At 35.4% G+C, this 53942-nt stretch overlaps 3 protein-coding genes and 1 long non-coding RNA gene across 10 annotated transcripts; 3 read left to right on the top strand and 1 right to left on the bottom strand.

Annotated features, from left to right (window-relative positions):
* Positions 1-19430: 19430 nt before the first annotated feature.
* On the bottom strand, positions 19431-36903 carry LOC127866847 (uncharacterized). 7 transcript variants are annotated; one of them, XR_008043132.1, is made up of 4 exons: positions 36850-36903; positions 29997-30057; positions 19880-20035; positions 19431-19738 (listed from the first exon to the last, which is right to left on the bottom strand). It is a non-coding gene; the product is annotated as an uncharacterized LOC127866847 (long non-coding RNA). The 7 variants fall into 7 exon arrangements; XR_008043130.1 differs by lacking the exons at positions 19880-20035; positions 36850-36903 and adding exons at positions 29554-29793; positions 35882-35981; XR_008043128.1 differs by lacking the exon at positions 36850-36903 and adding an exon at positions 35882-35981 and having other exon boundaries at positions 19880-20119.
* On the top strand, positions 23534-24733 carry LOC127866846 (uncharacterized). Its single transcript, XM_052407679.1, has 2 exons — positions 23534-24063; positions 24306-24733. The coding sequence occupies exons 1-2, from the start codon at positions 23669-23671 to the stop codon at positions 24352-24354; spliced, it is 444 nt and encodes a 147-aa protein (XP_052263639.1). The 5' UTR covers positions 23534-23668; the 3' UTR covers positions 24355-24733.
* LOC127866842 (AP-3 complex subunit sigma-1-like) lies at positions 27239-51970 on the top strand. Its single transcript, XM_052407674.1, has 7 exons — positions 27239-27423; positions 27694-27759; positions 37798-37889; positions 40330-40441; positions 43538-43609; positions 44140-44247; positions 51883-51970. Exons 1-7 carry the CDS (start codon positions 27355-27357, stop codon positions 51937-51939), a joined length of 576 nt encoding a protein of 191 aa, XP_052263634.1. The 5' UTR covers positions 27239-27354; the 3' UTR covers positions 51940-51970.
* On the top strand, positions 33219-34471 carry LOC127866845 (uncharacterized). Its single transcript, XM_052407678.1, has 2 exons — positions 33219-33737; positions 33980-34471. Exons 1-2 carry the CDS (start codon positions 33343-33345, stop codon positions 34026-34028), a joined length of 444 nt encoding a protein of 147 aa, XP_052263638.1. The 5' UTR covers positions 33219-33342; the 3' UTR covers positions 34029-34471.
* Positions 51971-53942: the final 1972 nt, after the last annotated feature.

The raw sequence follows: 53942 nt of genomic DNA, 5'->3' as shown, positions 1-53942 counted from the left end.
AGACTTAAACAAATGAAGTATGTCTTTCGACAGCCTAAATGCAAAGGAAAGCATGGTCAGCAATTTGCAAACACTTTCACTGCGTTTTAAGTATTGACCCATATTAATCTTGTTTATTTGATATTTCTCGTTCTGACTGGACAAAACATATCTGACATCACGGTGCATGGTTGGAAGCACACAGGATCGGACTGAATCTCAAAAGAGATGCAGACGGACACATACAAGACAAGGGACATAAGCACATTAGCACTGGTGCATGAGACATAGGCACATATAGTAACACTTCCCTACTCTGCATATATGTACATTCTCCCATCCCGAACTTATTTATATGAACACACAGTGTGCGTTAAGCTAGATTTTAAATTATATGTTTTTCTGTCTCTCGAACAGTTGAATAAAAACCTGCAGCCCTTCCCTTCTGAAATATTTATGTCAAAACTTGCATCGGTTTAATAATAAAATACAGACGGAGTTAATCACGCCACATAAATAAATACACCAACGTTGAACGGAGAAAAGTGATTAACCATTAAATAAAACTAAGATAAATACTTATTTTGAAATGATAATAAACTTATATCTATAGCATAAGGGTACAAAAAGATTCAATTTATTTCTGATTAAATATTTCGAAATGTCTACTAGTTCTGCTTAGTATTAAGCAATACGAATGTAATTCCGCTCACGGAGGTTGTCGGTGAAACTATCGAATAACCGAATGTTAAACTAGTTACAACACAATATACAAGGAAGTTAACACATGTGAGCTGTTTATCTCTTTTTCGTTACTTTCCGTACAAAATACATCACTATTGTCATTGTCACCTGCAACTGATTACTTTTACTTTATATATATATATATATATATATATATATATATATATATATATATATATATATATATATATATATATATATATATATATAATTAACGTACTAAAACTCATTAGTTACAAAAAATATATGTTTATATTAATTAAATCGAACAAAATCGGACGCAGTTCTATTATTGGTGTTGAATACTTTATAGCCGTCGTTATGGGATTTTCTTTATAGCAATCAGGGGCGTAGGTAATGGGGAGGCGGCTGCCTCCCCAATATTTCGGCTAGTCGTCGTTATATAAATAAAACGTAAATTCCCCAAAACCGCTTCCCCAAATCAGTATTTTTGTAATCACGCGCCGTGAGTGCAGAAGCCATGTGTCCCCTCTCCGTCTGCTCCGAGGTTGCCAATAGTGATGTGTCAATATCCCTTGTTAGGTGTCATAAATCAGGGGCCCGGGTAAATGTCATTGCGTAAATTGTTTTATTGTTCTTTTCCGTGATTGCACTGTCGGTTGTTTTATTAAGGACAGGCTATTCTTTTTATTTTAATTGATCGCTTGAATTAAAAGGTAACTGCCACTTAAAACAATTTTGAGTAAATATACGCGTGAAAAACATTAATTTGATTGAAAATATTTTTGTTCTCTCAGTATAACAGTTATGTTTTGATTAGAAATCATTTAAACAATATCATATTTGTCATTGTTGAATGTTCAAAATGAAGATTCCTAATCAGTTCTAGGGACTTTAAAAATGAATTATGCCTCAATTTTTTGTTATTTAACTTAAATTAATAATTTTTATTCATCCTGGTTCATTATTTTAATAGTGCTCGAAATGTGGATACATTCTTTACAAATCATGCCATATTGTATTGGTTGTTGTGTATTTTCATGTGGTTATTTATAACAGTCTTCCAATTTCAGGTGTTAAACATGTCCATCAGTAATAAAATATTAGTGTTTTGAATGTAATGTTAATGTAATTATTCCTCATAGCACTTGTTAAACTCCGTTATAAAAATACGTAAACATTTACTTTATTTTATTTTTTAATTAGCACGAATTTTTGGAAAGACAAAAATAACTGTGTTGAGATTCTGGGTCGTCGTCGGCGGCATTGGACAAACTGATTTCATGACAAACTGAGAGTAAGACAAACATTGAGCATTTATATCAACATGAAAATTCCCCCAAAACGCACCATATAATTGTAATTGTAAAATTTTTCGGAACCACGGGAGAGGACAACCCTTTCAAACGAAACCGTTTATGTTCCCAGTACAGAAACTGGACCGCCTCCCCAATGTTTGAAGGTTATCTACGCCCCTGCAATTGATAACCGTTTAAACAATATGCAAGTGTCTCAATATAGTTAAAAACCAAGAAGTTTTCGGGTGATATCAGGTTAATAACCATACCTGTAAATTCAATTCTTAAAAAACCGCCTACCCAACTTGAAATTTGTAAACATACACCTTGCGTTGCATTATACTATTACAGTGTTTAACGAGGAGCGCCGATGGCGTTAAAAGCATAGGTGAAAGATACAGGGAAGAATGGCGTCACGTGGTATAATGTAGTTCGATATCGCCATCCGCGAATTTCTCAAATCAATAATTTCAAACAATTACCGACTATTTTAAATAGATAATCTTTCCATTACATCAGTGTTTGAAACGCTTATGAAAAATAATTACCCAAGCCTTTCAAAATTTAAGCACGGACAGATCGTATAGAACTATTGTTTTCACAAATGAAAATAGACGCTACCCTATCGTCTGCGTCAAGAATTTGTCGTAAAACTTGTGGTAAGCGTTAGATGCAGACGGCACAACAGATTGAGTTCTGAATACAGATTCTGAATGCAGATTTTTATAGAAACTCCTCACAGCAGTACTTCCCTTGCTTCGCCCGGTCAGTAACTTCTAGTATAAGGGAGGCCACTGCGTAGGAGATTGAGATTTATAGTGCAGATAGAATTGTTTTACGAACGAACTTTGTTTTAGGTTATAAGAAGATTTTTTGACATAAAACGGTCTTAGAAAAATTCACTTAAAACGGTGTCAGCAATATTCTTGGAAGAAAAACGTTAGAAAACGTTTCCAAAAAAAAATTGTAAGAATGACCATATACTAAATTAAATAGATATTTCGTCTGATTTTTGATCAGGTAAGGCTTTATAAAGGGTAACCCATCGATTGGATTTTTGAAATGTGGTATATACCATAAGCATAGGTGCGTAAACGCACCTATGCTAAAAACTTTGGCAAATAGTATTCTGGAGTGTATTTTGAAAATTCCTTTATTAAATATATTTCACAAAGAATAAAGAGCTGTGTCAAAATGTATAATACAAATACAACACAAGTATAAAGATTCCACATGCTATTATTCTTGCGTTTATATTTTTCAAATATGATTAAACGCATACTCACTCAAACAGTGTAATTAACACGAGGCACAGTCGGTCATTATGACAAACTCTTTCAAAACAAAAGAGCAATTGAGTATTTACAATAATAGATCGATCAATATTTCGATTTATCCCATCATCAAACGTGCATTGTAGAAATAAACCACTGTGGAATAAATTTTCCTCTATTTCAGCAGTGCTGAAATATAGCTGTCACGCGCGGCGAAGAATTTTCATATTACTCGGAATCAACTATAAAGTTATCATTTTTAGTAAAATCGAATCAGATTCAACCAAAACAAACAATTTGATACCAAGGTGTAATATATTTTAAACACATAATGCAACTCAAAAAGCAAAACAAACATTATTTACAAATATTAAGTGCGCGTACTCATGACGTCATTATTAACATGTCATACGACACAATGCATGTTCTTTCACGCTAAGCTGCAGTTGTTTAGTGTTTTTTTTTTAAATTATTTCTTAAAAATCGAAGACGTAGAGGTATGCTTAACAGAAAAACAGGTTAGTTACTGATCTTTTTGTAATGTATTAGGCTCGGCACGATTAAATAATGAAACAACGTTTGCTTAAAATAACTTTGGGATTTTCCGTGTAGGCCCTAGTTCGATTTTCCTATTTTATTTTTAAAGAAATAATTTACGACTAAGAAAATTGATGGGATAAATCGAATACTAGGTCGGTGCCGAATAAAGCAAAGTTTATTTTGCTCGGCACGAAAATCTGAACCACTCGCCAAGGCTCGTGGTTCAGATTTTCTAAGCCTCGCAAAATAAACTTTGCTTTATTCGGCACCGACCTAGTATTCTATATATAGTTATCTGTTACAACCATGTATGCCTTTAAGGTCCTACAGGTCCAATTTATCTGTGAGTTTAGAACCTTCGACGTTTGAGCTGAACAATGGTCCCGCAAGCTTCGCGTTCCAGATCGGAGGAATACTGGGATATCAAGAGTTTACGTCCGGCGGAAGTCAACTTAAAGGGACATGCTACAGTGGGTACCTCTACTTCCGCCAGGAAATCACCTCGAAGCGACATCTTAAGAATAGAGTTCCTAGCCCACTGCGCTACGTACAGGCAATTGTTGGTGACGGTAAGACCTTCAAAAGACCGCATCTGTCGTGTTTCTCCAGATCTACGTGACGGAGAGTAGGTCCAGACACGAGAGCCTAATTGGTCTATACAGTAGATGGCATCATTCGTGGACAAATAAAAGAAATGTTTACACAAGTCGAAGCTATTCACTTTCTCAGTTATGCCACTTGGCCGAATAAAACCACATTCAGGTTTTCTAATTTTATGAATGTAATGCCTATGGAGAGATCCATTTTCGCACAGTATGTAAATGTAGCTATCGTCACATTTCATATCATAATGTTTAAGGTCGCATTTCAATTGTATACGTTCAACACAGTGAAGCCTTTGTTGTAAGAGATCATATCTTAACAGCTCTACGCACGAGCCAATTCGCAGGCTAACAGCAACCAAATCCGGGAAAATCAGGCATACACCGGAAGGCTGCGGACATTTGTATTCATCCAGAAACATGTCGGCAGCATCAAAGACTTGCACGGAATTATGAACACAATCGGTGATGATGAGTTGTCCATTTTTATTACAGGACCATTCCTGTTATTTGACATCTTAAAGGGCTTCGATCGGAATGACAGGGCAACACGACAGAGGAATGTTCACGAAATCTAGACTTCGATGAAAGACATAACCATTTTGGCCAATTTCGACGAACTTTTGTTTTTGTTTTGATTCGAATTGGTAAAGGAACGCTGCTTTTCGAGAGATCGTTTTCGTTAGCTTTAAGCGGTGGGCGGATAAAGGGCCTAATAGCGTCACTAAGCTTGTTTGATAACTTTCGCTTCTGTTGTAAATTGCACGTGCTTGTACCGACATCCTTTGTGTGCGGCGTCAATAAAGTGTCACCAATAGTTGGGGGTTTCATAAATTGTTGAGTCTGAGCCTTGAAAGGACACAAAAGAACCGGCTGGGTCTATGACCTCCACTTCATGGTAACGACACTTGCCCTCAAGGCCATCTTCATTAGCACTAACATTGTTAACATGAAACTCTGGTTTGCCAACAATGGTTTCATGTCCACAGTTATCAATGTTTTCTTCCAAGCTACTGGAAACGCTTGTGGACTGATCGTTGACTGCGGGTTTCCTTTCGAAAGATTCGAAGGGGCCGACCTTCTTTTGTTCAAGACGATCAACCATGGCGGAAAAGTCTATGCATCCACTACTTCGGGCCAAACGACTGATAACATCCCGTAACTCTACATACAAGGCGCTAAATTCTTTTCTGAAAGTTTGGAAGACCCTTCGTGAACGAATTTGTTTCGAAACATTCTCAACCTAGTGACATCCGCTTCTTCGGAAAAATCTCCAGGATTTGGATTAATCCAAACCATGCTTGCGCTGTTCATCGTTGGGTGTAATTCCCTCAACAAAAACGCCAGTAATGTAACGTCAAAGGTGCTGATGTCAACTGGGCCCCCACTCGGATAAAGTAAATCATATTGCATTTTATTGATAACTTTGCGTTTCTGTGCGCTGCCTATTTTCGCACTGATTGATGGCTGACTGAGGACTAGTGTAAGCGCCTGGCCGCCTAGTTGGTTGGCAAGGCAATGTCGCAATACATATGCACCTTCTTCTTTGAGTATTGAATCGATTCTGAACACTCGTTTGTCCTCCTCGCCGTATGAAAACATGTCCGCGTTGACGTATTTGCAATCCATCGAAGTTATATTCCATCACTGAAAATAATGCAATAATTATTCCATCTAAACTATAATAATAATAATAATAATAATAATAATAATAATAATAATAATAATCATTATCATCATCACCATCACCAACACCATCATCATCATCATCATCATAATCATCATCCTAAAAGTAATAATAAAAATAATAATAATCACGATTATTACGATTATCACGATTGCTTTATGAGGTAAAAAAAATCGCGGACACGGCATACACAATCTAAGAAGACTGACGCACAGAACCTTAATGTGCAATTTGTAACAAAAATAATACGTCCTGAAAAGTAACTCAGTGTCGAAACCGTGACAATATGCGCTTTAACATGTGAAGAGATTTTTTCTGTAAACTTTTGGCGAACATTTCATTCGAAAGATAGAAAGCAACACCAGTATAAGAAATAGCGCTCCAAAGATGTTGTATGTAATTATTTTCAAACGATATTTGCTTAAAAATGTATCAATCACTCAAGCTCGATAATATACGCGATAGCACTTGAAGATTATATCTGTACAAGTTATACGAAAATCACACGCACAATGTAGGAGTAGTCGCGCACACACAAGTGTTACGGACGGAAGCGCGCTAAAACGCACACACGTAAGCACGGACGGAACGACGCTTGCCGTCGTTGTTGTTGATTGGGACGGGTAGACGGATCAGGTGGACAGATAAAAGAGTTTGCTGTCGTTGCTTGTTTACGGCACGCTATTGCATACACTTGCATTATCGTTCATATGGGATTACCATCCCGAATCGTATCCATGTTTAAATGCCCTAAGTGTAAAATAGTTGTTAACTTCGAATATATTTTACAATAAAAACCAGCAATAACTTGATAAACATGATACTGTATTTCTTACCTCGTAAATTAGTGGCGTATTATTGCTAATCCATATCAATGATTCTACAACTACCTGACGATGGCATCTTAAAGGGGCCTTTTCACAGATTTTGGCATTTTTTTAACTTATTCATTAAATGCTTTATATTGATAAATGTAAACATTGGATCGTAAAAGCTTCAGTAAAAAATCAAGAATAAAATTAAAAAAAGGAAAAGAACATCGCCCGGAGCAGGTTTCGAACCAGTGACCCCTGGAGTCCTGCCAGAGTCCTGAAGTAAAAACGCTTTAGCCTACTGAGCTATTCCGCCGAGTACACATAGTTGACGTATTTTATACCTTATATAAGCAATCTTTGTAGTTTCACAAAATTTAACGACAAAAACAGAACTCTCCAAATTATTCAATCGTTTCGCGTTGCAACGCTTTATAATTTTTAGGTTTTAAAATCGTCAAAAGATGCATATAATGGCTATATTAGACCATGGTAAATGTTCAGTATTACTGTTTCCTCACAAATATCATAACTAAAACGAAAATTTGCGAATCTGAAACAACTTTTTTCAATTTTGTCAATTTACCAAAGCGTGAAAAGATCCCTTTAAACACTTCATTCATAAATATCCGCATTACGTGTATCTATTTTTACCTCCATGGGCTGACACAATATTTTGGGACAATCCTTAACTACATTGCATTTCCAAATAGATCTAGTATATAACTCACTTGGTATGTTTTATTAATACGACTCGACTTTAATATAGAGCTTAACGATCGACGTTTTCATCGCAAATTATTAGAGATATGTATAGATCGGGGAGATTAATTAAATAGAAACACACACATCGCAATATATATTCTGTAACGCCCCCCCAGTGACACATATTTTACTGCGGCTGTGGTTAACGCGCCCCACAGGTTTTGAGAAGGCGTTTTATGAATGAAGTGTACACAGACTTTTGACACGCTTACAATGTCACTGTATTCAAATATTACAATGTATTGACCGGAACTATTATTAAGTAGATAATATTATACTGATAACCAGGTACTTGTACCATATCAACACAATTCAACTAATATACTCTGCTGAAAAAAACGTGTGACATGTGAGTTTTTACAGAAATATTCATACATTCTGGTCTGGCAAGTTACCGTGGTAAATATCTTATTTGTACACGATTGAAATTTCGAATGTCATTTAACGCACATGTGGTTAGCGTGTGGCTATGATATTAACTAGTGAAAACATCATTTTGAATAATAAATAATCATATTATAACGAACAATCAACTTTTCTGAAGAAAAAACATTGTGCAGCGATTTTCACGATCTTGGTTTAATTCAACGCAGAAATGAATTTCCTTTCTAGAAATGTATATATCTTGTTAACTTTCTACAAATGTTTGGTCAAATTTTAAGAAATAACACGATACACAACTCGCGTAACGTACTTGACACCGATCAGACAGAATTAATGAATGAAATCTTCAGTTGTAAAGACACACCTTCGCATTGGACCAATGAAATCACTCGTGTGTTTGAAATATCGGTTAGTTGAAATGTATGAAAACAAAGGTTTCAAACGGCGCTGGACAGTTAGTTTTGATGCATAATGTAACGGCAAGCACGGTAAGATTGTTTTTTCATGCGTTTTATTGAATTATGGTATCGAGGTCCGTGAACTTTGCAGGGATAATGACCTTTACTCCGCGAGGATTTCATTCATTTAACCTGTCTGATCGATGTTAAGTAGGCCATGCGAGTTGTGTATCTTGTTATTTCTTAAAAGTTGACCCAGCATTTGTGAAAATATTGCAAGACATGTACATTTCCAGAAAAGAAATTCATGTCTGCGTGAAATAAGACCGAGATCGTGAAAATCGCTGCACACTTGATGAAGTTATGGCTGTTCAAAGCGATGCATCCCCTTTTCGAATGATTTTGAGTTGGATACCTTTTTATATATATATATATTTCATAGTGAAATATAAAAAAATCAGAAAAGTTGATTTTTCGTTATAATATGATAATTTATCAATCAAAATGATAATATTACTAATTAATATCTTAGCCACACGCTAACCACCTGTGATTTAACGATACAAAAATAAATTAATAAAAGCTTTACTTAAGTCATCCTTCAAAAGATAAATAAATGTAGGGTAAATAAATTGTATTATTATTATCTATAAATATATTTAGACAGATATGCGGCTTTGAGGTTGGTTTGTGTTGATGGAAAATAATCAGTGATATAAATGATATCAAAATTGCTGATGCTTCTAGTCTATTCGCATCAATAAGGACATTTAATTGGTATCACACCACGGTAGGAAGCACAATATTCGAATATGCCACGGTCAGAAAGTGAAATATTGGAAAAGGGTACGTTTCAATGTCAAATTTGAGGGTAATAGATCTTATTGTACCCCCAAATTGCAATAAATCCTAAGAATATGACCATTTTTAAATGCGAAACTGTGGGGTCATGACCTCTTCCCATACTTTTGTTGTGTGTTACTCAGGAAGGACAACTGCGGTAGGCATATTGTATTTTGGGTCCAAAAGCAGGCTATCATTACGTTTCATTCGTCCACAGCCACTTTTGTACATGGTAAAAAGTTGATTTTGAAGCCATTCTTTTATTTGTGTTAATAGTATCACCTGTACTGGTTCCATATGCTATTTTTTATCTTAAATGTAAGTTTCAGACTATTTGTGTGCATTGAATGTGTTTTTATGATTGCAGGTTCGTTGTTTTCTGAATTGAGCTTGGTGGAGATCAAGAAGGCGTCCGCGGCTCCGAGAGTGTGTGTTTCTACTGTGGTGTGCTAACTATGTACTGTCAATACGTTTCTATTGCATAACTGATGTTTTTATCCATCTATTTTTTTCCCAAACATCTGGCGTATCCATCTATTTTTTCCCAAACATCTGGCGTAAGAATTCCGCTGTGTGTTTCCTATTTTTATTTTCGTAACGAATAGCTAAGAGCGTGTCATTCGCGGTTGATTATATAGTTAAAACTATATGTTGGTATTGCATAACAAAACACACTTCACATTTTTATCTCAAAGGATATCGAGCCTATTGATCATTTATTAAACCCACTCAGATGATAATATGACGGAACATTGGTTGTCTAAGATACATCGACATTAAAATTTACTGCATAATGAGTAACTTATATGATTGGTTTTCGATATTAAAGTAGTTTACGCTTTGGGGATTGTCTTCAATTATTGATAGATTTATATCTTTTTCAGGTGCGACCGGGATAACAATCCATAGGTATCCGCACTTAGTACATGATAATCTTTATTCAATTATGAGCAATGTGTTAGTAAACATTGCCTTGCAAGAGTACTGCATTAGCCAATGGTATGTAAACATTGTCTTGCAAGAGTACTGCATTAGCCAATTACATTTCATTATAGTATGAGGAATGGTATACTATTATTTTGTCTGACCCTTAACGAGATACGAGTATGAAACTGAAGCCTAATTAAATGTGTTTTCCTTATGTTAGCCTTATATTGTCAACCAAACCCAATCAGAAGAGTATTTTTCATGACGTCGAAGACCCGGCATTCTGAAAACTTCATAAAAACAGTACAAAAGTACCAATATGTAAACAAATCGCATATGTTGTTAAATATGATAAAACGTATACCCTCTTTATCAATTTAACAAATAAAACATGGTAACGCCGCATACGTTGGGTTTCAAAGATTAGGGTTTTAATTTAAAGCTTTAAACTAATTGTACAGATATCAGCATTTTATATTTTAAGAAACCTTGATATTAACTTTGATCGAGCAGGATCCAAATGAATTCTCAAGCTAGCTCTGAATGTAAAAAATACCAACAGACACAATGTCAAAACGATATGCGCGTAAAAACTATTGAGTGGTTTATACTGTATATAATTAACAACAGTGACCTGACCTTTGCCCGGCTGGTCCCAGATAGGTTAACTCTGCCCGACAATTTAGAACCTTTAATGTGTAAGCTGCAAAAATGGTCCCGTAAACTTGGATATCCAGATCTGAGAAATACTGGGATAACCAGAGTATCCTTCAAGCGGATGTTATCATATGTCAAGGGACATGCAATGGTAGGCAACGCTACTATTACAAAACAGTCACCTCAAAGCGACATCTCAAGAATGGAGTTCCTAGCCCACTGCGCTACATACAGACGAGTATTCATGACGGTCAGACCTTCAAAGGAGTGTGTTCCTCCAGTGCAACGTGAGGGTAAGTAGCTCCAGACCAGACAGCCTAGATGGCCCACACATCCAGAATTGTAATCATTTTGCATCACTAAACGATTAATATATTGTAGGAAAACAGTACGTTAACAAATATAAGGTAATCCATACCTCTAACGTCAGTGGTGTGAAATTGTTATTCCATAGAGAATTATCAATTATTTAACTAGAACCTGAGTTAAAACATTTCATTCATAAAATTACGTACAGCTTTATATAACTGGATGGACTGTTCCATGTTTTGGGCCATCGCTACAAATTTGCTTTGATGAGCATAAAATTAAAAATAACATAGTATAAAAAATGTGTGAGTCGTTTGTGTATACACTTGGCCATCAATTGTTTGTGTAAGCTTTTCAAAATGATTACTGCAATACAAGCAAATCAAAACGCCCCCATCACACTTGCGGACGTTGTTTAGCGGGCTTCATTGATATGAGTAGAATTAAAAAAGTAAATAAGCAAACCACAATAGTTATCCATGATAGTGTTGATGATCATAAAAACATGCAGATAGCAGATATCCTGAGCATATTAAGATGGCCTGTTCAAAAGAATGAGCTCACGTTAACCTCAGTAAGGAATTGAACTACCGGTATATTAACGATAATATATCGCAAACATTTTTTGCGAATTATTTTACCAACATTAGACCAGAACCAGATCGCTTTATTTATTTATTTAGATAGCACATAGCCTTTCCTTTCACCGAGCCCTTTATATTGATTTTTAATTACAAACAAAACTCCAGCCATTTATTTTCACGTACAAAACCTGCTCAAATATCGAGACAAAACTATGTTTTTTCAAACCTGACCTGCTAAAACCTCAAACCCCAGCTATTGATTTTCGCTCATATAATTTAACAACTCTTATTTTTAGCCACCATACCGATGATATTGTTTTGCAAGTTTCCGTAATAACAATCTTTTTGGCGCACCTATGTATGTACCAGGCCAAATGATAAAAGCCAAAGAAATCCATAGATCGCTTTTTTGCGTTAATACGGACGCAACGCCCTTCGAAATTAAAAAGCCATACCCGTTTATGTTGACACTTATACCTTGTGTGCTTTTCTTCTTTCTTAATAACAGCAGATATGTGACAATTATAAATGAATTATGATTACTCAAACATTTACTCAAGTCACCTTTTAAAGTTTGATCAAATTGCCTTTACATATCTCTATCCAATAATAATACATCAGTGGATTAAGATCATCAAAACAATTTGACTTTCTACTGGCAGACGAAGTTGGTGCGAAATTAACAGAACATGTGTCCGATCATTACAAGCCACTTGAAAGACATCAGACATTAATATGTTTGAATAATACTGATCATCGTGGATGTTGAAAACTAGGAACGTTGTTTTAATTTCACAAAAATCTAAGTTTTATGAATTTCCCATCCTTTCATTATCAAGACATGTTTATTGTAAGATGCTTATAAATTTTAAATTGATGTGCACAATAACACTTCCTCAACCAAAACCACAAAAGTTGAGGACTGTGTTTTTTATGCAAGCGATTAACACTCAGATCTGACAAGTTGCCTTGGTTACTATCTTTTTGGCGCACAGATTAAGTTCGCGGTGCAGTTGTTGAGGTTATTTCATAACGCATGTGTGTAAAACTTTTCGATTCAGTTCTCCTTTTACCTTTTACATTAAAGCATTGGGTAAATAGTGGCTGATTATTAATAAAGCTGCTGACATCGATCTTGGGATTCCACCATTCGCTGGAGTCCAAAAATATAAATATTCGAAAACAAGTGTAACGAAGTTGCAGCAGGAAAAATATTTGTATTTCAAGGGATCTTTTCAAAGATTTTGGCATGTATTGGAGTTTGTCATGTAATGCTTTATATTGATAAATGTAAACATTGAATCAAAAAAGCTCCAGTAAAAGAATTATAGACAGAAAAAAAAACTCAACTGGGCTTGAACCTCTGGAGTAAAAAGGAAACTTAGACCACTCGGCCATCCGTGCTCATACAAGAAGTGATGCATTTTATACTTTATATAAGCAATCCTCGTAGTGTAACAAAATATAACGACAACAGCAAAACTCTCCAAATTATTCAATCGTTTCGCGTTGCAAAGCTTTATAATTTTCAGGTTTTTAAATCGTCAAAAGATGCCTATAATGGATATTTTAGAGCATGGTATTAAAATGTTCAGTATTACTGTTTCCTCACAAATATCACAACTACAACGAAAATCTGCGAATCTGAAACATTTTTTGTTATATTGTCAATTTACCAAAACGTGAAAAGGCCCCTTTAAAAAGATGTTATGTTAGCGATTGATGGATTCATTTTTTCGTTTTCAGTTTTTACCATTCAAATAGAGATTATAAGTATGCATTTCTTTTTCTATCTAACGTATCGAATATTAATTAAAAATAACTACATTAATAGTTTCCATCATTAAATGATACAATCGGGCGTTTATACTGATGAAATATGGTTAATATTGACCTAGTTACTTCCCTTCATCACTGTCCCAAATATATCAACTATTTCAATTTTAGAGAGATTTCTCTTTGAAAAGACCTTAATGACGCGCTTTTGACATTTTTTAAATGTTGTGTGATAACTTGCGCCGTTGTCCATAGTGGGAAAATACAAATACGATGCCTGTATTTGACAACAATAAACTGAAAATTATGGCATCGCTGACAACACGAGTATGGGGTGGACGACCTGCTGTCGTAAAAAAGAAAGATATGTATTATCTGCATTTTACCGCTGTACATGTATGTATCAGATTGAGACGATTGACTGGTGTACATGTATATGAAATGTTCATGTAAAATAACACCCTACTCATGTAAAATAACACCCATCTAATGCAAAATAACACCAATCTAATGATCTTATCTAAGATTGCTGACAGAAGCAAACAGCTTCAAGAAGTAGAATCTGTATTCAGGAATATTTACTCAGCAATCTTTAATTGAGTCCCCTGCTTTTGTCCGGCACTTTATGGCTGTTTCTTCGGTCTTAAGCGTTCATGCGTCTAGTCCCTGTCGCATGTAAAGCTAGACACATAATTAACAAAAAAAACATTAGATCCCTATATCGCCATATAGTGCTTCTTTATTTTCAGATTTATAATAATGGCCCTGCACGCTTTCGGCGGAAGTCAACTTTAAAGGACATTCTAGCGAATTTTCCACTATTTCGGCTAAGCTCTGACCACTGATTCACAACTCAAGAATGGTGTGTTTTAACGGCTGTGCTACATAGAGTCGTTTATAAATGATGATCAGTACTTCAAACGCCAACATGTCTGGTCCATTGCTCCTTGAAGGAGTGTACCTACAAAAAGACGTCGTAAGTGGTCCAAACTGAAGATGGTTTCTTTGGAAGACTTTGACCGATTCTGGGTTAAAACTGAGCTTTCGGCCGTTTGGGTGTTTGGTTTGTTGATAAGTCGTTCTAAAATGTCGAAACTTGTTTAACAATATTTTTCAAGCCGCATGTGCTTGGGGAATTTCCGCTTCAATGCTGTTGTGATTTCTGGTTGGACAATCTAAAATACTTTTGCGATTTGCAAGGTTAACATGTAACTCATGTTTATCAATACTACTTTCTTCGTTACAGTTAGCGATGTTTCCGTCAAAACTGCTTGTAACGCTTGATTAAATATGTAATACTCAATAAGCCTAAAGCATATCAAAATTCTCAAAATATATATTATACACCAGTTGACTTTTGTCAACTAATCCAAATGCTTGATTCACTAAAAGGCTAAGGTTATCGAACCTTAATTAGGCTAAAATATGTCGTTTGTTCCCACTATCAAATCCAAAAACACTGGGTCTTTTTCTTTCCTTTAGTTATTACACTCAAATTACTATCCAGTTTGAAAGTACATTCGTTGACAGAAATGTACGTGCAACACATGTTTCTTCATAATTATGTTGACGTTACAGTCCAGTTTAAATTATTTTTCATTATGAACGAATTAAGAAAAAAGATCGAACACGCAACATGTAATACCACACACAGTGTATGGGTCGGTATCTAAAATTAGGATTAGTCCTGTTAGTAAAAACAAACACTTTTGTATTTAACGACTTGCGTAGTTGGTAGGAAACAGTTAAAACGCCAAGCAATAGTGAAAATTAATATTTAAGCATTAAGTTAAAACGTCGTTTTATCAATAAATACCGGTATTTACGCATTTGCCTATATACATCGTATTCACCAATTAATTGTTTTATCTTTAGTTAAGCAGGTTAGCCGTATAATTATGTTGATATACTTACACGAAACTTACAATATCAAACGCCTTATGTATCCTTTGCCTGTTGTCAAAAAGTTGATGTTGCTAATGATTGGTCACATAAAGCTTGAACATTTACTGGGCAAAAAACGTTGGCAGTATCTAAGACACCTTGTTTCAGACGCATTCTGTTTTGATGACGTATACACAAATTAATATTGCTCAGTTATTTAAGGAATCAAGCTGCGTTCGTTTTCCAAACTATTCTTGTCCTGACATTTATTTGAATTAAAATTATTAAGGTTAATAATATAACATATCTAGACGCTTCTGTGTCAGAAATGACAAGATATAAATGTTTATTTTTTTACACATGTTGTAGTAACAAAGTATATTCTATAACTAAAGAAGAGTTCTGAGGAATTATGTAAGTAATTGGAACGTCAGCGAGAATGTAATAGCTCGTTGTTTTCGGGAAATAAACGTATTTAAAACCGCAGGTGGTAAGCGTCTGGATATGATATTAATTAGCAAAAACATCACTTTGAATGAAAAAAAAAATCAAATTATAACGAAAAATTAACTTCTCTGAAAAAAAACATTTCACTATCAAATATATGTATATGTATATTATATAAATTATATATAAAATATATATGCTTGAAACGTGAACAAATGAATTTTCGGTAAAATATTTTCATGTCACGAAAGTTGTTCATATATTCACTTACGCGTTAAACGATTTTTAAAAATGCTTTTCTATTACACCGACGTTGTTTAGAGCTCGATTATCACACAATAATGACGCTTTTTGTTTTTCATTTCAGCACGGACATGAACAAAGGAACTAAAAAGAGATATGCATGCACATCGTGTAACAAGTCATACACCACAAACAGCAGGCTGAATTTCCACGTCAAAAATGTACATCAAACGGCTATAAGACGAACTATGGTAAAGGTCTTTTTTATTATAGTGTCACCCCTATTGAAAGGGCCAGTCATTCTGACTTATGAGACACTTTTTGCGTGTATACCATGTACCTCCCAACTCCTATCACTATGCCAGACGCCAGGCGGATAGAAGTCGGTAACCATTCATGTTTAACGCTCGCGGCTCACGAGCCGGCCTAATCGGAACAAGTCCCATGACAAACATCCATCCTTAGACAAACGCTCCCCATGGGGCTCGAACCTACGACCTCCCGATCCCAAGGCGGGCGCCTTATCCACTAGGCCACGGCGATCGGTAAGGGTAAAAAGCAAACGCATGCATGTGATGTTTGTCAAAAAATGTATAGATCTTAAAGACCGCTAAATATGTACAACAGAGTTAAACACTTGGGTAAGATTTGCATTTGCCAGATTTGCGAGTAAACGTTCGAGAGGAAAAACTCACTTTCTCTGCACTTGAAAAATGTGCACAAGGAATAACTTTTCAATAGTAGCGATTTACTAGAGTTTTTGATTTTTCGGTATAGCTGTTTAACGTCACGTTTGACCTTACCTGACCTGTGTAGGTGTCCAATAAAATTCAAATACAATTTCCCGCGGCTAGACACGAATGAATACACTTCATTTATTCCATTGGCTGATTATACCACCAGAACATTGGAAAAATGTCCGCGTCTTTGTAACACTGTTTAACTGCATGAAACAATTGTATGTCTAATGAAAAGGCTTAATAGATAGAACAGTTTTACACTCAACTCTCGACATCAATACAGTTTGTGCGTGCACCTTTTGATTTCAGAGGATTGCCAGCGCAAGAGCGTTTGTACTTAAAGGCTATGTTCTCATATTTAGTACTGACTTCCATATTCCTGTCAACATGTTAACATGTAAAAGTATAAAGAGCAGTGGAAGCGTGGCCTCACTCTAATGCATTGCATTTCAACCCGCGAGGTATCAGGGTCAGTTCGCGGCCAGTGTGTGTGAATGTCAGAGTTTATTTACAGGTCATCGCTGCGTCTTCACGACTACCTTATGTGCTGACCTGAGTTCGCGGCCAGTAAAATAATCGTTATATAATATAGACGCTATCCGTGAACTAGGTGAACTGGAATTTTCTTTAGACCAGAAATATGTTAAATGAAGATATTCAGCGATATAATTATGGTATGTCAATAATAGATTCTTAATGTGTTTTCAACAATACCATGATAAATATTATTTTTGATTAATTTAACAAGAATCATTCCACCAAGCATGAGCGCGATGATTCTCGATACTGTTCATAATCGAATCAAATAGAAAATGCACGACAAACCACTAAAACAGGTTTGTTCGAAGAACGCGCGAACAAATATTTAAAATATGTACGGATACTTCGCGTGTGGCCGGTTGACTCATATGTTTATATGCTTCCATTCTTATTTTGGTTTTCTGTTTTGTATCTATAGGTTTATGACCAGCAATATGTAATAATGCAAAATAAGCTGCGAAAACTTCGCGTAACATCCCGTACTGCGTGTGATGCAGCTAAGAACTGCACAGAAAAAGACATTCGCTATCCTTGATCTCATTCATTGAACTTTTTACCTTTCACAAACTCCAACCACAATCAACGATATTTCTTGTTTATTTATGTTATGTGTTGGTGCCCTAAGAAGGGAACTGTCTTCCACAGTGATGGTGATTGCATCAATCTGTAATTACAGCTGTATATTTTATGATAGAGTCAGAGAAGCATCTTAAAATTTTGATATTTTCTTGCATATCCTTTTATGGCTTTGATAAATTCGTTTCTTTATTGATTATGTAAAGATCTTAGAATCCCGTAATATAAGTTTGCTCATTCATATCGCTGAACTGAATCGAAAAAAAATTGTATTTAATTGATAACGTTTTGTTAATATTGTGTTAATTGAAACAAGTCTTCATCGTTAGCACTTTAATTAACGATATCAAATGGTTGCTCGGCAGCGACATGTAACTCATTATTGTTTTCGTTACTGAAATCATGAATAAACATGATACTTTTCTGCGTATTAACAATCCAAATCCGTTTTCACCAGCAGATTGGAGACTTAAGAATAAACTTTTGCGGAAAAACGAAATGTAAGGTATTTACCGTGAAGTATTTGATAACAATACGGCGCATTTTGTTTTCAAACATCAGAGACCCAACAGTTTATAGCACAGTATTGAATATTTAGTTTAAGTATACTAATGTGTTGGTGAATACGGGCCTTTGTAGTAAACCTGGCGAGATGTACTAGTAGTTTTTTTCTTAGACCGTGCGGCTTGCCCAGTAGTAAAGCATTGGACTACGCATCCGAAGATCGCTGGTTCGAATACCGGCCCGGAACCGTAACGTGTGGTGGTTGGTCAAGCAATACATTCTACATTTATTCTATCCCTGATAAAAGTTGGGCAGTTGCTCGTCAATGCATAATAAGTAAGTGCAAACCCAGGAAAAGGGTGCGCATGATAACTGACGCTCGATAAGTCATTTCCGGCTCAGGTACTACAATTAAGTACCCCGGGTAACTTAAGTGTACTACAAATGACCCGGAGTACAAAAAATATACTAAAAAGTATCACGGGGTATAAATGGGTGCCTGTAAGCGTATTTTCCGTTCCCGTTGTACATTTTAGAATACTTAAGAGTACCCGCGGTACTTTTAAATAGTCGCTGGGCCAACTACAAACAATTTAGACAACCACATTGGTGATTGGCAGCTCCGGAACTACTTTAAGAGTATCCCATTTACTAAAATAATACAACAGAGTATCCGGGTTACGGAAAACAAGCTAAAAGCTACCCCGGAATATGGTTGTTTCCGGGATCCATTATAGTATTCTCAAGACTACCCGGGGTCATTTAAGTAGTACCTGAGCCGTCAACGACCAATGGAATACCAATCTGACTGGCGTGATAAGACTGTGTTACTTTTTAAAAAGGCAAAACAACTACAAAAACAATAACAAACGAAACGGTTTTATCAGGACCTTTAAACTTGTACAGCTCACAAAATTATTAAATATATTATTTACAGCTTAAAGTTGTTGTTTTTAATTCTGAAGTGAATAACAGTCTTCTATTTGATGAATTATGCGCGACATACAATGCTCAGTACATGTATATCAGTTATTACTTTCCAACTTTTTATTTGCTCAGCACTTAGGCATTGCTGTCAAAGTCACGATCAACAACAGAATATATAACAAAGCGTTTAGAATTCAAAATGTTTGCCTCGTTAATTTTGTATCCGTATTGTGCTTGTATGGGTTGCTCATCCCTCACAGTGCTCGATGAACTCGGTTTATATATTGTTTCTTTCTTTAATAATCTGGCTCGGGCTTGGGTGTCAAAATAATGATCCCTGAAAATAAACATTAGATGACATGATAAATTATACTATAAATTTAGTTTTGAAAGCCCAAGCTAATTATAAAACAAGAACATAATGTAATTATTTACAACAATCGTAATAAAAAAAATTAAAGAAGAGAAAGCAGCTTACTTTGGAACTATGCATTGAATATTTATATTTTCCCGGCAATTACAAACTACTTCTGGGCGGCGTCCTAATGGATTTGCTACATATGTAGGGTTTGTAGACATATCGACAGTCGGATTGGGGTATGCTGCATCACGTTTTGTCATAATGAAGATGTTTCTAAAATTTTGATATCAGAACACCACTGAAGCTTCATACTTAAACGTTTCATGCATGTCCGTCAGTGCAATGTCACTTAATTTTCTGAAAATAAAATGACACAATTACTTTATCAAAATGATTGAAAGTGTTTATAAAAACTTAACACCCTACGTAAATATTATCTGTCAGTAACAGTGTTACATATAGTCCGTTTATATGTGTAATTGGTAGCTTAAAACATTGTCGGCGGTGATATTTGGTTATTTGTGATACAGGGAATTAAATTAAAACTTAATATTAAGTACCGTGAATCTTCCGTGAAGCTAGGACCAAGCCTTTCCGTTTCCTTTCATTATAAACTCCCATCTGTTAAAAGAGGAAAATATTAATCACCAGTGACACAATATATGAGATATAGAACATTCTTACTTAGCGTTATATACTAATGCTGCTAAAACATAAGCAACAAGCATTGGTGAGTAGTTCAGTTTTTGATATTGACCAAATACACGTTTCTTTATTTAAACCATTCATGAAAATAGAAATAATAAAATAACATCATTGAATGAAAAACATCGAATAAGAACACGAACATATTTACTCATTAAAATTCACCTGTTAGTTGTTTTTATTTTACGAACATTTACTTTCAGTCCTAGAATAAAAATACGCAGAAACTGTTACATAAAATTTGTCACTAAAAATTGCTGAAAATGTGCATTTGCGCCACCTCCTGTCCTGAGCGCCACCTCCTTGACATTGGCTCCATCTCTTTTTGAAAATTGCAAAACTATCTAATAGATCGACAAAAAGCCAGGCAACAACTTGCATATGTTCAAAGCAATTGTTTGATGCCATTAGAGATTTCTTTGGATAGACAATTGCTCGTCACACCGGAAAAATACATACGGAATATTACGCTAGTCAATTGTTCCATGTGTTTGTATCAGTCGAATGGCTTTTGTGATGATGTATCTCACGAGAGGCCAAGCCTCGAGTGTGATACGAAATAGCGCAATCCACGAGACTAATACAAACACTTACAAGTAACAATTGACTTGCGTAATATTCCTTTTATTATATTCAACTTTGAATCGTATAAGTTAAAAAATGAGTTTCAGCGTTCAAAATTAACCAAGAATGCTCTTATAATTTTCTGCATTCGAAGTGACGTCATTAAAATTAGTCCGGATAGTATGGTAATACGGAATTGGAAAACTAGCGAGGAGCATAATAGGGGAATTATTTCTGTGCAGTTGTATTTTACCAATTGATACAACTTGTATTTTTTTTAACATAAAGCATGTATATAATACATCTATTTATTTTTAAAACTTCACCATGCCACAACCTATAAACGTCATCACGTTTCCAAATGGGCTGTGATTGCATGTGTCTGTACATTTGTGGATGAATAAATCTTCGCGGAATCGCACTACATTAACCGATTTTTAAAATAATGCGAAATATGTTAAAAACATATTAAACCCACAGGTGGCGAGCGTGTGGCTATGATATTAATTAGTAAAAACATCATTTTGAATGAGAAATAATCAAATTATAACGAAAAACCATCTTCTATAAAAAAAAAATCGCTGTCAAATATATATAACACAAGGTATTCAACTAAAAATGACACGAAAACAGGGTGCATCCCTTTGCACAGCCATAACTTCATCAATTGTGCAGCGATTTCCATGAATTTGATCTTATTCAACGCTGGATCGGAAGAAGCATTTGGCTCATTTATGCATCTCAAAAAAGAGGTTGCGGGCGTGATCAAAGGCCGTGCAAATGATTGTCGTTGAATTTAGTTACGTCCTTCGTGAGCATGGTTACGTCCTTCGTGAGTAAACTCGCTACACATGTTTCTCAACCTAGTGGACTCCGCTTTACGGATAGGTCGTTCAGGTTTGTGTGAGTGCAATCGTGATTTGTACACTTGAGCCGTAAATGTTAATCCTGTATTAAAAACGCCATCAACGTAACTAAGGACGTTGGCTAAGGTGTTCGCCTTAAGCTGGTTATATGAGCATTTGCGCAAAGCAAGTGTACCCTCAAATTTAACCCATTTATGCCTAGTGGACTCTCCCATCCTTCTAAATTGGATCAATTTATTTCCCAAATTAGGGATGTCTAGTAAAATTATTTCTATATTTAGAATATTTCTTACAGAAATTCCTTTAAGCAAACAGCGCAGACCCTGATGAGACGCCCCATCATGCGGCCTCTCATCTGGGTCTACGCTGTTTGCCAATGCCTTTGTTCTAGACGCTAAGCATAAATGGGTAATGAATTGACTGGGTTTGGAAAATCGCTTTTCAGTTTCGACAAAAGGAAGTGGTCCTGTTCTTCCACCGTATCATTTTTAAATCTCTTAAACGAGATTTACAAGATCGCATATCTTTTATATTTATAGTAGGAAAATGATTAATTTGTCGATTAGACTTGTACCTTAGATGAAAGAAAACCAGCCAAACATGTTCAGTATCATGAACTGCTATAACAAGTAGTTTCAAGAGAGTGTTCAAGCCATGCTTCTAAAATAGTTCGATTGTCCGCATAAAGTGGTATTGCAGTTATTTATTTATATTTTTGTATCTTTACAAAAAATGGTTGACAACGCTCGTTTAAAAACAGTAATTGTGGCAGAGTTTCATATTCCACAAAGTATGACTAAAACTCTACTGCCAATATTGATACGTGTACTTGAGGAAAGCGAAAAAACAAGTTGTATTTTTAAAAGCTGCCGGCATTTTCTGGTTATATTTATTTGCATTTTGCATAGTTTGATTTGTCATAAACTCACGTGATAGAGCCTGCTATACATTTATATATCTAAAGGAGGTTGAAAAACCAAGTGCCCGGAACGGTGTAGGGATTGTACAATATTGTCTTTTAAACGGTTCTACTCTTTGTGTATGGATGTCAGAAAATTATATTTTTAGTTGAAACCTGTCTTGGTATTATAATATAAGACTTTAGTTTGGGGCATTTTAGGTCAAAACATACCATTTTTCCATCACCATACACCACTCCACTCCCTTGTGCATTATTTAATTCGGCTTATACAATCGATCACGTACCATATACTTTAGACCAGTTGATTCCCATTCGGGATTTTCAGCTCATGCGCAAAGACGGGTTGGCAAAAGATCACTGGTTAGGGCAACGTAAACCAGGTATATATATAGGACTTGTGTTTAGTCAATAAATCAATGAAATACACCTTATAACACCAAAATAATAATTCAATATATCACCAATATTGTATTTTCATGAATTTAATTTCATATTAATAAAGTTATTATTAAGTAATTAATGCGAATGAGCAAAGTCATCTTAATAAAAAATATGTCTGGTTTCATGTCTGGACGCACGTTCATCCGTGATCGACCTACGTGACGATTACAACTATGGTCAGTGAATTATTAAAAAATGTGGATATGTATTTTATATGCAAAGTGTGAGTAATTCTGTATTTCCGATTGTATATGGATTTATTCCGTTTCATATTGACTAAACAGTCGATCCACAGATGGCGAAGTGCAAGTGTTTATTTCCTTGATCAAGTCTTGCCATAAAAGAATGCTGTATGAATAACATATGCTGAAATTGTTAATTTTTTGAATACTTTACAAATTGATAATAATGGAAACAAATAAGGATACTGAGGTTATATTGTCAAAAGACGCGGATGACGATATGGTGGCATCGGTTGGAAATGTTAATCTTAACAACAAGGATACGGGTCATCAAGGAAAATTACAAAAACAAAAACACACCAATAATGATGATGATGATGATGATGATGAAGCCAACGGTTCTGTCACTGATGAAGAGATTTTAGCGAACGAAGATCATAAATCTTCTAGAAAAGCACAGATGACGGTTGCCAAGACGCCTGAGCTCGAAGAGGTGGATATCGACGCGGCCAATCAAAATGTCAAAGTTAGCAAAGTGAGTCCGGAAGGAGAGGCCGTCGCCGTCGATGATCGCGTTGGACTCACAGCTGAGGTTGATAATAATAGAAAGAAAAAAGAGAGGTATGCGCATTAAGATCTTTAAATGTGTTGTTGTTTTATTTAACAATTTTAATTTGCGTAATAATAATAGCGTAGTTTATCAAACTTATTTTTCATTGACAGAATCTACGTTTGGAATAATGTATTTTGAATTAACAGATCTTCAGATGCATTAGTCTAATCATTATAAATATCAATATGAATATTTAAAAAAAATCAGTTGCAAATTTATTTACTATGAAAGTTTTATATTTCTTTTTCAGTTGTATCGATTGGTTGCGTAGGTACTTCACTTGCAGATGTTTACGATAAGAGTGGCAAGAGGGTCAGAAACGATGGCGTCATACGGAAGAACTATTAAAAATGTACATTACATCATTGGACGTCTGTCAAGGACATCATAAATATTACGTGTTCTTGCTTGAATGTGTGTTATCCTTTGAAAAGTTTGTTTTGGCGCTAATCAGAACTGTGATTTTCATACAAGTGTTTTCCTTGCGTTAATGATGCGTTAATGCGTTAATGATGGTTTATATTAAGACTTATTTTTATGTACTTTCGTGGAAATTAGCAAGATATGAAATCAAAAGCCAAGCAGTGCTTTAAAGATTCTTTATGCACATAAATAACACGAGTATTTTCATTATTTTAGTCACTTGATTTAAAATAATAAAAACATATGTACCAGTTCTATAGCATTTACTAAGATACGGCATTATCTATATATTATACAGACATAATACATGTGATTGGGTGCCGTGTTTTGTTCTGTAAAATTGTTATGTTTATTCCGTAAGTGGATCTAATAAAATGCAAAAAATGAAAATTACAAATGAAAACGAAAATTCAAATGATAAAAATTCGAGTATTTTTTATTATTTCAATACATTTTTCTTTATTTGTTTTTTCATAATAGCGTATTAAGTATATAAACTGCATTTACTAGTCTTTAATTACAAACACTCTAATGGCGACTATGAATCTCAAGTGCACATTATCAGGACGATCGAATATTCGAATGCTTTAACAACCAATTATTCTATTACCAAGTTTAATGTTCGTTGCCATCCCTAATTAGAATACATTACATGGACAATTTGCTGAATACAATGTAACCCTCAAGATCATCATGCAGAGAAAATTAAAATTACACGGACTCTACGTTCACAAATCAGTTAAAAAGCATGACAAACGTTCTAAAATTCGGTAGTCTTTGACTATAACTATACGTTATACTCGAATAAATTTGGTGATCGTATATAAAACCCATTTGATTTCAAGCATATCTTTAAAAAAACGATGTATTTTGCTCTAACGAGAACATGTAATAAGTTACCTTCTGAAAAACTAAAATTGCTGACCATGTGTGTCTTGTTCTGAGAAAATTGGGCTTAATGCATGTGCGTAAAGTGTCGTCCCAGATTAGCCTGTGCAGTCAGCACAAGCTAATCAGGGACGACACTTTCCGCTTTTATGGTATTTTTAGTTTCAAAGAAGTCCCTCCTTGCCGAAAATCAAGTTTAGGCGGAAAGTGTCGTCCCTGATTAGCCTGTGCGGACTGCACAGGCTAATCTGGGATGACACTTTACGCACATGCATTATGCCCAGTTTTCTCAGAACACGACTCATGTACATACGTGAAGGTGGGATATTCTTGTCATCATCGAGTATTATATGTGTAAAAGTGAGATCGGAAAAGACAACTGGAGACAATATAATTTACTGTATAATTTTATACACAAATATATGAAGATATACATGTACACATACCAGTTAGCTTTGATGAAAAGGAGACCACATGTATAATTTAATGTCATAATTAGATGTGCACAATATAATACAATTGTTTTGTAAATTGTCCAAAGAGAGCCTTCGATGTGTTACCAATAAACGAAACGATCTTGCTGCTAATGCTAATTTTGATGAAAGTTAAGTAACTTTGTTTAACATACAGAAAGAAAATGTGTATAAAATATATCAAATGCCGCTGTTGTGAGAAATGAAAAATAACTTTAAAATAATACATTCAGAATTACATACAAACAAACTTTGTATTTGATGTATCTTTTATGCCATCTCAAGAGTCGATCATATTTGTGTAAATCTCATCGGCGCGTGATCATATGATCATATAGTCTTCAAAAAGACCGGTGAAAATGTACTACCGTGGTCTTAAATCCGACAATCCGGTAAACGCAGTAGTCAGTGCACGCGATTCTCACCTAGGCGACCCGGGTTCTTTCCCCGTTCTCGGCAGCATGTGGGTTTTGTTGGTAATCACTATACCGGACAGGTGGGGCCGATTCCTCCGGCCGGGTCCTGGTGCTACCCCCCCCCCCCCCACACACACACACACAACACAACACAACACAAGACCACACCAAAATTGAACATACATCAGTAACAACTAAATAGCTATAATTCAAACACTCGTCTCTGCTTTCGTGAGTCTAGTAAGTTAATAAGATAGGATTTGTGGGCCACACATAATGCAGCCTCAAGAGCGGTTGGACCTCATACACATGCAAAATACACACACGCGCACGCACGTATCGCGCGCGCTCGCACGCACACGTACACACACCCACGCACGTGCGCGCACACACGCACGCACACACACAAACAATCCAAATGTTTATTACACGGAATAATATGTCGGAATCTTTATTCTTATTATTATTCAAATGTAGTGCAGAGCTCCTCAGAAACATCGACACACTTAAACTATACAAGAAGTCCTTAGTAAGAACCAGTACTTGGTGTCATTGTGGGAGATATTAAGAATTTTAACGCTCCCACAGTGTGGATCGAACCCGTGATCATCCGATCGCTAGGAGAACACTAAGTGGTCGAATTTGCATTTTCGGGTCGTATCCCGGGGGTGGGGGGGGGGTGAGTAGAAAGATAAAACATAATGAGAACCCCAAATCACTGTCGTTTTGGCCAACGCCTGTTCTGACCAGGGAAGGAGTTGGATTCAGGGCGTCAAAGTCCCACCGGTCGGATCAATTCCCGGATGAGCATAAGCCGCATCTATGGACCCCTCCCCCACCCTTGGAGAGCCATTGTAATGCATGTTGAATGATTACAAAAACAACACACAATATTAATTAAATTGTATTGCTACCGTACATGCATGAATTGAAATTAGACCACGAATTGGATGCTGCATATTTGTGTTGCCAGAAGTCCCCATGTGCAATTCACACAAGGAATATATTTATTCGAACACACTCATTTCCGTGTAAAAAGATAACAAATACTTAGCCGATGGTATTATTCTAATAAAACACCGAGTCATTTTCATAAACAATGATTAAAGCAATTTTAGTTTTCAACAATCATGGAAAGCCAAGACTTTCAAGATTCTATCAATATTACGTATGTATGCAACTCTTTAAGAATCGACCATATACCGGATGAATTAAAATCGGATGCCACTTACGAGTTTGTGTGATTTGTGCAGAGAAATGATCATGCTTTCGAATGCTTTTCTTATAAAATGTATGGTACTGTTTCTGAAAGAAATATGCTACTTCAATAATAGCTGTCCAAATTCTCTAAAGACTAAACATTAAGCTGCACCTAAAATCAAACAGTATTGTCATTTAAAGATTATTATAGTATATACCATTTTAATGTGGGTTCTAGCCTCTAGTGCTAACACAAAGCGCACCAATGACAACATTCAGCTGGAATTTTGCTATTTGTTTCACAGTGAGCATGGACGATCAGTCATTCTTAAATTTGTTGTCTTTGCTTTTGTTAAGTAAAGCTCATTATCACAATTCGATTCTTCACTGTCATGTTTTAATTTGTCATTTTACTCTAGTATTTTAAATCGTAATCTTTTTCAAATAAATTAAAAATGTGTATATAACATTTCAAACATGTTTTCTAGAGCTCTGATCACTGAAATTTATTTGAATTAATGTGCAGGTGTGTTTAACTGAAAAAAATACTAGTTGAAACTCAATTGAATTAATCAACTGTTTTAATAATTAAATCAAATAAGTCTTTAAAAACATAATAATATAAGACACTCTTGAGAAAATATTTAAAGCAGTTTCTTTGTGTCAGCCTGAGGACATGCAGCAACAGATCGTGAGAGAAACTTTCCATCTGGTGTCCAAGAGAGATGATAATGTGTGCAACTTTCTTGAAGGAGGGACGTATGTATTATTCATCCTATCTGTGTGCATAAGCATGATTACACATTTTAAAATAATATAATTAGAAGAAGGGGTTTTGTGGAGTTTTTAAGTGAGAAGATGATTTGATAAAGAGGAGGTGAATTTAGTTTCATTTTTAGCTTGGCTGTTTTCAGAGAAAACCCAGAGGTATTGTCATAGCCAGCTCGTCTGGTGGTTGGTCAAGCAATACATTCTACATTTATTCTATCCCTGATAAAAGTTGGGCAGTTGCTCGTCAATGCATAATAAGTAAGTGCAAACCCAGGAAAAGGGTGCGCATGATAACTGACGCTCGATAAGTCATTTCCGGCTCAGGTACTACAATTAAGTACCCCGGGTAACTTAAGTGTACTACAAATGACCCGGAGTACAAAAAATATACTAAAAAGTATCACGGGGTATAAATGGGTGCCTGTAAGCGTATTTTCCGTTCCCGTTGTACATTTTAGAATACTTAAGAGTACCCGCGGTACTTTTAAATAGTCGCTGGGCCAACTACAAACAATTTAGACAACCACATTGGTGATTGGCAGCTCCGGAACTACTTTAAGAGTATCCCATTTACTAAAATAATACAACAGAGTATCCGGGTTACGGAAAACAAGCTAAAAGCTACCCCGGAATATGGTTGTTTCCGGGATCCATTATAGTATTCTCAAGACTACCCGGGGTCATTTAAGTAGTACCTGAGCCGTCAACGACCAATGGAATACCAATCTGACTGGCGTGATAAGACTGTGTTACTTTTTAAAAAGGCAAAACAACTACAAAAACAATAACAAACGAAACGGTTTTATCAGGACCTTTAAACTTGTACAGCTCACAAAATTATTAAATATATTATTTACAGCTTAAAGTTGTTGTTTTTAATTCTGAAGTGAATAACAGTCTTCTATTTGATGAATTATGCGCGACATACAATGCTCAGTACATGTATATCAGTTATTACTTTCCAACTTTTTATTTGCTCAGCACTTAGGCATTGCTGTCAAAGTCACGATCAACAACAGAATATATAACAAAGCGTTTAGAATTCAAAATGTTTGCCTCGTTAATTTTGTATCCGTATTGTGCTTGTATGGGTTGCTCATCCCTCACAGTGCTCGATGAACTCGGTTTATATATTGTTTCTTTCTTTAATAATCTGGCTCGGGCTTGGGTGTCAAAATAATGATCCCTGAAAATAAACATTAGATGACATGATAAATTATACTATAAATTTAGTTTTGAAAGCCCAAGCTAATTATAAAACAAGAACATAATGTAATTATTTACAACAATCGTAATAAAAAAAATTAAAGAAGAGAAAGCAGCTTACTTTGGAACTATGCATTGAATATTTATATTTTCCCGGCAATTACAAACTACTTCTGGGCGGCGTCCTAATGGATTTGCTACATATGTAGGGTTTGTAGACATATCGACAGTCGGATTGGGGTATGCTGCATCACGTTTTGTCATAATGAAGATGTTTCTAAAATTTTGATATCAGAACACCACTGAAGCTTCATACTTAAACGTTTCATGCATGTCCGTCAGTGCAATGTCACTTAATTTTCTGAAAATAAAATGACACAATTACTTTATCAAAATGATTGAAAGTGTTTATAAAAACTTAACACCCTACGTAAATATTATCTGTCAGTAACAGTGTTACATATAGTCCGTTTATATGTGTAATTGGTAGCTTAAAACATTGTCGGCGGTGATATTTGGTTATTTGTGATACAGGGAATTAAATTAAAACTTAATATTAAGTACCGTGAATCTTCCGTGAAGCTAGGACCAAGCCTTTCCGTTTCCTTTCATTATAAACTCCCATCTGTTAAAAGAGGAAAATATTAATCACCAGTGACACAATATATGAGATATAGAACATTCTTACTTAGCGTTATATACTAATGCTGCTAAAACATAAGCAACAAGCATTGGTGAGTAGTTCAGTTTTTGATATTGACCAAATACACGTTTCTTTATTTAAACCATTCATGAAAATAGAAATAATAAAATAACATCATTGAATGAAAAACATCGAATAAGAACACGAACATATTTACTCATTAAAATTCACCTGTTAGTTGTTTTTATTTTACGAACATTTACTTTCAGTCCTAGAATAAAAATACGCAGAAACTGTTACATAAAATTTGTCACTAAAAATTGCTGAAAATGTGCATTTGCGCCACCTCCTGTCCTGAGCGCCACCTCCTTGACATTGGCTCCATCTCTTTTTGAAAATTGCAAAACTATCTAATAGATCGACAAAAAGCCAGGCAACAACTTGCATATGTTCAAAGCAATTGTTTGATGCCATTAGAGATTTCTTTGGATAGACAATTGCTCGTCACACCGGAAAAATACATACGGAATATTACGCTAGTCAATTGTTCCATGTGTTTGTATCAGTCGAATGGCTTTTGTGATGATGTATCTCACGAGAGGCCAAGCCTCGAGTGTGATACGAAATAGCGCAATCCACGAGACTAATACAAACACTTACAAGTAACAATTGACTTGCGTAATATTCCTTTTATTATATTCAACTTTGAATCGTATAAGTTAAAAAATGAGTTTCAGCGTTCAAAATTAACCAAGAATGCTCTTATAATTTTCTGCATTCGAAGTGACGTCATTAAAATTAGTCCGGATAGTATGGTAATACGGAATTGGAAAACTAGCGAGGAGCATAATAGGGGAATTATTTCTGTGCAGTTGTATTTTACCAATTGATACAACTTGTATTTTTTTTAACATAAAGCATGTATATAATACATCTATTTATTTTTAAAACTTCACCATGCCACAACCTATAAACGTCATCACGTTTCCAAATGGGCTGTGATTGCATGTGTCTGTACATTTGTGGATGAATAAATCTTCGCGGAATCGCACTACATTAACCGATTTTTAAAATAATGCGAAATATGTTAAAAACATATTAAACCCACAGGTGGCGAGCGTGTGGCTATGATATTAATTAGTAAAAACATCATTTTGAATGAGAAATAATCAAATTATAACGAAAAACCATCTTCTATAAAAAAAAAATCGCTGTCAAATATATATAACACAAGGTATTCAACTAAAAATGACACGAAAACAGGGTGCATCCCTTTGCACAGCCATAACTTCATCAATTGTGCAGCGATTTCCATGAATTTGATCTTATTCAACGCTGGATCGGAAGAAGCATTTGGCTCATTTATGCATCTCAAAAAAGAGGTTGCGGGCGTGATCAAAGGCCGTGCAAATGATTGTCGTTGAATTTAGTTACGTCCTTCGTGAGCATGGTTACGTCCTTCGTGAGTAAACTCGCTACACATGTTTCTCAACCTAGTGGACTCCGCTTTACGGATAGGTCGTTCAGGTTTGTGTGAGTGCAATCGTGATTTGTACACTTGAGCCGTAAATGTTAATCCTGTATTAAAAACGCCATCAACGTAACTAAGGACGTTGGCTAAGGTGTTCGCCTTAAGCTGGTTATATGAGCATTTGCGCAAAGCAAGTGTACCCTCAAATTTAACCCATTTATGCCTAGTGGACTCTCCCATCCTTCTAAATTGGATCAATTTATTTCCCAAATTAGGGATGTCTAGTAAAATTATTTCTATATTTAGAATATTTCTTACAGAAATTCCTTTAAGCAAACAGCGCAGACCCTGATGAGACGCCCCATCATGCGGCCTCTCATCTGGGTCTACGCTGTTTGCCAATGCCTTTGTTCTAGACGCTAAGCATAAATGGGTAATGAATTGACTGGGTTTGGAAAATCGCTTTTCAGTTTCGACAAAAGGAAGTGGTCCTGTTCTTCCACCGTATCATTTTTAAATCTCTTAAACGAGATTTACAAGATCGCATATCTTTTATATTTATAGTAGGAAAATGATTAATTTGTCGATTAGACTTGTACCTTAGATGAAAGAAAACCAGCCAAACATGTTCAGTATCATGAACTGCTATAACAAGTAGTTTCAAGAGAGTGTTCAAGCCATGCTTCTAAAATAGTTCGATTGTCCGCATAAAGTGGTATTGCAGTTATTTATTTATATTTTTGTATCTTTACAAAAAATGGTTGACAACGCTCGTTTAAAAACAGTAATTGTGGCAGAGTTTCATATTCCACAAAGTATGACTAAAACTCTACTGCCAATATTGATACGTGTACTTGAGGAAAGCGAAAAAACAAGTTGTATTTTTAAAAGCTGCCGGCATTTTCTGGTTATATTTATTTGCATTTTGCATAGTTTGATTTGTCATAAACTCACGTGATAGAGCCTGCTATACATTTATATATCTAAAGGAGGTTGAAAAACCAAGTGCCCGGAACGGTGTAGGGATTGTACAATATTGTCTTTTAAACGGTTCTACTCTTTGTGTATGGATGTCAGAAAATTATATTTTTAGTTGAAACCTGTCTTGGTATTATAATATAAGACTTTAGTTTGGGGCATTTTAGGTCAAAACATACCATTTTTCCATCACCATACACCACTCCACTCCCTTGTGCATTATTTAATTCGGCTTATACAATCGATCACGTACCATATACTTTAGACCAGTTGATTCCCATTCGGGATTTTCAGCTCATGCGCAAAGACGGGTTGGCAAAAGATCACTGGTTAGGGCAACGTAAACCAGGTATATATATAGGACTTGTGTTTAGTCAATAAATCAATGAAATACACCTTATAACACCAAAATAATAATTCAATATATCACCAATATTGTATTTTCATGAATTTAATTTCATATTAATAAAGTTATTATTAAGTAATTAATGCGAATGAGCAAAGTCATCTTAATAAAAAATATGTCTGGTTTCATGTCTGGACGCACGTTCATCCGTGATCGACCTACGTGACGATTACAACTATGGTCAGTGAATTATTAAAAAATGTGGATATGTATTTTATATGCAAAGTGTGAGTAATTCTGTATTTCCGATTGTATATGGATTTATTCCGTTTCATATTGACTAAACAGTCGATCCACAGATGGCGAAGTGCAAGTGTTTATTTCCTTGATCAAGTCTTGCCATAAAAGAATGCTGTATGAATAACATATGCTGAAATTGTTAATTTTTTGAATACTTTACAAATTGATAATAATGGAAACAAATAAGGATACTGAGGTTATATTGTCAAAAGACGCGGATGACGATATGGTGGCATCGGTTGGAAATGTTAATCTTAACAACAAGGATACGGGTCATCAAGGAAAATTACAAAAACAAAAACACACCAATAATGATGATGATGATGATGATGATGAAGCCAACGGTTCTGTCACTGATGAAGAGATTTTAGCGAACGAAGATCATAAATCTTCTAGAAAAGCACAGATGACGGTTGCCAAGACGCCTGAGCTCGAAGAGGTGGATATCGACGCGGCCAATCAAAATGTCAAAGTTAGCAAAGTGAGTCCGGAAGGAGAGGCCGTCGCCGTCGATGATCGCGTTGGACTCACAGCTGAGGTTGATAATAATAGAAAGAAAAAAGAGAGGTATGCGCATTAAGATCTTTAAATGTGTTGTTGTTTTATTTAACAATTTTAATTTGCGTAATAATAATAGCGTAGTTTATCAAACTTATTTTTCATTGACAGAATCTACGTTTGGAATAATGTATTTTGAATTAACAGATCTTCAGATGCATTAGTCTAATCATTATAAATATCAATATGAATATTTAAAAAAAATCAGTTGCAAATTTATTTACTATGAAAGTTTTATATTTCTTTTTCAGTTGTATCGATTGGTTGCGTAGGTACTTCACTTGCAGATGTTTACGATAAGAGTGGCAAGAGGGTCAGAAACGATGGCGTCATACGGAAGAACTATTAAAAATGTACATTACATCATTGGACGTCTGTCAAGGACATCATAAATATTACGTGTTCTTGCTTGAATGTGTGTTATCCTTTGAAAAGTTTGTTTTGGCGCTAATCAGAACTGTGATTTTCATACAAGTGTTTTCCTTGCGTTAATGATGCGTTAATGCGTTAATGATGGTTTATATTAAGACTTATTTTTATGTACTTTCGTGGAAATTAGCAAGATATGAAATCAAAAGCCAAGCAGTGCTTTAAAGATTCTTTATGCACATAAATAACACGAGTATTTTCATTATTTTAGTCACTTGATTTAAAATAATAAAAACATATGTACCAGTTCTATAGCATTTACTAAGATACGGCATTATCTATATATTATACAGACATAATACATGTGATTGGGTGCCGTGTTTTGTTCTGTAAAATTGTTATGTTTATTCCGTAAGTGGATCTAATAAAATGCAAAAAATGAAAATTACAAATGAAAACGAAAATTCAAATGATAAAAATTCGAGTATTTTTTATTATTTCAATACATTTTTCTTTATTTGTTTTTTCATAATAGCGTATTAAGTATATAAACTGCATTTACTAGTCTTTAATTACAAACACTCTAATGGCGACTATGAATCTCAAGTGCACATTATCAGGACGATCGAATATTCGAATGCTTTAACAACCAATTATTCTATTACCAAGTTTAATGTTCGTTGCCATCCCTAATTAGAATACATTACATGGACAATTTGCTGAATACAATGTAACCCTCAAGATCATCATGCAGAGAAAATTAAAATTACACGGACTCTACGTTCACAAATCAGTTAAAAAGCATGACAAACGTTCTAAAATTCGGTAGTCTTTGACTATAACTATACGTTATACTCGAATAAATTTGGTGATCGTATATAAAACCCATTTGATTTCAAGCATATCTTTAAAAAAACGATGTATTTTGCTCTAACGAGAACATGTAATAAGTTACCTTCTGAAAAACTAAAATTGCTGACCATGTGTGTCTTGTTCTGAGAAAATTGGGCTTAATGCATGTGCGTAAAGTGTCGTCCCAGATTAGCCTGTGCAGTCAGCACAAGCTAATCAGGGACGACACTTTCCGCTTTTATGGTATTTTTAGTTTCAAAGAAGTCCCTCCTTGCCGAAAATCAAGTTTAGGCGGAAAGTGTCGTCCCTGATTAGCCTGTGCGGACTGCACAGGCTAATCTGGGATGACACTTTACGCACATGCATTATGCCCAGTTTTCTCAGAACACGACTCATGTACATACGTGAAGGTGGGATATTCTTGTCATCATCGAGTATTATATGTGTAAAAGTGAGATCGGAAAAGACAACTGGAGACAATATAATTTACTGTATAATTTTATACACAAATATATGAAGATATACATGTACACATACCAGTTAGCTTTGATGAAAAGGAGACCACATGTATAATTTAATGTCATAATTAGATGTGCACAATATAATACAATTGTTTTGTAAATTGTCCAAAGAGAGCCTTCGATGTGTTACCAATAAACGAAACGATCTTGCTGCTAATGCTAATTTTGATGAAAGTTAAGTAACTTTGTTTAACATACAGAAAGAAAATGTGTATAAAATATATCAAATGCCGCTGTTGTGAGAAATGAAAAATAACTTTAAAATAATACATTCAGAATTACATACAAACAAACTTTGTATTTGATGTATCTTTTATGCCATCTCAAGAGTCGATCATATTTGTGTAAATCTCATCGGCGCGTGATCATATGATCATATAGTCTTCAAAAAGACCGGTGAAAATGTACTACCGTGGTCTTAAATCCGACAATCCGGTAAACGCAGTAGTCAGTGCACGCGATTCTCACCTAGGCGACCCGGGTTCTTTCCCCGTTCTCGGCAGCATGTGGGTTTTGTTGGTAATCACTATACCGGACAGGTGGGGCCGATTCCTCCGGCCGGGTCCTGGTGCTACCCCCCCCCCCCCCCACACACACACACACAACACAACACAACACAAGACCACACCAAAATTGAACATACATCAGTAACAACTAAATAGCTATAATTCAAACACTCGTCTCTGCTTTCGTGAGTCTAGTAAGTTAATAAGATAGGATTTGTGGGCCACACATAATGCAGCCTCAAGAGCGGTTGGACCTCATACACATGCAAAATACACACACGCGCACGCACGTATCGCGCGCGCTCGCACGCACACGTACACACACCCACGCACGTGCGCGCACACACGCACGCACACACACAAACAATCCAAATGTTTATTACACGGAATAATATGTCGGAATCTTTATTCTTATTATTATTCAAATGTAGTGCAGAGCTCCTCAGAAACATCGACACACTTAAACTATACAAGAAGTCCTTAGTAAGAACCAGTACTTGGTGTCATTGTGGGAGATATTAAGAATTTTAACGCTCCCACAGTGTGGATCGAACCCGTGATCATCCGATCGCTAGGAGAACACTAAGTGGTCGAATTTGCATTTTCGGGTCGTATCCCGGGGGTGGGGGGGGGGTGAGTAGAAAGATAAAACATAATGAGAACCCCAAATCACTGTCGTTTTGGCCAACGCCTGTTCTGACCAGGGAAGGAGTTGGATTCAGGGCGTCAAAGTCCCACCGGTCGGATCAATTCCCGGATGAGCATAAGCCGCATCTATGGACCCCTCCCCCACCCTTGGAGAGCCATTGTAATGCATGTTGAATGATTACAAAAACAACACACAATATTAATTAAATTGTATTGCTACCGTACATGCATGAATTGAAATTAGACCACGAATTGGATGCTGCATATTTGTGTTGCCAGAAGTCCCCATGTGCAATTCACACAAGGAATATATTTATTCGAACACACTCATTTCCGTGTAAAAAGATAACAAATACTTAGCCGATGGTATTATTCTAATAAAACACCGAGTCATTTTCATAAACAATGATTAAAGCAATTTTAGTTTTCAACAATCATGGAAAGCCAAGACTTTCAAGATTCTATCAATATTACGTATGTATGCAACTCTTTAAGAATCGACCATATACCGGATGAATTAAAATCGGATGCCACTTACGAGTTTGTGTGATTTGTGCAGAGAAATGATCATGCTTTCGAATGCTTTTCTTATAAAATGTATGGTACTGTTTCTGAAAGAAATATGCTACTTCAATAATAGCTGTCCAAATTCTCTAAAGACTAAACATTAAGCTGCACCTAAAATCAAACAGTATTGTCATTTAAAGATTATTATAGTATATATCATTTTAATGTGGGTTCTAGCCTCTAGTGCTAACACAAAGCGCACCAATGACAACATTCAGCTGGAATTTTGCTATTTGTTTCACAGTGAGCATGGACGATCAGTCATTCTTAAATTTGTTGTCTTTGCTTTTGTTAAGTAAAGCTCATTATCACAATTCGATTCTTCACTGTCATGTTTTAATTTGTCATTTTACTCTAGTATTTTAAATCGTAATCTTTTTCAAATAAATTAAAAATGTGTATATAACATTTCAAACATGTTTTCTAGAGCTCTGATCACTGAAATTTATTTGAATTAATGTGCAGGTGTGTTTAACTGAAAAAAATACTAGTTGAAACTCAATTGAATTAATCAACTGTTTTAATAATTAAATCAAATAAGTCTTTAAAAACATAATAATATAAGACACTCTTGAGAAAATATTTAAAGCAGTTTCTTTGTGTCAGCCTGAGGACATGCAGCAACAGATCGTGAGAGAAACTTTCCATCTGGTGTCCAAGAGAGATGATAATGTGTGCAACTTTCTTGAAGGAGGGACGTATGTATTATTCATCCTATCTGTGTGCATAAGCATGATTACACATTTTAAAATAATATAATTAGAAGAAGGGGTTTTGTGGAGTTTTTAAGTGAGAAGATGATTTGATAAAGAGGAGGTGAATTTAGTTTCATTTTTAGCTTGGCTGTTTTCAGAGAAAACCCAGAGGTATTGTCATAGCCAGCTCGTCTTTCGGCGTCCGCCGTGCTAAAACCTTAACATTGGCTCTAAAATCATATTGCTTCCACCTAAAACTTTGAAACTTCATATGTAGATGCACCGTGATGAGTTCTACATACCCCATCTATTTTTGGGTCACTAGGTTAAAGGTCAAGGTCACCCACAGCTGAGTATTGGCTCCCGTTATGCAGTGCTCTTGTACTAGTTAAAGCTTCAAATAGTAGCCAAGTGTTGAACACAATTTTATCAAAATAGCAAGGTGATTGACCTGCCTTCTGTGTCTAAATAAAACTTCTGCAAAGGTCCATATTAGGGGTGCACATTACCCACACAATGAATCTAGACCAACACACTACCCACCATAATTACTCTTAGTTGTTGGACACTTATTTTTCTTTTTTTAGTGTCCAAAAGTTTACATACTCAAAAATATTCCAAAAATACAGTGTCTGGAAAATAGAGACACTGACAATCTACCTAATGCATTCGATGTTCCTTTATTCCTCTACATAGTGTCACCTATGAATGTTTGCTAATCAATGCCGCTTGTTACAATGGCTTATGCTCCTTAAAAATATCTTAAATTTTGTCAATTCATGTTTAGTTTTTCATCTTTTACATTTTGACTATTTTTTTTATTTATTTAATAAATATTATTTTTTATCATAAGTTTTATCTTAAATATAATTTTTATTTTTTCTATCCTGAATGGTTACTTGTTTCATCTTGCAATAAGTATTTAACTACAAACAAGCAACAAACTAAGCTGAAATTTCTTTCAATAATGATGTTAGCCATGTTGTTTTTTCACCTGATTACAAATGTATACACTTCCAATCTCTAGACTCAATTAGTGAAGTGAACTGTGTAAGAACCACTATAATTTGACACCCAACCAATTTTATGTATGAAAATTTGTATTTTATTACATTATAAGACAATATTATTTAAGTGTTTAAATAACAACACTTTAGACAGAAACAGAACTGTAGTTACCCCCTATGCCCCATTTTATATTAGAAAAATTGGAGAGCATACTTCTTGCTGCTTTACCAGGGTGCAGGATCTAGTGACGTTGTGGGGTTCACAATTGTAATCGATGTAAACACTCCGGTAAGTGGTGCTTTTTTCGCAAAACTTTTTAAAACAATTTTTCTAAAGAATTTCAACAAGTACATAAAAGACAATTTGCTTATGCTGCTTTTTACAATGTGAAATAAATCATAATTATTTTATTTAATAAGGCTGTGGTCTTGGTCAAAAATTCTATGTGTACAGCATTTATGAACAGGGTTATGCAGCACGCAACGTAAACTTTTGGCACCGATTTTAGACGTATTTAATACTTTATTCTTCAATCTTATAATATCGGCACAAAATACAAGAAAAATTGTCTTTTATGCATTAAAGATTTTTGCAAATGTATTTCAGTAACTTGAGATATTTGCAAATATAAAGTTATTTACGGTGTGTTTACATTCTGTCCAGCCCGTGTGTAAACCCCTGGAAACCCGGTTGATCCTGCACCCTATTTACTATCGGCTTAAGTTTACACCATGTGTAAAAGGTTGTTTTTTACTTGATTTGGGGAAAGGATCTGGCCTTCCATTTTTGAGAAAAAATTTAGATAAAACTGACCAAGTATGCTTGAAATTTTGTTAAAAATGCATCATTTTAAAGACAGGGGAAGGGGCCTTTCTATTTGGGGAAGGGGTCTTTCAGTGTTCTCTGGAAGCACCAGCAGCCGGCGATTTTACCAGCTACTAACAATCTCTGTGCCGGCTACTTTTTCCCAAAAAATCAATTAAAAACAATGCAAAAAACCCGTTTCAGTTCTTAGTCACAGGCTACTTTGAAAATATAACTGGCTACTTAAATTTATATGGAGAACACTTGGTCTTCATGTATATAAGGCCCTGCTTAAAAAGAAAAAAAACTTGTGTATGTATGAAAGTTCATGAAGTTCATTTGACTTTTTGACACAAATTTTCCTATAACAAAATGTCAAATGGGTGTCAATAATAGTGCTCCAAAATTTAGCTTAAGAAATTCTGAGCGTAAACCCCTAGAGATTCAGGTCATATATAAGCTCTGCGTCCTGCTTCCTTTTGTGATCTTAGATCTTTCCTTATAATTTAACAATCATTCAATAAAAGTATCAAATATCTTGAAAGAACATTAAGTTATGTAACTACATGTACTGATTTTTGATTCTGAGTTGTGTTGTATTTCATAACATTTTTGTATTCATACCACCCAGGTTGATAGGAGGCTCAGACTTCAAGATCATATACAGGCATTACGCAACCTTGTACTTTGTGTTCTGTGTCGACTCCTCGGAAAGTGAACTAGGCATTCTGGACTTGATACAGGTTTGCTGATTTCTTCAGTGCCAAAAAGGGCTATCATTATCCATGAAAATGTTTAAAAGTTGGCTTATGAGAAAAAATGGATGAAAGTGATGCAAGGCTGATTAATTGCTTGAGTCAAATAGGAGTTAAATTTATATGAGCACAGTGCTTTCCACAGGATTTTTTTCAGATGCCCCAGGGCCGTTGAGGGGGGGGGGGGGGGTATGGAAGGGCTGCATCCTACATACGTAAAAAAATAGAGTGAAATGACGTTATTTAGTGCATTATGAATCTTAAAGAAAAAACAGCAATTAAGTCATTGATAACTACATTTTTATGCTCCCCAAAAAAAATTTGGGGGGGAGCATATAGTCGACGCTTCGTCTGTCCGTCCTTCCGTCCGTGCACAATTTTTGTCCGGGCTATTTCTCAGCAACTAATTACCGGAATTCTATGAAACTTTATGGGAAGCTTCACTACCAAGAGGAGATGTGCATATTTCATCCGGTTCTTGTCTGATGTTTTTTCACAGAGTTATGGCCCTTTGAAATTTTCCATTAACTGTCTTGTCTGGGCTATTTCTCAGCAACTAATGACTTGAATTCAATGAAACTTTATGGGAAGCTTCACTACCAAAAGGAGATGTGCATATTATCAGCCAGTTCTGGTCGGATGATTTTTCACAGTTATGGCCCTTTGAAATTTTCCAGTAACTGTACATATAGTGCAATTCTTGTCCGGGCTATTTCACAGCAACTAATGACTGGAATTCAATGAAACTTTATGTGAAGCTTCACTACCAAGAGGAGATGTGCATATTATCAGCCGGTTCTCGTTGGATGATCTTTCACAGAGTTATGGCCCTTTGAAATTTTCCATTGTACATATAGTGCAATTTTTGTCCGAGCTATTTCTCAGTAACTTATTGCGGGAATTCAATGAAACTTTATGGGAAGCTTCACTACCAACAGGAGATGTGCATATTATCAGCCAGTTATGGTCTGATGATTTTTCACAGAGTTGTGGTTGTTTTAAATTTTCTATAAACTGTACATATAGCGCAATTCTTGTCCGGGCTTTTTCTCCCCAACTACTGACTGGAATTCAATGAAGCTTTATGGGAAGCTTGACTACCTTGAGGAGATGCGCATGTTATTTGTGGGTTCTGGTTAGATGATATATTTAGAGAGTTATGGCCCTTTGAAATTTTTAAGTTGCTAAACCATCCATCGTATTTTTTTTTCCAAAGTTATGCCCCTCAAGACGTTTCCTTTAATGTGAATATATAGTGCAATATTGTGACAAAAAAAACCTTTGGGGAGCATCACCCGTCTCCGACGGTTTCTTGTTACAATTTAGTTTTGGGATCGGGTCCGTTATACGGCCTTTTTTATGCTCCCCCCAAACAATTTTGGGAGGAGCATATAGTGGCCGCTTCGTCTGTCCGTCCGTGTGTCCGTCCGTCCATGCACAATTTTTGTCTGGGCTATTTCTCAGCAATTAATGACCGGAATTCAATGAAACTTTATGGGAAGCTTCACTACCAAGAGGAGATGTGCATATTATCAGCCGGTTCTGGTCGGATGAGTTTTCATAGAGTTATGGCCCTTTGAAATTTTCTATAAAAAAATTATTGTCCCCCCAAACTACTGTGCCCTCAAGACGTTTCCTTTTATCTGAATATAAATATATAGTGCAATATTGTGACAAAAAAAACTTTGGGGAGCATCACCCGTCTCCGATGGTTTCTTGTTAAAAATTGTTTTAACCCTTTCCCGCATAGAAACGCATAATCAAGTCTTAATCGCGTCCTGAATTTATCGGTATCAACCATACTTTCTATCTATTACTGCATACTAACTACTTTTCCGGTCGCTACTCATTACCCAATAATCCCGTATATTCCAGTTTTAAAAGCAAATTCTGGTAAATATTTACGATAAAAGTGCTCAAGAATTTCAAGAAACACAAACATTCGCTATTTTTGTTGAGTATCAAATAAATTGTGGCATATGTTACTATTTAAAGATGTGATGAAATAACGTCCAATCAGGGAGTTTTTTTTCCCCAATGAACACGCGTAAATCGCCTGATGTAATGTTCCCGTATTTATACAACACAAAATACTCCATGCGATGTTCTACATGTCTGCATAATTTTTGCCCGCTTTTTATTGAAACAAAGGATAAAGCACTGTTTATTTGACGCTTGAATTTGTTAATGTCGTGTTAGCATTAAAATTCGGAAGCGTGTTTCGGATTACAAATTTTAAAATGCTCGTTTGAGAATCGAATGAAACATTTACAGTCATGCGTAATTAATTCAATGATAATTTGTTAAAGTGCATTACAAGTCAAATAAATGTTTTGACCATATTATGCATGAAATTCACAATATCCACGAGGATTACACCTGGTGGCCATTATCAGTCTTCTAAGTTGAGCCAAAGTATGTGGTCGAGATTTAATCGTTGAGGTGTACACCATAGGGACTGATGAGTGTGTTAGATAACAAAGCCAACAAACTGCCATTACAAGCACACAAAATTAAGTCACTCGGCGTCTGCATCATCCATGATCTTACTGCAGGTATGACTGCCTCCGAGTGTTGTCGCTCATTCAAAGCGTGAGCTCTCATTGGCCAATATCGATTTTCCATTACACCGACGATCCGCCTTTAGGCAGGCTTTAGGATGGTAAAGCGATACATGAAGTAATTGATAGAGGATCATAAATCGGCTCTCACAATTTATGGCGAAGTCGATATCGCTTTGATCTTAAGAATGCCTGGTTGCAGTTAATGAAAATTACACACTGATCAGAAAATTTTAAGCGCCCCAGGGACTCTGATTTCGAATTTCAAGCGCCCGGGCGAGGCACCGTTTAATGGTCTGTGGAAAGCACTGGAGCAATTTTCTTTCAGCCAAATGCAGGACTGATATTCAGGACCAATACCAATACAAGTTATTTTGTCATGCTTGCTTTTGAATCAGTGAATCCCAGATTGTCAGTCATTTCTCTACCAAACCAATGAATGACTGTTGGTGGCGACACTTGTCAATAAAAACTGGAAATGTTCTTGCATCGTTAGAATGTTATATTTCCAAACTGCTTTCAGGTGTTCGTGGAGACGCTGGACAAGTGCTTTGAGAATGTCTGTGAGCTGGATCTCATCTTCCATGTTGACAAGGTAGATTGGTCACTGTGTGTGACTGGGCAGGTAGATTGGTAGATTGTTCTTAGCCATTGGTCAAGCTAATCTCTAAAGGCCCACTTCATTCAATTATCTGCATGATTCTTTTAATGTATGAGTCCATCTCTGGGAAAACTGGGCTTCATGCATGTGCATTTAGTGTCATCCCAGATAAGCCTGTGCAGTGGCACAAGCTAATCAGGCATGACAATCGCTGCTTTTATGTTAGTTTTCGTTAAAGTTAGTCTCTACTTTGCGTAAAATCCAGTCTACGGGGAAAGTGTGCAGTCCGCTCAGGCTAATCAAGGACAACACTTTCCCCATAGACTGGATTTCATCTGGGACAACATTTTACACACATGAATTAAGGCTTATACATGTATGTGTATGTTACAATTTTAAATATTATCCCTGTAATTTGAAATGCAGCACTACATACATTCTGCCAAATTTGATCTTTTTAATCTGAAAGTACTTATGTAATAGTTATGAGGCACATGTTTTTCATGATGACTGCCGTTCTAAAGGTCCACTACATCCTGGCTGAGCTGGTGATGGGGGGTATGGTGCTGGAGACAAACATGACAGAGATCATCACACGCATTGAGGAGCAGAACAAACTGGAGAAATCCGAGGTTTGTGGCCCGTCTGTACTCTACACTGGCATCATAAAGACAGCTGTCATGTTATATACTGTTGTCATGTTTAAATTTTTTAGCACTTCGCACTTTTTGTTTTTCAAGATAGGCCTCAAATTATTTATCTTGACTACCCTTACATATGACGGTTGTTGGCATATTAAGTTAATTGCAGTAATACTCAAAATCATTCTAGGTGGTGACCTGATCATTGGAAATGTGAAATTATTAGGTTTGATAATTTCAGTCTGGCTTGCTGCCAATTTTTGGAAACTATTTAAAGAAAACATACAAAAGCAGGTAAACAACTTCATTTTTTCAGTGTTTTATCCAGCTTTTTAAACAATCAAAGACAAATCATTTTTTATTTAAAAAGCAAAGGCCGATATCTAAAGCACTACATCCCCACAACAACTGTGTAATTAAACTAGGAATGCAAGAGGTTAACCAGTAAACCTACCGAAACGACCAGTTAACCGGTTGCATTTTCTGGAACAGGTTAATCTGGAAAAAAAAATATTATGTTTTTTTCATGGAATAGTTTGTACTCTTTTACTTTTTGTGCGTGACATTCTGCCAACTTGCACTGGTGACTAGTTAAAACAACATGCCGCACCAGCGACGGTAATAAATAACGTGTCAACAAACAAACTAATAAAGCAATAAATCAATACCTTTGTGATAACAAATAGGGGGTACATTTTGATAATAGGCACTATTGTTTTAACAAGCGAACTGCGAGGATGGGGGCTATTAACAAAGACGAATTGACACATTTATCAAACTCGCAATAAAAATCAGTTGAGACATTGGACGGCTTATTTTGATGTTTTGTTAACCAATATCCAACACTGATTTCTCGCGAAAAGATTATTAAATGTCTAATGAACATCAAAAGATAATCATTCAGCTGCAGACGCTAAAATGCAAACAACAAAATATGCAAATATCGAATAAGACAAGATGCAGATTCGTTGAACACTCTTGACCCTCTTTACGTCGAACTGAAAGGGAAAACACATCAACACACCATTTTGTGAGCAACATGATGCAAACGTAATATAAGCGCCCCAACCAAAAATAATTTAATGACATGTTAAAATTAACATGTGTAGTTCTTTAATTTTGTACTCCCTATGCATTTACATAGGAAAAATAAATACAAAATATTGCGTACATTTACAAAATTATTAGAATAAATTGTAATATACATATTTATTACGAAACTGGAATGTTATCAACGCAAGCGATTTCAAATTTGAAATTATTTTCCTTTCTATAGAGCGGTTTGAGCGGTATGACATTTTTTACGTACAGTTTAACTACTTAAGGCAATTTGGTTAAACGATTAATAACTGGTTACAGCAACAGCTTAACTGGTTGATGATTTTTGTAATCTCTTGCATCCATAAATTAAACACAAGATATAACTAGAGTTGCGACACCTTAAGGGTTTCGCGGGATGGAATGAGTGGGGAGATCAAATCAAATTGAAAATCCATTAAGTAGGAAAAAAACAAATTTCGGTACGAAAACAAATTTGAGTACGAAAAAAAAAGGGTACGAAAAAAAATTAGGGTACAAAAAACTATTTGGGTACAAAAAAAATGAGAACGAATAAAAATTTTGGTATGAAAAAATTTGGGTACGAAACAAATTTGGGTACAAATAAACGGGTTCAAATTTTTTTTTATTTGGGTACGAAAAAAATGGGTACGAAAAAAAATGGTACGAAAAAATTTGGGACGAAAAACATTTGGGTACGAAAAAGATGGGTACGACAAAAAAAAATTGGGTACGAAAAATTTGGGTACGAAAAACATTTGGGTACGAAAAAAATAGGTATGAAAACAAAATTTGGGTACAAAAAAAATTGGGAACGAAAAACATTTGGGTACGAAAAAAATGGGTACAAAAAAAATTTGGGTATGAAAAAAATGGGTACGAAAAAGATTTGGGTATGAAAAATATGGGTACGAAAAAAAATTGGTACAAAAAATTGGGTACAAAAAACATGGGTAGGAACAAAATTGGGTACGAAAAAAAATAGGGTACGAACAAAAAAAAGGGTACGAAAAAATATTGGGTACGAAAAAATAATTTGGTACGAAAAATTTGGGTATGAAAAACTTTTGGGTACGAAAAAAATGGGTACAAAATTTTTTTTTGGTATGAACAAATCTGGGTACGAAAAACATTTGGGTACGAAAAAAAACGGTTACGAAAAAAATTGGGGTACTAAAAATCAGATTTGAATTGTCTCCTGAGGGTGAATTGTCTTAGGGTTGCTATTAACGCTACATGTACTTCCGGCCAACTCACGTGTTTATAGCGATTGCGCAATAAAAAACACCACTTTTTCGTCATTTGATCGAAAACTAGATTTTTCTCAGTTATAACGAATACGCCATCAGGTAGATCGCGTTCTGGTCCATATACATGTCAAATTTCAGCAAACGTGTTGGGCCAGTTTTCAACACTATCAAATCGCGGCTATACCCTGGAGCTTAACGAATTTTAGTCGCCATTATCATTCGTTCAATTGAACGTCATCAAATGATGACGTCAATATATCACTCATTCCATATTATGCTAAATCAAATTTTGCTAATTGTTGTAAATTCATCGTAAATAATTTATTAAAGTCCTTTTGTGATGTTTTTATATGTGGCAGTGATGCATCTATTTGTTATTAGCTCACCTTAGCACAATGTGCGCCTTTTGTGATAGCCTTTTGTCCTTCGTCTGTCCTGCGTTGTCGTCGTGTGGCACCAACATTTGCTTTATGAACAATCTATTTATTGTGCAATCTTCATGAATTTGGTCAAAAGATTTATGCAAATTATATTTTATAGTTTGAAAATGATTCCAGTCCGTTGAAAAACATGGCCAGCAGGGGAAAGGGCATTTTTTCTTTTATGGCTATAGTAAAACCTTGTTAACATTCTTGAGGCCACATTTATTGTCTGATCTTCATGGAACTTGGTCAGAAGTTTTGTCCCAATTATATCTTGGACGAGTTAGAAAAAGGTTCCAGTTGCTTGAAAAACATGGCCGCAAGGGGGCGGGGCATTTTTCCTAATATGACTATTGTAAAACCTTGTTAACACTCTAGAGGCCACATTTATTGTCCGATCTTCATGAAACTTGGTCAGAAGATTTGTCCTATTGATATCTTGGACGAGGTCGAAATGGTTCTTGTTTGTTGAAAAACATGGCCACCAGGGGGCTAGGCATTTTCCTTATGTGGCTATAGTAAAAACTTGTTAACACTCAAAAAGTCACATTTATTGTCCTATCTTCATGAAACTTGGTCAGAACATTTGTTTTAATGATATCTTGGATGAGTTCAAAAATGGTTCTGGTCTGTTGAAAAACATGGCCAAAAGTGGGCCATTTATAGTTCACTCTTCATGAAACTTGGCCAGTACAATTATTCTAATGATATGTTGGGCTGCACAGAACCGGTCTGTTCCTTTTATCTCAGGTGAGTGACTTGTAGACTTTCAAGCCCTCGTGTTGATTTTAAGCTTGGCTGTTTTCGGAGAAAACCCAAGGTATTGTCATAACCAGCTCTTCGTCCGGCGTTTGGCGTCCGCGTCGTGCTAAAACCTTGACATTTTGCTCTAAAATCAAAGTGCTTCCAACTACAACTTTGAAACTTCATGTGTAGATGCACCTTGATGAGTTCTATATGTCACACCCATTTTGAGGTCACTAGGTCAAAGGTCAAGGTTACTGTGACCTCATAAAAAAGAAATTCTGACAAGCTTTCATTTATTCAAAACTGCACCCGCAGCCAATCGTTGGCACCTGTTATGCGATGCTCTTGTTATTTCATGAATTATTATTTATTTTGATCGCCTTTTGTCCATAGTACGATGAGCGTTGTGTGGCGTCAACATTTGCCTTGTTAACACTTTAGAGGCCACATTTATTGTTAGATCTTGATGAAACTTGGTCACAAGATTTGTCCCAATATTATGTTGGACGAGTTCGAAAATGGTTCAGGTTGCTTAAAAACATGGCCATCAGGGGGGGGGGGTGGGGGGGGGGGGGGGGGGGGGGGGGGGCTGGGCATTTTCCTTATATGGCTATAGTAAAACACTCTTTAAGGACAATATATTGTCCAATAATCATGAAAATTGGTAAGAACATTTGTTTTAATGATATCTTGGACAAGTTTGAAAATAGTTCCGGTCTGTTGAAAAACATTGCCGCCAGGGGGCCGGGAAGTTATCCTTATATGGCTATAGTTAAACCCTGTTAGCACTCTAAAAGTTACATTTAAAGGGATCTTTTCACGCTTTGGTAAATTGACAAAATTGAAAAAAGTTGTTTCAGATTCGCAAATTTTCGTTCTAGTTATGATATTTGTGAGGAAACAGTAATACTGAACATTTACCATGGTCTAATATAGCCATTATATGCATCTTTTGACGATTTTAAAACCTAAAAATTATAAAGCGTTGCAAAGCGAAACGATTGAATAATTTGGAGAGTTCTGTTTTTGTCGTTAAATTTTGTGAAACTACGAAGATTGCTTATATAAGGTATAAAATACGTCAAGTATGTGTACTCGGCGGAATAGCTCAGTAGGCTAAAGCGTTTTTACTTCAGGACTCTGGCAGGACTCCAGGGGTCACTGGTTCGAAACCTGCTCCGGGCAATGTTCTTTTCCTTTTTTTTATTTTATTCTTGATTTTTTACTGGAGCTTTTACTATCCAATGTTTACATTTATCAATATAAAGCATTTAATGAATAAGTTAAAAAATGCCAAAATCTGTGAAAAGGCCCCTTTAAAGTTCACTCTTTATGAGCATTTGTTCTAATGATATCTTGGGCTGCACAGAACAGGTCAGTTCCTTTGTATCTCATGTGAGCGAAGTTGGGCCTCTAAAGCCCTCTTGTTTTGCAATGCTGCATTTTACTCCAATTATCTTTAATTTAATATTATTAAATCCTGGTTATTTTGAGAAATAATAAATATTACCCTAAATACCATTAAGAATCAAAATAACTGAGTGAAGTAACTTGTTTTTTGTCAATGATAAATTTTTTTATCATAGAAAGCAAAGCTTGATGGAACACCTGTTTTAATTCAGACTTATGTAAGTGAATCAGTTATAACTGTATTGCATTCTTTCTTGAAGACGTCTTGCTCATTATAATGTTATATGGCTGTATCAAGATCTTTCTGTGCTGGATTGTGTCTCTGATAATAAAAATTTCTTAAAAAAGAGATTTTTTTTATTGTTGGTTTTGTGTTAAACTTTAATTTACTGGTTAATATAAGTTAATTAAAAAATATTTTAGGTGAGAAACCTTTAGTTTTTTCTATGTTGGATATTTAAGTGAATACAATGATAATTACTATTAATTTTAATTTTACATGTATAAATATAACTTGAATCTTTGCCTTTGAAATAGTGCATTGATATTCTCTGCTTTCGGAATATTGGAATGGAAGTCCTGATTCAAAGCTGCTAGTATACTGAGCCTTGTTCTTGGTAAACTGGGCTGAATGCATATGTGTTACGTGTCATCCCAGATTAGCCTGTGCAGTGCAGTTTCTATTTTTATGAAAGTTTTTCTTTGAAGAAAATCTGTTTTAAATAAAAACTAAGTTAAGGTGGAAACAATTGTCCATGATTAGCCTGTGCAGACTGCACGAGCTAATTTGGGAGGACACTTTGAGCATGTGCATTTGTACAAGTTTTGCCACAATGCAGCCCATATGTTCTTCTGGACACTGGCCATCCCAACATTTATGATTCTGCACCTTTTGATAACATAGTATGATTTCTGAAACTCTTAATTGATTACAATTAATAAGCCATTAACATGCCCACAACAAGTTCATAATTAATTATTTGAAATATAAAAGTATTGTTTAACAAACTGATTACTCTTTGTACAAGTATTTTTCACAATAATGACTTATTACCATGACATTAACACTGGCTATTTTTTATAATTTTTGGAGGACCATTTACTGTGTGGGTATGTCTGGCAACACCTGAATGCCTATGCTCAAAGTGTTGAGAAGGCATTTGTCTGGGAGGGCCAGTGTCTGCCATTTAAACATATGATGACATCTCTACGGATGTTCTTTCACTTCTCTTTGTCTTTTATGAAAATAATACAATTAATGTATTGTGTCAACAATTCCATCTGAAGATATATTATGAATGCTTATTTCTTTGATCACAAAAAATCTTTCTTTGCATATCTTTTGTATTCATGAATCTGCCTTCCATTTTTAGCTTACCTAAACCCAAATTGATGACCTTTTGTCTATCATGGTTCTGTGGTCGTCATTTAGTTGTCACATTTATGGTCCAATCTTCATGAAACTTGGTCAGAACATTTGTTTTAATGATATTTTGGCTGAGTTCAAAATGGTTCCGTTTTTTTTTTAAACATTGCAGCTTGAGTTAGTTTGCATTGTATGGCTATAGTAAAACCTTGTTAACACTCAAGTTCATTTTTAAGGCTTTCACGGTTGCGTTTGTGCTAGTGTAACTTGGACACTACGACATGTCTAAAAAAGAATAAATGCTATATGCTATCTACCAGGTATTACAAGCTTCTCTTAATCAGCAGTGAAAGGTGGCTTAAAACTAAAATTTAGCTCTTGCTTCTAAAGGCAAAATTACTATGTTATTCTAATGTTTGCAAGTTAAATGGCTAGGTTCTAAGACCTAACAATTATTATGTTATTCTAGTTTTTGTGAATTATAGCTAGGTTCTGGGACCTCACTATTCTAATTCTGCTTCAGACATGTTTAAATGTTTCTTGCAAAAACTTTTTGAACATCAACATGGACTGTTTTCAGTTCTGCTGTTGAAGTCTGATTGGCATTAATCACTTGTTTGCAAAATGGTCAATGTTAAAACAGTTCAGATCACTCAGTAATAACAGCAGACATGCTGCAGCCAGGTCTTAACCAACGGGTGATTCCCACACTGCCCCAAGGTCCAACTCTTCCCCCTTAGACCCAAAACAGGCCATTTTTCATGTGATCACACTATTAGTCAGCAAATTTTATTTGCAGATTCACTTATTAATGTTCACACTGAAAGTAGCTTTATTTATTATGGAAACAATGTTTTTAATACAAAATACATGTAATATAAAAAAAACATAAATACCACAAGCTATATTGAAAAGATGCCAGTGGGATAAAACATTTATGAGTGTGTGCGCTAAAGTGCCCTTTTGACAGGGCCCTGCCCTATTTAAATCCTAGCTGGAGCACTGCATCAGTGATGCTTTAACCCTTTGCATGCTGGAAAATTTGTCGTCTGCTAAAATGTCGTCTGCTAAATTTCTAAAATTAGCATTTTCTTAAAAAAAAAATTCAAAGAATACTATCAGAATAGCAAACAGTTTGGATCCTGATGAGACGCCACGTTCTGTGGCGTCTTATCTGGATCCAAACTGTTTGCACAGGCCTTCAAAATTCGGTTCCCGCACTGAAAGGGTAATGCTTCTAAGGCAAATATTGCTTCATGAATGGGTTATTTCTTATTTTTAATAATGTTTGATCTGTGAAATGGTGTTATGTCATGGATCATGTTGGTAAAATAATTTACTGACAAATGTTTTGGTGTTGCTTGAATTTCAGGAGACATTAGACCTGTCAATTCTTAATGAATTGAGAGAGAAAATTGCTAAGATGTAGTAAGTAACAGCAGAATCTGTGGTCTCTTTAGAGCATTAAAAAATGATACAAATATTTATGTAAAGGAATTCGTCTAAACTTCAAGCATTTCAGTTTTAAATTTTACAACAGTTCCTTGGCATTCACATAGAAATTTTTGCAAATGCAGCCTGTTTGTTACCACAGCTTTAAGATTTTCTGGGTTTTTTTTGCTTTCATACATGTTTCTGTTTTATTTTCCTTTTGCCGTTTGTTAATGTAGCTCATTTTCATCTGTACAAATCCAGTATACTGTGAAACCATTATTAATCGTCAGGCATTAATTTCATAAATTTCGTCAGTCGACCGAGCAGCGAATTTAAGATCCTAACGAACAATCATGCTCTATGTTTGAACAAAAACAAACACTGAGTTGAACAATATTTTAAAACTTTACCGTAGACATGAGGCAATTAAATTCCAACATAATCCATGCACACATCACAGTTATTTCGTAATCAAGATTAATCCGGTTTTGACACAAAGGGATGTAGATTACACAAGGTACTTAACTGACACGTTACACTTCCTTAAACACGTGTGCAGTACAGCTGTATCGAATGCGTTGACTTCGTTATGTAGAATGGTAATGAATTCGCGCTAATTGTTTATAACTTTATTACCCATAAGGTGCATTGTGTGAGCCATCACGCAGCGAATGCCGATGAAAGACAATAAACCAAATGAAAAGATGACGATGTGTGATCAACATGCGTATTTATCACAAATTAATAACAAATATTTTAATTGCTGTTTGTTGTTTTATGTTTGCGTTTAACCACACTTATTAGTATTTTAAATGTATGGAATTTATTTTTTTTTTAAATTATTGACATTATTGATTTATATACCGGTAGTTTACTTTTTAAGAACAAACACACACATAGAGTTTTATAATTTTAATGTTGATATCAGAATAAAAAAGCATTTTATTTGAAAAAAAAAACACTTAACAAACTGGAACCTCTTTCGTATAACACAAACAGTTTTAAAACGGGTATTGAGAGCATTTTAATAAAAATCATACGAACTAGAATTACCGATTGTTACAGTATGGCAATTATAATAATAGAAAAAGACTAATGGGCAATTGGCTTCGTTGTTACAAACACTCGTTACGGTTATTCGATCCACTTGTCCGCTAATCATAACAATGAACGTGTGAATGGCATACATGAATAGGGTCCATTACTGTCCCTTGATAACAAAAGACTAGTTATTGGCATGTGACAACAGGCCCCCACCTCCCTGCAGTGATTCTCAAGTGTGTTCCCGCATTCGTACGATTTTTCGCAACTGCGATTGATCGCGAATATGTATTACACACCAAATCGATATTGACTGACGCATTTTTTTTTAATTTAAAATCCGAAATCGGCGAATTTAAGTGCTGACGAAATCGTCATTTTTAAAAAAATGACGACATTTGTGCTGTCGAAAATAAATGGTTTCACAGTATACGACTTCCGGGAACACCCGTGCTAAATGCAGTGCCATCTCAGATAAGCCTATGCAGTTGCACAGGCTACTCAGGGTGGACACTTTCCAGCTTGACTGTATTTTTGTTTAAAAGAGGCTTCCTCTAAACAAAAAATCATTCAAGTGGAAAGTGTCATCCTTTATGAGCCTGTGAAGACTGCACAGGCCTATATGGGATGACACTTTCGGCATATGCACTAAGCCCCATTTTTCCAAAGCAAGGCTCGTATAGTTCATGAAGTTTGACAAGACTCGCCTTGTTAAATCTTTATTCCACTTTTCAGATAAATTTAAGTACAAACATGACAGTAATCTATATTCTCTCTTTCTCTTTCGTTTCAAAAAACATATTGGACATGCAATATTGTATTTTGCTTTAACATAAAAAAAAAGTATTTTCAGTATTTATTTGTTTGTGACTGATTTTGGTTTTGTGAAACATGTTAATACTATTTTCCATCAGTGCCAAGCCATTTTAACTGTTCATTGCTCTAGTCTAAGGCTAC

This window comes from Dreissena polymorpha, chromosome 2 (assembly GCF_020536995.1).
Source record: "Dreissena polymorpha isolate Duluth1 chromosome 2, UMN_Dpol_1.0, whole genome shotgun sequence".
NCBI classification, from domain to species: Eukaryota; Metazoa; Mollusca; class Bivalvia; order Myida; family Dreissenidae; genus Dreissena; species Dreissena polymorpha.
This window is presented reverse-complemented; position numbering and strand designations above follow the sequence as displayed.

Bases quoted from the DNA above. Each gene is read 5' to 3' on its own strand.
- LOC127866846 (XM_052407679.1), top strand. From the start codon at position 23,669: ATGGAAACAAATAAGGATACTGAGGTTATATTGTCAAAAGACGCGGAT. The intron at 24,064-24,305 runs GTATGCGCATTA...TTTCTTTTTCAG, and splicing joins AATAGAAAGAAAAAAGAGAG to TTGTATCGATTGGTTGCGTA.
- LOC127866842 (XM_052407674.1), top strand. From the start codon at position 27,355: ATGATTAAAGCAATTTTAGTTTTCAACAATCATGGAAAGCCAAGACTT. The intron at 27,760-37,797 runs GTGAGCATGGAC...TCTTTGTGTCAG, and splicing joins ATTTTGCTATTTGTTTCACA to CCTGAGGACATGCAGCAACA. The intron at 40,442-43,537 runs GTTTGCTGATTT...AACTGCTTTCAG, and splicing joins GCATTCTGGACTTGATACAG to GTGTTCGTGGAGACGCTGGA.
- LOC127866845 (XM_052407678.1), top strand. From the start codon at position 33,343: ATGGAAACAAATAAGGATACTGAGGTTATATTGTCAAAAGACGCGGAT. The intron at 33,738-33,979 runs GTATGCGCATTA...TTTCTTTTTCAG, and splicing joins AATAGAAAGAAAAAAGAGAG to TTGTATCGATTGGTTGCGTA.